The sequence below is a fragment of the Loxodonta africana genome, chromosome 13 (genome assembly GCF_030014295.1).
Source record: "Loxodonta africana isolate mLoxAfr1 chromosome 13, mLoxAfr1.hap2, whole genome shotgun sequence".
In the NCBI taxonomy this organism is placed as follows: domain Eukaryota; kingdom Metazoa; phylum Chordata; class Mammalia; order Proboscidea; family Elephantidae; genus Loxodonta; species Loxodonta africana.
In genome coordinates, this window is record NC_087354.1 from 18812660 (window position 1) to 18884748 (window position 72089).

General features: G+C 41.6%; 1 non-coding gene across 1 annotated transcript; it reads left to right on the forward strand.

The window, feature by feature from the left end:
- Positions 1 to 44270: 44270 nt before the first annotated feature.
- TRNAG-CCC (transfer RNA glycine (anticodon CCC)) lies at positions 44271 to 44341 on the forward strand. The gene has a single exon. It is a non-coding gene; the product is annotated as a tRNA-Gly (tRNA).
- The last annotated feature ends 27748 nt before the right edge of the window (positions 44342 to 72089 follow it).

Here is a 72089-nt window from a genome sequence, read left to right on the forward strand (position 1 = left end):
TAAAGTACAGGGTCAGTGGAAAAGAGGAAGACCCTCAACAGGATGGATTGACACAGTGGCTGCAACAATGGGCTCAAGCATAACAACAATTGTAAGGATGGCACAGGACTGGGCAGAGTTCTGTTCTGTGCTACATAGGGTCACTATGCGTCAGAACCAACTGGACGGCACCTAACAACAACTTGGGAGTGACATACACTACTTCTTTTCCCACTCCGTTACTCACATGGGAAAGGACTGCTGGGAAATCTATTCTCCAGCATTGAGCCATATGCCCAACTTGCTTAACATAAATGAGAGGGAGCAGGGATTTTTGTCACATTTTGAGAGCACAAGCAAATGCCTGAAACCACAAATTCCAACAGTGAATACAAGAGTGTTACTCCAAAAAGGCTAGGTGGAACCAGTTGCAACTTGGATGTGAAATTCTACGAAAGACACCAGTAAGAATATGGAGGATATCTTATAAAGCTAAGCTCCTGTCCCCACTTGCCAACATAAGATCATCCTAGATGCCACCTTGGGAAGGAGCAGAAGGGAAAGGAAAGGAGCACAAAAGACTGCATTGGCCCAAAGGACTGTAATTCCGTAAAGTAGCATATTGAAAGTTCAATCGCTCACCACTAATCCTACCACCATCCCTACCCTCCAATAAGTTAGGGTCTCAGGAAAACATCAGATCAGATGCTGAGTAAAAACGTCCCTATAGATGGACATTTGGTATGTTTCCAATTTATTGTTGTTTTAAACAATGCTATAATGAATACCTGAGTGTATGTGTGTGTGTGTGTGTGTGCATGTCAGTATTTTTCTTTCGGATAGCATTCTACAAATGGAGTCACTTGTTGAAGACGACATACTTTTTGAGGTTTTTTTTTTTTTAATAACTTTTATTAAGCTTCAAGTGAACGTTTACAAATCCAATCAGTCTGTCACATATAAATTTACATACATCTCACTCCCTACTCCCACTTGCTCTCCCCCTCTTGAGTCAGCCCTTTCAGTCTCTCCTTTCTTGACACTTTTGCCGGCTTCTCTCTCTCTCTATCCTCACATCCCCCCTCCAGACAAGAGTTGCCAACACAATCTCAAGTGTCCACCTGATATAATTAGCTCACTCATCATCAGCGTCTCTCTCCCACCCGCTGACCAGTCCCTTTCATTTCTGATGAGTTGTCTTCGGGGATGGTTCCTGTCCTGTGTCAACTGAAGGTCTGGGGAGCATGGCCACCGGGGTTCCTCCAGTCTCAGTCAGACCATTAAGTTTGGTCTTTTTATGAGAATTTGGGGTCTGCATCCCACTGATCTCCTGCTCCCTCAGGGGTCCTCTGCTGTGCTCCCTGTCAGGGCAGTCATCGATTGTGGCCGGGCACCAACTAGTTCTTCTGGTCTCAGGATGATGTAGGTCTCTGGTTCATGTGGCCCTTTCTGTCTCTTGGGCTCTTAGTTGTTGTGTGGCCTTGGTGTTCTTCATTTTCCTTTGCTCCAGGTGGGTTGAGACCAATTGCTGCATCTTAGATGGCCGCTTGTTAGCATTTAAGACCCCAGACGCCACATTTCAAAGTGGGATGCAGAATGATTTCCTAATAGAATTATTTTGCCAATTGACTTAGAAGTCCCTGCAAACCATGTTCCCCAGACCCCCGCCCTTGCTCCGCTGACCTTTGAAGCATTCATTTTATCCCGGAAACTTCCTTGCTTTTGGTCCAGTCCAATTGAGCTGACCTTCCATGTATTGAGTGTTGTCTTTCCCTTCACCTAAAGCAGTTCTTATCTACTGATTAATCAATAAAAAACCCTCTCCCACCCTCCCTCCCTCCCCGCCTCGTAACCACAAAAGTATGTGTTCTTCTCAGGTTTACTATTTCTCAAGATCTTATAAGAGTGGTCTTATACAATATTTGTCCTTTTGCCTCTGATTCATTTCGCTCAGCATAATGCCTTCCAGGTTCCTCCATGTTATGAAATGTTTCACAGATTCGTCACTGTTCTTTATCGATGCGTAGTATTCCATTGTGTGAATATACCACAATTTATTTACCCATTCATCCGTTGATGGACACCTTGGTTGCTTCCAACTTTTTGCTATTGTAAACAGAGCTGCAATAAACATGGGTGTGCATATATCTGTTTGTATGAAGGCTCTTGTATCTCTAGGGTATATTCCTAGGAGTGGGATTTCTGCGTTGTATGGTAGTTCTATTTCTAACTGTTTAAGATAACGCCAGATGGATTTCCAAAGTGGTTGTACCGTTTTACATTCCCACCAGCAGTGTATGAGAGTTCCAATCTCTCTGCAGCCTCTCCAACATTTATTATTTTGTGTTTTTTGGATTAATGCCAGCCTTGCTGGTGTGAGATGGAATCTCATCGCAGTTTTAATTTGCATTTCTCTAATGGCTAATGATCGAGAGCATTTTCTCATGTATCTGTTGGCTGCCTGAATATCTTCTTTCGTGAAATGTGTGTTCATATCCTTTGCCCACTTCTTGATTGGGTTGTTTGTCTTTTTGTGGTTGAGTTTTGACAGAATCATGTAGATTTTAGAGATCAGGTGCTGGTCGGAGATGTCATAGCTGAAAATTCTTTCCCAGTCTGTAGGTGGTCTTTTTACTCTTTTGGTGAAGTCTTTAGATGAGCATAGGTGTTTGATTTTTAGGAGCTCCCAGTTATCAGGTTTCTCTTCATCATTTTTGGTAATGTTTTGTATTCTGTTTATACCTTGTATTAGGGCTCCTAGGGTTGTCCCAATTTTTTCTGCCATGATCTTTATCGTTTTAGTCTTTATGTTTAGGTCTTTGATCCACTTGGAGTTAGTTTTTGTGCATGGTGTGAGGTATGGGTCCTGTTTCATTTTTTTGCAAAGGGATATCCAGTTATGCCAGCACCATTTGTTAAAAAGGCTATCTTTTCCCCAGTTAATTGACACTGGTCCTTTGTCAAATATCAGCTGCTCATACGTGGATGGATCTATGTCTGGGTTCTCAATTCTGTTCCATTGGTCTATGTGTCTGTTGTTGTACCAATACCAGGGTGTTTTGACTACTGTGGCTGTATAATAGGTTCTGAAGTCAGGTAAGGTGAGGCCTCCCACTTTCTTCTTCTTTTTCAGTAGTGCTTTGCTTATCCGGGGCTTCTTTCCCTTCCATATGAAATTGGTGATTTGTTTCTCTATCCCCTTAAAATATGACATTGGAATTTGGATCGGAAGTGCGTTAAATGTACAGATGGCTTTTGGTAGAATAGACATTTTTACTATGTTAAGTCTTCCTATCCATGAGCAGGGTATGTTTTTCCACTTAAGTATGTCCTTTTGAATTTCTTGTAGTAGAGCTTTGTAGTTTTCTTTGTATAGGTCTTTTACATCCTTGGTAAGATTTATTCCTAAGTATCTTATCTTCTTGGGGGCTACTGTGAATGGTATTGATTTGGTTATTTCCTCTTCGGTGTTCTTTTTGTTGATGTAGAGGAATCCAAGTGATTTTTGTATGTTTATTTTATAACCTGAGACTCTGCCAAACTCTTCTATTAGTTTCAGTAGTTTTCTGGAGGATTCCTTAGGGTTTTCTGTGTATATAATCATGTCATCTGCAAATAGTGATAACTTTACTTCTTCCTTGCCAATCCGGATCCCTTTTATTTCTTTGTCTAGCCTAATTGCCCTGGCTAAGACTTCCAACACGATGTTGAATAAGAGCGGTGATAAAGGGCATCCTTGTCTGGTTCCCGTTCTCAAGGGAAATGCTTTCAGGTTCTCTCCATTTAGAGTGATATTGGCTGTTGGCTTTGCATAGATGCCCTTTATTATGTTGAGGAATTTTCCTTCGATTCCTATGTTGGTAAGAGTTTTTATCATAAATGCGTGTTGGACTTTGTCAAATGCCTTTTCTGCATCAATTGATAAGATCATGTGGTTTTTGTCTTTTGTTTTATTTATGTGATGGATTACATTAATGGTTTTTCTGATATTAAACCAGCCTTGCATACCTGGTATAAATCCCACTTGATCAGGGTGAATTATTTTTTTGATGTGTTGTTGGATTCTATTGGCTAGAATTTTGTTGAGGATTTTTGCATCAATGTTCATGAGGGATATAGGTCTATAATTTTCTTTTTTTGTAATGTCTTTACCTGGTTTTGGTATCAGGGAGATGGTGGCTTCATAGAATGAGTTGGGTAGTATTCCGTCATTTTCTATGCTTTGGAATACCTTCAGTAGTAGTGGTGTTAACTCTTCTCTGAAAGTTTGGTAGAACTCTGCAGTGAAGCCGTCCGGGCCAGGGCTTTTTTTTGTTGGGAGTTTTTTGATTACCATTTCAATCTCTTTTTTTGTTATGGGTCTATTTAGTTGTTCTACTTCTGAATGTGTTAGTTTAGGTAGGTAGTGTTTTTCCAGGAATTCATCCATTTCTTCTACGTTTTCAAATTTGTTAGAGTACAATTTTTCATAACAATCTGAAATGATTCTTTTAATTTCATTTGGTTCTGTTGTGATGTGGTCCTTCTCATTTCTTATTCGGGTTATTTGTTTCCTTTCCTGTATTTCTTTAGTCAGTCTAGCCAATGGTTTATCAATTTTGTTAATTTTTTCGAAGAACCAGCTTTTGGCTTTGTTAATTCTTTCAATTGTTTTTCTGTTCTCTAATTCATTTAGTTCAGCTCTAATTTTTATTATTTGTTTTCTTCTGGTGCCTGATAGGTTCTTTTGTTGCTCAGTTTCTATTTGTTCAAGTTGTCGGGACAGTTCTCTGATTTTGGCTCTTTCTTCTTTTTGTATGTGTGCATTTATTGATATAAATTGACCTCTGAGCACTGCTTTTGCTGTGTCCCAGAGGTTTTGATAGGAAGTATTTTCATTCTCGTTGCTTTCTATGAATTTCCTTATTCCCTCCTTAATGTCTTCTATAACCCAGTCTTTTTTCAGAAGGGTGTTGTTCATTTTCCAAGTATTTGATTTCTTTTCCCTAGTTTTTCTGTTATTGATCTCTAGTTTTATTGCCTTGTGATCTGAGAAGATGCTTTGTAATATTTCGATGTTTCGGACTCTGCAAAGGTTTGTTTTATGACCGAATATGTGGTCTATTCTAGAGAATGTTCCATGTGTGCTAGAAAAAAAAGTATATTTTGCAGCAGTTGGGTGGAGAGTTCTGTGTAAGTCAATGAGGTCAAGTTGGTTGATTGTTGTAATTAGATCTTCCGTGTCTCTATTGAGCTTCTTACTGGATGTCCTGTCTTTCTCCGAAAGTGGTGTGTTGAAGTCTCCTACTATAATTGTGGAGGTATCTATCTCGCTTTTCAATTCTGTTAAAATTTGATTTATGTATCTTGCAGCCCTGTCATTGGGTGCATAAATATTTAATATGGTTATGTCTTCCTGATCAATTGTCCCTTTTATCATTATATAGTGTCCTTCTTTATCCTTTGTGGTGGATTTAAGTCTAAAGTCTATTTTGTCAGAAATTAATATTGCTACTCCTCTTCTTTTTTGCTTATTGTTTGCTTGATATACTTTTTTCCATCCTTTGAGTTTTAGTTTGTTTGTGTCTCTAAGTCTAAGGTGTGTCTCTTGTAGGCAGCATATAGATGGATCGTGTTTCTTTATCCAGTCTGTGACTCTCTGTCTCTTCATTGGTGCATTTAGTCCATTTACATTCAGGGTAATTGTAGATAAATAAGTTTTTAGTGCTGTCATTTTGATGCCTTTTTATGTGTGTTATTGACAATTTCATTTTTCCACATACTTTTTTGTGCTGAGGTGTTTTTCTTAGTAAATTGTGAGATCCTCATTTTCATAGTGTTTGACTTTATGTTAGTTGAGTCGTTACGTTTTTCTTGGTTTTTATCTTGAGTTATAGAGTTGTTATACCTTTTTGTGGTTACCTTATTATTTACCCCTATTTTTCTAAGTAAAAACCTAACTTGTATTGTTCTATATCGCCTTGTATCACTCTCCATATGGCAGTTCAATGCCTCCTGTATTTAGTCCCTCTTTTTGATTATTGTGATCTTTTACCTATTGACTTCCATGATTCCCTGTTATGTGTATTTTTTTTTTAATTAATCTTAATTTGTTTTTGTGATTTCCCTATTTGAGCTGATATCAGGACGTTCTGTTTTGTGACCTTGTGTTGTGCTGATATCTGATATTATTGGTTCTCTGACCAAACAATATCCTTTAGTATTTCTTGTACCTTTGGTTTGGTTTTTGCAAATTCTCTAAACTTGTGTTTGTCTGTAAATATCTTAATTTCGCCTTCATAGTTCAGAGAGAGTTTTGCTGGATATATGATCCTTGGCTGGCAGTTTTTCTCCTTCAGTGTTCTGTATATGTCGTCCCATTCCCTTCTTGCCTGCATGGTTTCTGCTGAGTAGTCAGAACATATTCTTACTGATTCTCCCTTGAAGGAAACCTTTCTTTTCTCCCTGGCTGCTTTTAAAATTTTCTGTTTATCTTTGGTTTTGGTGAGTTTGATGATAATATGTATTGGTGTTTTTCTTCTTGGATCAATCTTAAATGGGGTTCGATGAGCATCTTGGATAGATATCCTTTCGTCTTTCATAATGTCAGGGAAGTTTTCTGTCAGGAGTTCTTCAACTATTTTCTCTGTGTTTTCTGTCCCCCCTCCCTGTTCTGGGACTCCAATCACCCGCAGGTTATCCTTCTTGATAGAGTCCCACATAATTCTTAGGGTTTCTTCATTTTTTTAATTCTTTTATCTGATTTTTTTTCAGCTATGTTGGTGTCGATTCCCTGGTCCTCCAGATGTCCCAGTCTGCATTCTAATTGCTCGAGTCTGCTCCTCTGACTTCCTAGTGCGTTGTCTAATTCTGTTATTTTATTGTTAATCTTTTGGATTTCTACATGTTGTCTCTCTATGGATTTTTGCAACTTATTAATTTTTCCACTATGTTCTTGAATAATCTTTTTGAGTTCTTCAACAGTTTTATCAGTGTGTTCCTTGGCTTTTTCTGCAGTTATCCTAATTTCATTTGTGATATCATTAAGCATTCTGTAAATTAGTTTTTTATATTCTGTATCTGATAATTCCAAGATTGTATCTTCATTTGGGAAAGATTTTGATTCTTTTGTTTGGGGGGTTGGAGAAGCTGTCATGGTCTGCTTCTTTAAGTGGTTTGATATGGATTGTTGTCTTCGAGCCATCACTGGGAAACTAGTTTTTCCAGAAAATCCGCTAAAAAAAAAATCCAGTCAGATCCCTATCAGAGTTCTCCCTCTGGCTCAGGCTATTCAGATGTTAATGAAGCCGCCTGGGGAGGGTGGGGGAGGGAACAGAGAGATAGGAGAGTAGCACCTCAGAATATAGCCAGAGTTGCTTGTCTTGCTTGGAATGACTATTATATCTGAGACTCCCACGGGGCGCGTCGCCTATGTGTGCTGGCTGTGTGGAGATTGCCCCTGGGGGGTCTGGCCCGCTGGAGTCACGGTCAGATCCTCCGCTTCCAGCCCCACGCCCAGCGTCAAGGCTCCCCTACTGGGACGGTGCACTCTCGACTCCAAAATCAGTCGCTGCCTCCCGGGGACTTCTCGTCCCTCCAGCCACGTGGTCGTGTCACCCCCGAGAACCAGTTGGGCCTCCTCCCGGGGTTAGTTCAGATGGGTGGAGCAGGTCCCCGTGCTTGTGCCGTGACCGAGTGTTCCAGCTGGGACGCTGTTCTCCCCGCTCCAATACCAGTTGCTGCCTCCCAGGGACTTCTCCTACCGGCTGTGTTCCACGCCGCCCACGCGACCCGGCTGGTCCCCTTCCCAGGGTTAGTTCAGGGGGGTGGAGCAAATCTCCATGTTTATGCCGTACCTGCTCCAGTCCAAATCCCTGCGGGACGGTTCCCCCGCTCGGACGCTGCTCTTCCTGCTCCAAGACCAGTCACTGCCTCCCGGGGACTTCTCCTACCGGCTGCGTCCCACGCCGCCCGTGGAACCGGCTGGTCCCCCTCCCGGGGTAAGTTCGGGGGGTGGAGCCGCTCTCTGTGCTTGTGCCGTACCTGACTGGTACGCTGGCTCCAGGCTCTGGAAACAATCGCTGCTTCCCCGTATTAGTTCGTTCTCCGTCTCTAAATCTTTGTTTGTTGTTCAGGGTTCGTAGATTGTTATGTACGTGATCGATTCACTTGTTTTTCCGTGTCTTTGTTGTAAGAGGGATCCGAGGTAGCGTCTGCCTAGTCCGCCATCTTGGCTCCGCCCCCTTTTTTGAGGTTTTTGATACACTTTATTAAACTCCCTCAGTAAGGGTATACTAATTTGGAGAACTAAATACTCCTCATGCTAAGTATTAAAATCTTTTATATATTTTTATCCTAAAATGGTCCACAAAGTGTTTGTTTTTTTTTTTTTCATTTTGTATCACACACATTGACAAAGGGTCTAACGTGAGAAAACTAGTGGGAAAATGTTAAGGTCAGTAATGAATAATAATAATCCATTTCTAATCACTTAATAACTATGGTAGGTACACTAGAGGGAATGCTGAACTGAGTAGATAACTGAATAGGCAGTAACTAGCTATGGAGCCTTGGTGGCATAGTGGTTAAGAGCTCAGCTGCTAACCAAAAAGTCAGCAGTTCAAATCCATCAGCTGCTCCTTAAAAACCCTATGGGGCAGGTCTACTCCGCTATGAGTCAGAAATGACTCAACAGCACCTAACAACAACAGCTGTGTGACACTTGGTAAATCACTCAACCTCTCTGGGTTTCAGTTTCTCTGTCCTTAAAAAAAAAAAAAAGAAAAACAGGGAATAGAGTTAGATTTGATAATTTCTTGTCCTATAAAATAAATCAGAAATTTTAATGATAATACATTTTATAGTCTTCATTTGTGTCAAACACACCACCCTCTGAGCCACATACGATCCTAAGTGAAGAGAAGTATTTCATTTTGTACCCTCACCCAAATAATCTCCGTAGAAGCCATATTATTAATGACTCCCCTATGGAAGATAGCAACTGCTGGTTTACATTCAGATGGATGGCTGTAGCTAATGTCACATTTTCAGCATCATTTCCCTTAAATTCAAAATTCAAATTCAACAAACATTTATGGTGCCAGGAGCTATTCCACGAGAAGAATGTAAAACAATGACCCTCTCCTAAAGAAGCTGGCAACATAGTTAAGCCATCTTCTCACAGAAGGTTTTCAACATAGAATCATTTCTATTTAAAATAACAGGAAAGAAGAGTAAGACCAGAAATGCTAAAATTAAATTACAAAATTTCCACACTAATCTCAAAATTAAGCCTGATTTTTAGAAGTTACTGGTTGATTTTTCTTAATGTTTCATATAGTTTGAAAATACTGCAAATAAGTAATTTTAAGAGATCTTGAGTTGTATACAGGGTATCGGTGGTTCAATGGTAGAATTCGCATCTCCCATGTGGAAAACCCGGTACTATTCCCCATCAGGGTACGTCATGGGCAGCCACCACCCATCTGTCAGTGTGTTTCTGTGATGCTGAACAGGTTTCAGCAGACCTTCCAGACCACGAGGGACTAGGAAGAAAGCCCTGGAGATCTACTTCCAAAAATCAGCCAAAGAAGACCCTATATGTCACAACAGAACATAGCCTGCTCCGTAACTGAGCATGCGGACGGCATAGGACCAGGCAGTGTTTCATTCCATTGTGCATGGGCTCACCATGAGTCAGGATCAACTCCATGGCACCTCGCAACAATGACTTGTATACACATATGTGTGTGTGTGTGTATCATTTTAATAATATCCTATACTGATTTTAGTATTAAAATTGATTATTTATACTATGGGGCCCTGGTGGTACAGTGGTTAAGAGCTCAGCTGGTAACCAAAAGACTAGCAGTTCAAATCTACCAGCTGCTTCTCGAAAATCCCGTGGGGCAGTTCTTCTCTGTACTATAGGGTCACTATGAGTTTTTATTGACTCAACAGCAGCAGGTTTGGTGTTTTGGTATTTATACTATTATGCTTGAATCAAACTTAAAGAATTAACAGAGAAACATGACTGACATGAGTACAGCAACATGTTATAAAATACAATTACTTAACATTTAAAATTAACTCCATATGGTTACCTAAATTAAGCAATGTATAATTAAGCGTAAGTCCCCGCTACTTAGTCATTTAATCATAAAAGCAAAGTATATTTTTATAAACAAATGAAATAAATATTAATCTATTAATTATGTGTGGTTGGAGCTCAGAATAAACACTAAGAATAAAAATTATCTATTTCATTAATCTGTGTAATCAGAAAACAGGTTATATGATGGAGAGTATAATTATTAAATTAGTGTAGCGTAGTTGTTTAGAGTGTGGCTCTGTACACAGACCAACCATAGTTTGAATGCTGGCTCTGCCACTCACCAGCTAGGATGCGGAAGTTACTTCATTTAACCTCTCAAACGTTATTTCTTCATCAGTGAAATGAAGACAGTGATAGTGCCTATTTCTTTGGGTTGTTGTCAGGATTAAATGGGATAATGCACAAACAGTTCTTAACATGGAGCTCGAAAGTCTTAGGCACAATTATTAGGTAGTATATTTGGAAAATGGTCAGCTTCTTGCATAATTTGATATTAAATCAGAATTCCGTGATGCCCTTTATACGTACAACGTACAACCTAGTTCATCTCTTCTAGGTGGGGGAAGTAAATGAATGAAGGCAAGATTATTATTATTTTAGTACAAGTCATGAAGAGGCCTCTCCTCAGATGAATTCTCTCTTTCTGTTCAAAGGAATCAGAGTATTGTTCCTAAATGTTTTTGTTGGTCCCTTCCAGGAGCTAGGTCTGGTAACTGGGAGCTCATATTTCTAAAAGAGAATTTATGTAGGTGAGTCCTTTGGAGACAGAGACGTGTGTGTGTGTGTATGTGTGTGTGTGTGTGTGTGTGTGTGTATTCTGGCTTACATTAAGTGGAGAAAACCTGTTGGAAAGATATTAGGAACAAAGGATGTTTTCGGCAGGGCTGGAGAACCAGGTTTGGAACCAGGCAGGGAGAGGCAGCTCTATTGGTCCAGAAGTTGGCCTACAAAGACCCCCTTCGTTGAAGGATATGCCACCTCAGAGCCAGCCTCTGGGAAGGATGAAGTCTTATGCCTTCTCCCATTGGTTTGCAAAGCTTTGGACAGGTGCCCAGCCCTGTCTATACTGGGGCAGAGAAAAAAAGGATCTGTCTGTTTTGACTTCTCTGGTGGGAAGTAGACACCAGGGTTTCAGTCCGTTAACAATGGACAAGAAGGGTGTTGTTGAGACATGGAAGTGGATCTGGGCAGCCTCAAGACACTGAGTGAGCATATTCAAATATATGAAGTACCCACCAAGTTTCATGAAACTTAAATAAAATTCCACTAACTTTTTTGTAGCTGCCATCCAGTCAGCCCCCGACTCACAGTGACCCCTGTGCACAATGGAATCAGGCCGTTGTGACCCATAAAGTTTTCACTGGCTGATTTTTGGAAGTAGATCACCAGGCTTTTCTTCAGTGCCTGTCATAGTTTGGAAGCCCTGTTGAAACCTGTTCAGCATCTTAGCAATATGCAAGCCTCCACTGACACACTGGTGGCGGCTAAGCATGAGGTGCATTGGTCTGGAATCAAACCCGGGCCTCCCACATGGAAGGGCAAGAGTCTACCACTGAACCACCATTGTCCCCACTATTAACATTGTTATTGTTGTGTGTCCTCAAGTGGATTCCAAGTCATAGTGACCCTATAGGACAGAGTAGAACTGCCCCACAGGGTTTCCAATGCTGTAGTCTTAATGGAAACAGACTGCCACATCGTTCTTCCACAGAGGAGCTTGTGGATTCAAACCACCCACCTTTTGGTTAGCAGCTGAGTTCTTAACCACCGAACCACCAGGGCTCCTTTCTTTAACATTACTGGTGAGGAGATACTATAGAACAAAAACAGACTCACTTGGGACACTTTAGCAATCACAGTAATTTGAAGGGTTCACTTTTCGGGGAGGATACATAAAACCAGAAGATTAGAAACTAGCAGAGTTTTAACAGTTTGGTTTTTTCAGAATTAACTAAGACCATGCCTGTGAAAACCTTTTGTAAAAACACAGCACATCACGCAAATGTCTAGCGATATTAGTATCAGTAAACATCCCTTAGAAAAGTAAAGACTCCACGTTTACATAATATCGGTTGGAGAAAAAGGTCTTTTCCCTTATTGTTCTCATATCTTTAAGCTCTCTTCTCTTCTGACAATGTCGTGCTTTAATCAAAGCACGAGTAGAACTTTAAGAAAATCATTCAGAAATATACATATCCTCAGGATATGCAAAAACATACACACTTATTCATAAGTCATTCTCTTAAAGGTTTAATTGGTAATTTCCAGGTATTGCAAAGGAAGAGCCTAAGAATGGGAAATGCTTTCCAATAAGCTTTGTCTCTGAAGCAACAATCAAACAGGAATTTCAGGGGGTGTTCTGACATTTTTATTAGGAAGACTATTTGTTTGCATCTGTTAAATTTACAGTGCTTAACTTTTCAAGGCTGAGACTGTCAAATTTCCAGGAAATGTTTTATTTGCTCACTTTGCTTTGTCTGGAAAATGAGCCTATCACTGAAATATATCCATGGAAATCCCAGTGGAGATCTTTATAGACAGAGAGGTAATTGCATAGATGGAATGAATTGGCTGTAAGTCTCTGTACATGCAGAAAGGCAAATAACATTCCGATGATTCCAAAGTTAAACTATAAGCCACAGCGTAATGTGTATGCTTAACGGTGAAAAAGAAAGCAATGAAAATCAAGTTAAACCATACGTTTTCCAAGCAAGGGTCAAAAACTCATGTATTTTTGTTAAATATTAAAAAGTCCAAATGATGTCAAAGGTTTTAAAAATCAGACAAAAATATCTCCTGTTCAGTTTGTTAACAATATCTTTTGATTTGCAGGTTTTTTATTGTGAAGAACTCCTATTTAACTTTTTTTATGTTTCATTTTTATCATTTTTAATGCCTTTTATGTTCCCCCTCAGGAATCTTTGCCCATCTAAAGTTCTTGAAGGTATTCTTTTTTTTTTTTTTCTGTAAGTTTATAATTTTAGCTTTTACTTGGTGTCCATGGCCCATCTGTTATTATTATCTGAATATGACGTAATGAATATAGAAAATGTCTTTTTTTTTTTTTTCTCTAAGGCATCCCATTATTCCATTACCATCTATTGGGGGAGGGGAGTTTTCCTTTATTTCATTGATTGTTTTAGTTCCATTGTTGCTAATCAAAGATGTCCTTGGAAAAAGAGGCAGGAAGGGAGGAAGAAGGACATTTTACTAGCCCCAATGCCTTTAAAAAATGCATAAATGACTAAATTTTTCCCCCTTCAAAGTTCACCCTTGTAGGCACATTCACGTTCTCTCTCTCTCTCTTGCTTTCTCTCAATTTAGGCAAACAGAAAGGGTAGGCTAGTGCAGTGGAAGCAGGCAGATCTGGGTCCTAATCCTGGCATTACCCTTTAACCGTGAGGGTGTGGAGAAATTTCTTCACATCTTTGAGCCTTGTAAAAAGAAATGTGACTGTCATGAGGGACAAATGACATTATATATAGGAATGATTTGGCAGCGAGTAACAGTATATGACGGACACTGACTAGAAAAACATTATTTTGCTTATTAACTGCATTTATGGCTAACAACAACTAGTGGATTAAATGAATATGGGTCTCTTTTCTTACTTAACATGAAGTCTGGAAATCGGGCATCTAAAGATGAAACCGCACCTCAGAATGTTGGTTTATCACCTCTTGGTTGCAGGATGGCTGCTGCAGCCCTGGGCATCACGTGCATATTTAAGGCAGGCAGAAGTGGAAAAGACAGTAACTGCGTGTTTCTTCTTAGGAAGGAAAGCTGAGCTTTCACAAAGCAGAAAACTAATGTAGACCAATGCAGAGCAAAAAAAGGTTTGTTCGTCTAACAAATTCCAGGGGTAGCCTGGAATCAGATTCAGAAGCTCTGCTTTCCCCTGTGCCTGCCCCATGCTGGGCCAGATTCTCCCTCCTGGAGGCAGATGACAGGCAGCAGCTCCAAGTCTACATCCAATCCCCCAGAAGCCCTCACAGAAAGACAGCACCTCTCTAAGCCACAGCCGTCAAAACCCACAAGGGAGCTCTTTGACAGACACTAATTGCTGCCTACTTAGAAATCCATTCTCTTCTTAGTAATGGAACCCTTGAATTTCTGCTGGCCACATGGCTGCTGAGAATATATTTTCCAGGCTTCCTTGAAGCTTGGTGTGGCCATGCTACTTCTGACAAATGAGATCTAAGCTGGAGTGTGATGTGGTAACTTCTAGGAACCTTCTTTAATTAAAAATCACATATCCTTTGCTTTCCTCCTGACTGGGAAGCAAATGTGATGGCTAGTGCTGGAGGAGCCATCTTGGACCATTAGTGAAATTGAGCAAAAGGGCCACATAGTGTAGTAGTGCCATAAGCTAGTAGGAGCCTGGAACCCTAAGGGCTTCATGGAGCAAAGCTACCATATCAGCCCTAGACAGTCTACCTCTGGACTTTTCCATAAGGAACAAGTAAAGATGTATCTTGTTTAAGCCACTTTCATCTGGGACTTTTTTAAAGAAAGCCAATCCTACCCCTAACAGATAGCTCTGATGGATCTTCTGCCAAGCCCTAGACCAATGGCCACGACCAGGGAATTGTGACTAAGGTAGCTTCACCAAGTCCTCAAGAAGAGATGGCTCCCCTGGAACTCAGGGTGTTGGAACTAGAAGAAGTTGAAAGGATCTTGGGTAGATAAATCAGCATGTATCTTCCACATTAACCACATAGCCCCAATTTAAACAGGGTAGAGGTGACCTATGCTTTGATTTGTATTGTGTTTGACACTATCTCTTTACCTTGAAAAACTCATTTGGCTTAGACAGTAGTTCCACCTGTTAAGTTACTTATATCATCTAAAATACAAACAACTGCTGACAGAGCAAAGACTATGAACAAGGCTATATGGTAGGACATGAGAAGTTCCAGAGATCCCAGAGCATGGTTTGCTGAAGAATTCAGCAAACAACTCAGCTGACAGAGAATCCAGAAGCCAATCTTGTGACGTTGAGTTGTTGCATCTGCCACTGAGGAAACCTCAAAAGGTATTGCATTTTTTTGTCTGCTTGCTTGCTTGTTTGCACTTGATTTGTACTAACTGAACAACTAAGCTAAACAAAAAACAGGAAGGGACACATTTTCAGATTGGGGAGACAAGACTGGGAAGAGCTTAATTTGACAAGCAAGTGTTGATGGGGTGGCCTCTGCCAAATATTTTCTGAAAACCCAGATGAAGTTATGAAACATGGATGCGGCAGATGTACGAGACTGGAAACAAAACCCAGCCTTGTCTCCCCTGTTATTGCCTGACTACCCTGCATGAGCTTTGTAATTGGAACATGATGTTGAGAGATGACTCAAGTGATCCAGTTGGCAGAAGACCTAAGCTCTTTGGAAATACCTTCCAGCCTGAGTTGAACTCCCTGCTCTGAGCTCAGTGCCTAATCTTCATGGTGCACAGCTACAGGGTGAGAATGAGAGACATCTTTATTGCTCCTCCATGCACAGCTGCTTCAGAAGCTTCATGGCTATATCTCGGATGGATGCTTAGCTCTGGTGTTCTGAGGATCGCACCCTGCTCTTTTCCTTACACCCATTTTGTTTCCATCAAATTATACTCCAGCCAATCCCTTCCCAAGCTTTAAAGCCAGGAAGGATCAGTAGACCACACCCTTTCCTATTCAGTTGAGGAAACAAGTACTAGGCTCTCTGGAATTTTTATGAGTGAGGTAACTTCCGAGCCCTTGAGCAAGGAACCTTGTTTTGTATTTGTTTTCTTCCCATAGTTCTTTTCGTTTCTTTTTCTGACATCACCTTTCCTTAAGCCCTATGTTTCAACCAACCAGATTAATTTCACATTAAAAACATGAAATACAAAGGCCAAGGAAGAATTTCAAGTGTTGAAGGATAGGGAGGATATGATCTTATACTTGACTTAAAGCAATTGATATGAGACACGATCATCAACCCATTGGTGCTGTTTTAAATAAGAACTGGTCTGTGAGTAGGGATGTACCACTTAAGATACAGATGGAATTAAATGGGCGAGATTCCTGACTTCAGATTTACAATACCATGCACATTACTAAAGATCAATAGCAATAAATGTTCTTAATAGGCATCATCTGTCATCTCTCTGAAGCTGTCAGATGCAGGTAGACCTGTGAGAACAGCAGTAGCCCTCTTAGGTAGTCAGGAGTCTGAGAGGGCATCCTGGACTAAAGATGAAGACTGAATCAGGGCTCCATCTGGGAACTGAGACAGCTTCATCCACTTTTGCTTCCTCTCTGCTGTTCCATGGTCCATACCAGCAAAAAATGAACCATGGCACTCTTGGGGACTGCCTTCCTTTATAAGCTCAGACTCCAATTCAAGAGCCACTACTAACAAAGGAATAAGACCTTTTGGAATGCCGTTTCATACTCCTTTCCTCCTTGTTTTATTTTGTTTCTAATTTATCTCATGTCGTAATATTGTTTGCGTTTTTGTTTATCCCTTTGACTTCTTTATGGGACAAGGCATAATTTCTATAATATCATATTATATTACACTGTATAGTCATATGAATATGTGTGCATAAAAATACAGGAGTCGGTATAGCAAAAAAGGGAACCCTGGTGGCACAGTGGTTAAGAGGTTGGCTGCTAACCAAAAGGTCAGCTGTTTGAATCCACCAGCTGCTCCTTGGAAACCCTATGGGGCCGTTCTACTCTGTCTTATAGGGTCGCTATGAGTCGGAATCGACTCAACGGCAACAGAAATAGCAAAAAAGAGAAAAGGCTTTGGAATTATACTGTCCTGGTTTAAACATCCTTTCTGCCACTTATTGTGTGTGTGCCCTAAGCCAAGTAACTTAACCTCTCTGGGATTCTGTTCTTAATCTGTGAATTAGGAATGAGAGTATCTATCTCAGAAGGAGGTTGTCAGGGCTGACACATGGCACATTGCCTGGCACCACGTAAATCACCCCATATATGGCAACTCTTGCCATCAGCTATGCTTATCTATGAAACAGGTCATCTGTAAAGCTCTCAGGGATGATTCTATCCTCTAAACAGGACGGAACATATCCCACCAAATTAACAAGGCTAAATCCCATGATACCAACATTCCACTACATCCTCCATCCCAATGCAAAAGTGCAGGCTACGGTCATCCTTCTTGTTGTTAGCTACCATGGAGTCAGCTCCCAACTAATGGCGACCCTGTGCACAAAAGAATGAAACACTGCCCACTACTATGCCATCCCCATGATGGGTTGTGGATCAGAACGTCGCGATTCATGGGGTTTTCACTGGCTGATTTTCAGAAGTAATTCACCAGGCCTTTCTTCCTGCTCTGTCCTAGTCTGGAAGTTCTGCTGAAATCTGTTTAGAATCATAGCAACATAAAGCTTCCACTGACAGACGGGTGGTGGTTGCACGTGAGGTGTTTTGACTAGGTATCAATCTCCTGCACAGAAGGTGAGAATTCTACCACTGAACCGCCACTGGCCACAGCCAGCCTTGGGGTGTTATGTTGATATAAGGAGGGAGGGAAGAAGGAAGAGCAGAAGAAAAAGGAGTCAGGAAGGCTCCCTGGATTAATCTGCAAGTGAATACCCCACAATTACCAAGCACTATGACTGGCTTCCCACTTGCGTACTCACTGGATACTGTCAGTCTCGACATCCAGAGGGAGCTTATAAAAAGTGCAAATCTGCATCTCTTGCTGTGGAGCCCAGGAGTCTGTGATTTGACAAGCTCACCAGGTGATTTTTTTATGCCCAATAGTTTGGACCAGGCAGTGTTCCGTTCTGTTGTATAGAGGGTCGCTATGAGTCGGAACCAACTGGACAGCGCCTAATGACAACAACAAAGTTTGAGATGCACTATTGGAGAAGATTAATGCCAGAAGGCACCTTTAGTGATCAGCTAGTCCAGATGGAACAAGCCAGTGACCCCCAGGCCAGACCTGTCCGTAGGCTTATTTGTTTGGAACTGCAAAATAAGTTATAATGCTAGCAAGTGGCCATTTAAGATGCATAAATTGGTCTCAAACCACATAGAGCAAAGAAGAATGAAGAACACCAAAGACACAATGTAAGTATGAGCCCAAGAGACAGAACAGGCCACATAAGTCAGAAACTACATCAGCCTGAGACCGGAAGAACTAGATGGTGCCCGGCTACAACCGATGACTGCCATGACAGGGAACACAACAGAGAATCCCTGAGGGAGCAGGAGAGCAGTGGAATGCAGACCTCAAATTCTCATAAAAAGACCAGACTTAATGGTCTGACTGAGACTAAAAGGACCCTGGAGGTCATGGTCCCCAGGCTATCTGTTAGCCCAAGACAGGAACCATTCCCAAAGTCAAGTCTTCAGACAGGGATTGGACTGGACTATGGGATAGAAAATGATACTGGTGAAGAATGAGCTTCTTAGATCAAGTTGACACATGAGACTATGTATGCAGCTCCTGTCTGGAGGGGAGATGTGAAAGCCGAGGGGGACAGAAGCTGTTTGAATGGACACGGAAATACAACGGGGAGAGAAGGAGTGTGCTGTCTCATTGGGGGGAGAGCAACTAGGAGTGCATGGCAAGGTGTGTATAAGGCTTTATATGAGAGACTGACTTGATTTGTAAACTTTCACTTAAAACACAATAGAAAAATTTTTAAGTAGTTATAAATTGGCTGCTTTCACATTTTTAAAACATTGAATTTCCGGGTTATCTCAAAAAATAAAAAACGGTGGCAAAACTGAATCTACATTGCCACAAGGCCACATTTAACAAGAGTTAAACTGAAGGGGCTTGCACTCTCCAGCAGTTTTCCATAATCCTCACCACTCCCATTTATATGACACCTACTCCAATTACACGTTTATATTCCCTGTCAGGCCCCTGCAGAAGTTAGTCTGCCGAATCCTGACCTAGTTCAGTGCCTCTAGTCGCCATTCATAAAAGTAAATGTACAGTCAGAGAGTTCAAGCAAGTTCAGTTAACAATCAGTAAAACAGTAATGTATTATCCAAAAGTTAGCTATTACTACAATATTATTCATTAAAAGGAAAAATAATTTGAACCAGAAAGCTAATTCTATGATACTTGCCATATTGTGGTTCTGCATCTTTTTGCCTTGTGACTGTCTTTGATGTTCATTCTCATCGGAATATTACTTGGATAAGGGCAACACAATGACATTTGCTGAGTTTCATGGGGAAAAGTTTTTTTTTTTAATTTTTTTTTAATTATTCTCAAATGGACTGGACCTCAGCTTGGTTTTACATACTCAGGGTGTGGCATTTCTAACAAATACCAGCAATCACACTAGTAAATGGTGTGCTTACATCTGTACAGGAAGATGTTTTTCAGGTACTTATAATGTGGAGATATAAAAAGTTTTCCAGGTGATTCCATTTTATGCAAGCAGGTTTGGGAAACACTGATCTAGGGCACTCTGACAGAATCCAAATACACTCTCTCCGCCCCTTCTGACAAATGACATGGGCATTTTTTTAAAAAAAAAAAAGCTAAGCTGACCTGTCGGAGAGCTTGTCATTACATTGAGCTAACGTCAGCCACAACCTGCAACGTAACACTTCTACTAGCTTTCCTTTGAAAACCTCTTGGAGACATTTTGCACATTCCCACCCAGCAGTCTCTCAGCTGCTTTTAATATGATTTGGTTTCTGAACTTAGAACCATTCTGTTCACCACCCAGATAATAGTGAGATTTGTCCTTTACAGAGATTTGCCCTTACTCTGTGCCAGGCAGCATGCTAGGAACTTTGGATTCTTTCTCTCCTATTCTCATGAAGCTGGAGAAGTGGGTGATAGTTCCCATTCCTTAAGTAGCAGAGCCAGAACGGGGACCCAGGCAGTTAAGCGAGGAAAACTTACACTAGCCTGGCTCCACTTGGTGGCTGGACCTGGATACAATATGTTCTAAGCTGGAAGCCTCCTCATCTCACTAGAGTTTCAGGTTTAAATTGAATAAACAAATCACTGCATAATTTGTTTTAGACTCAACCTCATACCTGACTAGTTGGAAGATGAACCTTGAGCGATGCCAGCAATGGCCTGCCCAAGACCATTGCCCCACCTATTCCATGCATCGACCTGTAAGTGCAGGTGCTAGAAAATTGCCTTGTTAGTTCCTTGAAAATAAGAGTCCTGACAGAATCAGAGGCAGAAGAGCTAAATAATCATTGGTAAGGAGCCTTCATGAGGGGCTGGGTAGCAGATGCGAAACGTTGAGTTTTGGCTCTTAAAGTGTGGGCTCTATACGGGAATGTGGAAACAAGAGGAGAGGAAAAGAGCCTGTTTTTGTTGTTGTTGTTTTTGCTTGTTTGTTTTGGTTTGGTTTAGCTTTGGTATGGATTGTTTTTGTCAGTCCTTGTTCTCCCTGTATTTCTCCTCTATCTTCCTTTTAAAATAATAAAACTTTAATTTAAAAACGGAACTATAACCTCTGATTCCAACGAATATGCCCCAAAATAAAGACTAAGAACTACAGGTGATCTGGGTGCTCAACTAACGTTGATCTAACCTGCGCTTCCCATTGTGGAGCCTTAGGCGGACGGGGTGCGTGGTTGGAGTTTTGTCTCTTTGTCAATACAGCGATGAGTTAATGTTAGAGATTTCACAGATTTCTGCTAGGGTTTTATTTACGGTACTGCATCCTTTGGGACAATAATTTTACTGGAAATGCATTTGTAAGGTGTGATTTACACCTTTTAAGGAGTCATTCAAGTGTGTTAAATACTTATGTTATATAGTAGATACTGTTTAAAATTCTGTCAAATGGCTGTTTCATATAGTAATCCAAAAAGAAAATGAAATGTGGAGTCCAATTTATGTTTTCATTTTTAAACGGCTTATACAATTTGATTCATTTTTAATTGAAAGTTATATGGGTTGATTACCCAATCTCAATAACAAAAACAAAGTCAGTTTGCAATCACTTGATGTATTTCATGTTTTGCTATCCTGACATTATTAAATTAATTCACCTTCTAATAAAAAGACTCCTAATGTTGAGAAAATACAGATAAGTAGAGAGAAGCTTTATTAAGATCATCAGCATTAAAACTAAATCCTTTTTCTCTCATTAAAGAAGATACAGTCAATTTAATTAACGCACATTAATCCCTAGCTGACATTAAATTCATCTAAAAACTTACATTCATATAGATTATTAACACCAAGGCACAAGAAATATTTTAAATGATTAATACATAGAAGCGCATTGCTAGAGATTCAGTGATTATATTTTTAAATGTTCTATGGATGAAATAATCACTTGAGGACATTTCTTCAGTTTATCAAGTACTTTTGATTTAGAAAAAAAGACAAGAAAAGTATCTTTTAGAAGAAAAAAAGCAGAAAATTTTACTAGGATATTGATTCAAGGGTGATAATGCCCTACAAATTAACTTAAAGTCATCACAGTATGAAAATTGAACCCCACATTGTCTTTGTACTTACATCATTTAAATGCTTATTTTGAAAGATGGCTCTATTTTGTGAAACTTTCTAATGTATTTATTTTCCCATTACTTTTTCTAGAAAAGGGAAATTATTGTAAAGCAATCAATAGTTTACCCCAGCATTTTTTTCATCATTCTGGATGGTAAAGCTGTTTTACGTTAAACCATCTTTATGTATGAACTTATTTTAATTGAGTGTTTAGAACATATCAACCTCAATTTGGAAGTATATGCCAAGTGGCATATTTTTATGCAGGCTCTATCAATCTATGTCCAGGCTATAGATCACTTAACAAAGAATCTCATCATGCATGTTAATACTAATTTCAAATTGAGTTCTCACCCCAAGTCCATGCAGATCAACTTTATAAAAGCTCTATTCAATTGAACACAAGCCCCTTCTTCCAGGGTAGGATAGGCCAAAGTGTCTTACCAATATACACTGGCTTAAAAAATTTCCCTTTCACGTTACACAACAACAACAAGAAATAGACTTGTATTTTGTCCAACTTTCCAATTTAATGATAAGCTCCAGCACTAATTAATTTAATAGACCAAAAGATGCCAATTTTCTTTCTTTACCTTTTTTTGTCTTGATAAACATCAGCGTGCCTGAGTGGACACCTCCGTTTTCCTTGGCGTTTTCAAGCTTCTTTTCATGTGTGTGAAAAATAGCTAAATATGTCAGGGTTTATCAAACATACCCTTGCTTTTTTGGCTGGTCCCTTTTGCCTTATCTAGCAAACGCATTACCCTCTCCATCAAAATGTGGCAAAGCAAACACTGCAGTGGGCCTGCACACATAACCAGGGTTACCTTTCAAACGCCCCTAGACTCTTTAAACTCAGCTAGAAAGCTGATTAGGTCCCAGATCTTGGGGCATTATCTTATTTTTGATAGCTGTGTTATGAAAAGGCAATAAGGAAAAAGCTGTCTAATAAGAAGGCGAGCTAAAGTGTCTGCTTACTTAAGAGCTGTACTTGAAAGGGGTGAAAAAATGAACTATGTAAACTAGTTTAACTATTTGCTAAATCTCAAAGCAAGTAATGTTTAAAAAAAAAGAATTTATATTTGATTTAAAGGAGAGCCATGATATTTCCTTAAATCTCAGCATTCACATGCAGGAAACAAGAGATCACTGTGGTATATTTTCCTTTCTGGGATATTCTAATATCTTTGTTCAGTATCTTTTAGGCAACTTTGAAGCTATTCTTTGTCTGACTAGGACAAAGTCAAAGGTGCATTCCAGGGCCAGGAAGCAATCATAAAAAGACTCTCTAGGAAGTTCTGTATATTTCACTAAGGTTGCCCTTCCCTTACCAAAGAGAGTGGGAAAAAAAATAATTTAAAAAACAAGAAAACAATATCTAACACTGAAGCTGAGTTTAAGCATCTGTGATTCACTTTTCCTATCAAATAGAACAATGATAGATAATATCTAGGAGGAGATATTTTATCAGAAGAGCAAAGTACATGCCTAGTTTTGTTTTTTGGTTTGTGTGTTTGTTTGTTTTGGCATCTTAACCTTACACAAACTAAAACCCTGGTGGCGTAGTGGTTAAGTGCTACGGCTGCTAACCAAAAGGTCAGCAGTTCGAATCCACCAGGCACTCATTGGAAACTCTATGGGGCAGTTCTACTCTGTCCTATAGGGTCGCTATGAGTTGGAATCGACTCGACAGAAGTGGGTTTGGTGTTTGTTTTGGTTTGGTTTGGTTTTAACCTTACACAAGTCCAGCTTCTCAGAACCTCACAGATTTTTGGAAAGTGAATGAGAATGACTTAGAACACTGAGCATGTTTAAAGGAAAAGCTAGAGTAGGATATGGAATGCTGATTTGAAGAGATGAGAGGTGTGGCTCAAAGTGGCAAGGGTAGTGGTTTATACACATAAGAAAACACCCTCACCTGCCCTCGCTTGTTTGCATGATTTAATTCAAGGATTGACGTCAAATGAAAACTATTCATACCCGAGAAGCAGTGGTCTTATTGTAACAAAAGTCAGTCATATTCCGTAACCATATAGGGTAACCTAGAGAGAAGGGGGCCCATGCTATTAGCTTCCTTTCAAGCTCTGGTTTCACTTGAGCCCCGATCTCAAGTTACTAGCTAAAGTGGCAATAGATCAGCTAACAATCAAAAAGACAAAGATTCCATCATTGATATAATGCTAACACTATTCTCAATTGACCTTGTTTTTGCCTTGATTTCAAACATCAACACATGCCCATAAAGTATTGTGCTCCTTTAGAAAATCACCTACATGAGAGCAAACCGCCAACCATCACTTTAAAACAAAGATGACAATGTAAAGGGGCAGGGAAACTAGATTCATGGAAATGGAACAACCAGAATGGAAATAATAAGTATGTTCACACACCATGAAGAATGTAACCAATGCCACTGAATGATTTGTGTAGAAATTGTTGAATGGGAACCTAAATGGCTGTGTAAACCTTCACCAACGACACAATAAAGCATTATTAAAAAATAAAAAGTCAGTGTGTGGGCAAGTCAATCCTGAAACATTTTTTATTATTTATTTAATTCCATTCCATTCTTTTCCACGAGGCCCTCGTTTTTCATCAGCAATCTCACATATTATCTGGAAATGCCTCTTGCAGTTAGAAATGTTTTAAATTCGAACACCCTAAGAGAGAACAGTGCCTGGCATATGCAAAAAAGCATATCATAAACCCCGGAGGAAGTTAAAGTCTGCTATGAAGGGATTAGATCCTTAGCACAAGACAAATATAAGGAAGAAGCTTGCTGGCACCCTTGCCAAGTTCAGAGACGGACAGCAGGTCACATGGCTGCTTGCCTTTTCAGGGGCTCTCAGTGGAGATTTCGGTGATTTGATGCATAAACATTGCAGCAGCATTTCCACCACTCAGTGGAGCTGCATATCAGCTAGGCATTTACAAGGGAGGCTATTTAGCGTGTTTAGATCCCTGAGCCTGGAACAAACAGATTGTGCTTGACTACTAACCTAAAGGTCTGCAATTCAAACTCTTCCAGCAGTGCTGCTGAAGAAAGGCCTGTCGGTCTGTTTCTGTAAAGATTACAACCAAGAAAACCCTATGGAGCGCAGTCCTACTCTGCAATACATGGGGTCACCATGAGACAGAATGGACTTAACAGCATCTGCTTTGGTTTTGGCTTGGGGCCTAGAAAGACCGGGAAAGAACAGAGATCATTTTGCCCCTGGTGGCGGGGGGGGGGGGGGGGGGTGGTGTTTTGCACTTCTGAAGCTTCAATGCAACGCATATCTGAGCGCAAAGCCTCAATGGAACACCTCGAATTAATGTTTAAATTTTGGACTCTGCTCTCAACATTTTAAGCGACTATAACTAAAAACACTGTTCTCAATAATATTAGTAAAACATGAACACATATCCTGAGCTGTAAAAATAGTTGCCATGGGCCTAGAAATCACTACATGCCGGGTACTGTTCTTAGAAATTCCCATCCTCACAGCCACCCCTGAGGCAGATACTACGGTAATTTCACTACGTAACGAAACTGAGGAACAGAAAAATTAAGTAACTTGCCCAGAGCTGCACAGCTAGGAAGTAGCCAAACTTTAAAGAAATCAATTTGTATGTACAGTAAAAACACCCCCTTGCAAATAAATAGACTTCACTCAGTTTATTCATCTTTCCAAGAGACAGCTTTTGAAGCTGTTTTTTTCATTATTAGGAGTAATACATATATGGTGGTGGGTGGGTTTTACAAGGTTTCTTTTCAATACAAACCAAGGGTTTCTCAAATATCTTGGAAAATGGCTACAGATCAGTTTCCATGGTATCTCAACACTCCTTTAGCTGAGTAAGTAAAATGTGTGGGTTGTATTCACCACAACAAACGTGGCCTTTCCTTCACCTTGCTTGGTCAGCATTAGAACCCCCTGGCTGCCCCTGAGTCGTGAGTAAGCACTTCCTTTGCTAGGCTGTTCTTTCTCTTTCCCCTGTATAGTGTGTCTGTACTTACTTTTGATAACGGCTGTTTTCTCAGCAGAAAGGTGCCTCTCCTGGAGTTTTGCAAATGTTTTGGTTTTTGTCATTGAACACCGTCTAAGGATAAATAGCAACATCTAGGTAGGGATAAGAGGCGCTGCTGAAGGTGATATTATCAACAGAGAAGGCCTGCCATCTGGGTGCCCCAAACGTGCTTCAGATATGAGACAGTAAGAGGAAGACTTCTTCGGTGTCAGAACAGTTAATGGACATTTGATAAAAGGAAATATGCACGGGAATGAGAGGTGTGGGTGACATTTATTTAATGTCTTTAGCATCACCATAAAGTATACAATCTCACCAAAGGTGCACTTTCAGGATTAATAATATTCAGAAATGAGGAAAAAAAATTTAATAACAAATGTGGTCATCATTTGCCATCACCGGGTATATAAGAAACTCCCCCTCTCGCCCCCAGTATTAACCTAAGAACTGAAAAGGGGGACCGTTTAAAACGTGTTGACTTATTTGGGGCATATTAAGCACTTAACCATCTTTTTTCAGTACTAGGAATCCCTGCTCCCCAGTGCAGTATTTTGTACACATGTAATTAACCATCTTGGTAATGACCTTCCCATCTGACCTAGAATGACAAAATAAAACTCTGATGGAGAAAGAGATACATAACAGTGTTAAGATGGCCTTTTCAGCCTTCAAGAGTCATCCTCAGAGTCTCTAAAGGACAAATGTGAAAACGCAAAGCACAATAAACAGCATCTATCTCACTGGAAGACAGCACACATTTGAAACTTAGATTTTACAAATCAAAATTGCTAGTTAGAATAAGTTGTGATACAAGATAAGATGGTACACAGAAAAATATATGCCCTGTTTTTATGATAGCAAAAAACAGTATTTAGGAAACACACAGTATGTAGTATACATACCCACGTGCATGCTCTGTTTGTTTGAGGAACACAATGTGGAGGAGAGAGCGTCTTCGTTTTAGAAATCTCACAGGAAGTAACTATGCATTTGGCCCTTTACTGCACACCAGATAACCATAATTTCATGTCACAGCTTTTAGAATTGCTAGGATGTGCCTAGACTATTGGGACTATGTTCTTACAAAGACACAAATATCCTGGAGGTTTCCTGGGCACACTGAATAGTTTGTCACTTGTAAGAAAACTCTTTCCTCACCTACAGTGGTGGGGAGGTGGTGGCAGGAAAAATCCAGTTTGCTGCCAATGGACTTCATAAATGACTCAAAGCAACTTCAGGAGAGTGTCAAACAGCACCATTTTGTTTCCCTTTCTTCTGCTTCCGCCTCTCAAGCCCGCTATTGGAAAAAAAAGAGAGAGAGAGAAAGGGAGAGATCGAGAGTGGAGAAAAACGAAGAGGATCCCACACTATTTGACATTCTTCCACCCACCCCACTCACCCCTAGTTAAGAGAATGTTGGTCCAGCCACAGATTAAATGAATAATCTGTTCTCACATCAGGGGAATAGGGCGAAGTAAGGTTGTGTGCCTTGTAATTTTAACAACCGAACCATCTGGAGAGACATTTAGATATTTGGGGGTTGCAGGTGGAGAAAGGTTTCTTGGTGGTAGTTGTTCATTGAAATCTCTTACAGGATTTCTCTCTCTCTCTCTCTCTCTTTTTTTTTTTTTTCCTTGAAACCTCGTCTGTGATGCAGAACCCGCTGCGCTAAATTATGAACCGAAGGCTTAGGGGTGGGAACAATCAATCAAAATACCTGGGGTAGTGTGTAATGTGCACGCTCTTGTCAGCGTGAACAGGCTGCCCCTGAACACAGTCCCCCAGCAGGTTAAATAAACATGATACTATAGACACACAGTCAGGATCACGCGGCTGCATCAATCTGCTCTTGATAAAATACAATCTTCCTTTAATACACGCTGAGAAAGTTATTTAACACTTACAAAACCTATATCCATTTCTTACCTTTTTTTTTTTTTTTAAGTCTTCTTCGAAAGTGTAACTGTTTTAAAGGGCAAGAGGAAGAAGTTGCCTGGTCCTGGGGGGACGAAAGGGGCTTTAATGGCGCCAAAGAAACAGTGAGACGCGGCCATTTAACTAGGGGGTCTACAAATGACAGCGGTTGGGGGCGGGGGAGCTGGCCGGAGGGTCTAGGAGAATGCCAACCCCACTGGAAACATTTCGATGGATCTCGAAAACGTGGGTACCTTGTTGATACAATCCCTGCAGCGAAACCCGTGGTGGAAAAGCAAACTTCAATTCCATTCTTACTTGGTGTCTTTTTTGCTCGGCAGTTTGTGTGGCTCCTGGGGGAGGAGGAGGGAACTGTTCTGAATTAACTGGGAGTGGGGGGAAGAGGGAGAAAGTTAGGGTACTAATTTTGAAAGGCACAGGAACTAATTTTAAAAGGTACTCCCCTAGTGAACTTAAAAGAAAGAGGGCGCCGTAGTTCTGGTGGTAAAGGGGAGACCGTTGATGACTTCACACCTGTGAAACTTGGGGGTCAATACTAGCACAATGTGAAGACGATCGCGCAGAGTTTGCAGCCAGAGTGTTAGCATCTCTGTGCTCTGGGACTTAAGAAAATAGACCCTTGCTGAGATTAAGTACGCAACTCTCCCCCCTTGCAAACAAGCAGAAAGGAGAGGGGTTGGTGCCAGGGCCCTCTGAGAGCCGGCCCTAGGCGGGGCTCTTAATTCAGGCGATTTTGAGGTTCACCTCGGCCCTGTCACGCTCACCTGCCCCAGGTTGCACTCCTCGGCGACCCCTGGGCTGCGCCAGGTGGGGTGTGGCCGGGGGCGGGGAGAGGCCTGGGACGCGGAGACTGGGAAAGCCCCGGGTGAACCCTGACAGGCTATCTCTTTACAAGTGAAGATTAACGTCCCATCTGAGACTAAGCTCTCCTAAGTGCCATCGGTGCAACATAAATACTGGGAGGGAGAAAAGGGTCGCCTGTCACTCAAAGGATCGGTCTTTCCCAGCCTGTTGAAATTACTCGCCCGAGCAGCTCGAGGTGTTGACGGCCACGTTTGTCAGCGCGTCGTGCCTCGGCGACCCTCCTCGGCGGTGGAGGGAGCGCTGGGCTGTGCAATCCCGGCTTCGGCGGCGAGAGTTCGTGCCGCTCCGCCGGCAATCCACACCAGCATCCTCCGCTCGGGTTTACCCGGCTCCGCGCGGGCCCAGCGGCTGGGCTGGCGGCCACCCGGCCTGGGGTTCCGGGGTCCTCAAGTCACCGCTAACCCGCTCGCCATGGGTCCTGCTGGCCCGGCAGCCGGTGCCACGTGGGCGCAAGTGGGGACAGATCTCGATTCCGCATGGCGCCGGGGAGTGAGGAGGGGGCACAGGTGACAATTGTCGCCCAATCCCGCCTGGATCCCCCGCGCCCCCTTCCAAACGCCCTGACCACAATTCTGAGGCCCGTCCTGCGGGGAGGGGGCCGGGAGGAATCGACCTGAGGAGATGAGGAGGGATCCGGCTGCCCTAAAAGCACTTGCAGCCCCCAGAAACTAGCTGGGGGTTCGCTAACGTGAGCGCTTGGGGTCCCATAGGGGGCAGGGAGGGACTCCGGCAGCAGCCGCGTCCCAGGCTGCTGGGACCTTGGTGAGGCCCTGGAACCCTTGTAACCTTTTTGGAGACTTTGCGCTTTCAAGAGCTCTTTACCTGAAACTGACACCCGGAAGCACTCTCCGGGGGCCTGTTGGGCAGATGGAATGGCAGGGCCAGGCGGGGCCTGTTGGCAAGACACGGGGACATTTGTCATGGGTGACCCGGCGCCTCAGCTTCTGAGCCCACGCCGGCGCGGGGAGGCCCGCGCTAATGTAATAAAGCGAGCGCGACAAGAGGAAAGGCCTCTCTCGCCCCGGGGCCGCCACATGCTCTCTCCGTTTTACTGTCAGGGCTGGTCGAGGCTGTGGCTTCATTTCAGATTCCATTAATATTTACAGCAGCTATTGAATTTCCTATTACAAAGTTCACCATACACACTGCTAATATGAAATTTTAATAGTATTGCGCACATTGTGAAAAGTCCCACCATTAAGACGGGAGGCGGAGGGGTCCTAGGGCGAAGTTACCCTGGGAAGTTACCCACCACCCAACGCAGGAAACGCCCCCCTCCCCCGTTAAATGTATTCATTTGCAACTCTTACAGTAAAGATGTGAACAGTAGAATTTTACCAATACTGAACTAAAAAATGAGGGCACGAGGTGGGTATAAAGCGCACCGGCTAAATTGAGTTTGCAAAGGTGTGTGTGTGTTGTAATGTTTTGCCCTTGCTTCTAAAAGATGTTTCGACTCTTAACTCGCCAGTGTCCTGGGCTGGCGTGAAGGAGGAAGAAAGTGCAGGTTGTATCGGGTGCTCACTATGGCCAGTCCCAAATGGAAGTCCCTGGGGCTTCCGGGGCTGGCAGATGTGTAGCCCCTGAAAAGCTCCCCCTCCTTCCCTTCTCTGACCCCCTTGACCTCCCATCACCCCCGGTTGGAAGCCCAGGGGTTCCCAAAGCTGCAGCCCTGAGGGGGCCCCCATAAAACAAATTTTGCCAGCAGAGGAGGAAAGAACTGTGGAAATCACGGATTTCTCCCAACGTGATTTGTAACTTCCAAGGCTGGCACCCTAAGGTCAGGTGGTTTTCCTCTAAGAAAGATTCTCCAGGGAACCTTGGCTCCTTTGTGCAACCTGGCAAATGTTAACTTGGAGTGAAAAGGGGAGAGAGGGAGGAAGGAAGGAGAGAGAAGAGAGAGAATTCGGCCTGAATATTTGGAAGTACTGGTGCACAATGTCCCCAAGTCTTGCCATCTAAAGCGGCCCAGAGTGTAGCAAATCCAGCGGCCCCAGCCAGTCATGGGGCCCAGTTTCTCCCACGGGCCGGTCAATGATTGCACAGTGGAGCTGTCCGGTGGGCATGCGGCTGAGATCTGGCAGCGGTGGCCCTGGCTCTAGGTTCGCTTTCTGCACAGAGGGCAGCCAGGGTGCACACCACCCTGTACAGAAGCTGGAGGGCTGCTGGCCAGCCTGTGGATCAAAGGTCTACCTCCTAATCCCAGCAGGCCTGGGGACACAGCAGGCCCATCCATGGCAGGTGCCCGAATGCCAGTGGCTTGCTGGGAGGTGTTGGACCATTCACGTTTTTACGTAATTTTCAGGACAGTCAACTTCCTGGAAAGCCCAACCTGTCCCTCAGCCTCTCACCCTTTGAAATCACCTTGTCCTAGAATGAAGAGAGAAAGTGGAAGAAAGGAACTTAATTTGTTTTGTTGGGGCTAAAGGGAGGACATGAGGTACTATCTCCATTCTACACCAGGTTTCCACACCCCCTGCCCACCCTCAAGGACTGCAACCATCCTCTAGCCACACTCCTTGGGGTGTAAAATTAATGACAGTACTCTGAGTGCCACTGTGGTGTCTTAATAAGCCTCTATTTCCACAATGAAAGGGCAATTTCTGAATCTTTAGGTTACTTTCCAGCTAAAGGAAGATGATAGTGCCAGAAGGTACAGACAGATATCATTTCCACATGGAGGTCTGCTGGTGTTGATTGTTTTTCCAGCTTTTAAAAACTATTACTATTATTATTAGCCCCATTTTCTCTGTTTTTTTTTTCTTACAGCCCCTAAATGTGTCATGCTTTGTCACATCCTCTGTGTGTGTGTTTTTAGAGAACATTTGAATAAAAGGCTCGATGCCAGGTATTGGTGACACAGGGGGTGGGATTTTCAGCCGTTGCACAAAGAGTTGGCCGCCTCTATTTGCATAAGGTCAGAGTAGCGCTTCTGATAGAACTTTACCAGCATCTCTGTCTCTTAGCAACACTCTTGCACTCTTGGTCCCTGCATTAAATTGACTGGTCCCTTCCTTTTCTTCCTTTCATTGGGAGGCTTACAATAAAATGTCACCCTTCCAACCTGTGCCTGTCACCCAGTAGGTCATCTGTATCTCCCCCTCCCCCTCCCTTCTCCCTTTCCTCCTCCTCCCCGCTCTCTCCAGCTCCAATTAGACGAGGAGATTATTCATTTGGTGGATTCCTCCAAACCGTTTCATTTTATTGCGTTAATTAATATTAATACCATTTCTCCCTTTGTTATTAATAAAAAGGCCTCATAAACAGAGGCAAGATAAGGAGCAAATTGCCAGCACCTGCGGAACAATGGGCCTGGAGAGGGGTAATAAGGCGAGCGGAGATAGAGGGAGCAGGGTTTAGGTCAGCCTCTCCGCCCATTTAGTTGATGCGGGGTTGAGCGCAGCAAGGAAGCCCTCGAAGCACTCGGAATATGCCAGGCGGCCCTCTTGGCTCTGGGATGGGAAATGGTGACGGGATCCAGATGCTGATAGGTGGTGTTAATGGGGGGTCACGTTTGGACAATAGTATCTATCACTTGCCTCCTGGCTCTTCAGTCAGATAGAGTCACTTCTGACTACTCCATCACTCAGATTTGGGATAGATTCAATTATTACCTTCACCTTGGCAACAGGATATACAAATCTGTGCCCAAAGGACTAAATTATTATTATTACTATTATTTGAATATACCTCTCCCCTGATTCATTTTAAAAGAAGAAGAAACCCCCACATGTTAAATATATTCCTTCCTATTTTGTCCTAATAACAGCTGCTCAGATACTCAATCCCACAGGGTAATGGCAGCTTAATGAGCACAAAGAAACTTTTGTTTGAATGCTTGAATGATTATCATGGATTTTTTGTAATGTTATCAGTGGCCCAAATGAAATAGTTTCTGGACATTTTCTAACATTTTGGGAGAACCTGAGATATCTTTAAAAGTGCATAGAAAGTATTTCTTCTCTTTTGAGAAGTGTTTGCAACTCAGTGAAAACAGGAGTTGTATTAAAAAAAAAAAAAAAAAAGGAAGAAGGAAGAGGAGAAGGAGGAGAACAGCCCTGTCTCTGATTCTTATGCAAAAAGTTAAGAATTTATTTCAATCAGGTTAAAGATAAAGAAATGTAAAATGCTCCTGCTGAAGGGGCTGGGAATAAGAGAGCCTTAAGGGCTGCTGCTGGAGGTCCTCTAAATTTCGCCTGTGCTTTGTTCTTAGCAGGAGAAACTGGTCCCCTTCTCAGAGGAATGGTTTGTTTTCTGTAGTATATTACTCATCCCCCTTGAGTGGCACACGTGCTAAGGTAAAACCCCTTGCTTTTCACAAACCTCTAGCTTTGCGTTCTCCTCTCTCCCCCTGGCTTGCACACCCTGTAATTCTTGCAGTCTATTGCTAGATAAACTTGCAGGTAATGGGGTCTGAGGCAAGCAACCAGGGTTAGAAGTCAACTAGCTCCTCTTCAATAATTTACGTGTCATATTTCTTCCACTATGTCAAATTTGCTAAAGAAGATGGACAGGGGCTGACGGGCGGCCACTTGGGTTTATTATTCCAAGGCTCAGAAGGGAAGGAAACCGCAAAAAGACATGCCCCCCCATCTTCTTACAAAAGGCTAAGGCAGCCCCAAACTGTCCTTAGAGTTCCTGGTCCCCTTTTCCTCGCCCTGCTTTCCAGCTCTTCTCCAAGCTGCCTGGAAAATTTGCAAAGATAGAGTTGCAGGAAAATATTCTTTGGAACCCTTCCTGTTTTCATTTACCCCTCCTCACAAGTGTGTCTCCTTTCCTCCTCACCAGTATCTTCCTTTGTAGACACATCTTCACACGCCAGTTCTGCTCCTCGGTTTTTCTCCACAATACAGAGTTCTTCTGCCGAGGCAGTTTTACGTACATATACCGGCTCTTGTTCTAACTTCCCTATGGGAGACCTTGGCTGCTCTTGCTGGGGTTTGTTTTACTAGGGGCATCGCTGGTGACCGCTTCCCATGGCTTCTACTAATATCTCTCTATATTCTCTTTCTTTTTGGGAGGGTGTGGGGCGGAGGGTTTGAAATGTGTGAAAATAGTCTTTACACTCAGCACTTTGCCGCTTCCAGAAAGAGGAAGGAAGCTCAGCTATGGACTGAACCAGAGCATGTGAAATCAAGTAAAGTTTTAAGCATATTCAAGTTTGATTCCAGAGGATGAATCATACGATTCTTATACAACCAGATTTCCAAAAGGAAGAAAGAGGAAGAGAGATAAAGATCCGTTCTTATCTAATCAGACTTTGCACAATGCAGAAACGAGTATTATGCTCAACTCAGTTTGCAAGCTCCTTCTGCCCCAACAGAGTTTAAAGGGTCCCATTTTACACAGACCAAGCCAGGGCAGTGATTTCGTTTACAGTTGCTCTCTCCCAATATTTTCAAGAGCAAAAGGCTTTCCAGGAAGATTTTCTATCTTGAGAGTTAAACTTTTTCCATGTGTTATTTATGCAATGATGAAAAGAAGCCTGTACTTTTGCAAACCTCTTACCGGTGTGATTAATTTCCAATAAACAGCTATTAGAGAGCAATTACTTCACATTTGTTAGTTCTAAAGCATTTTTAAACAAAAATAACACAAAGAAATAGATCTTTTTGAAGGTATCTTTTTATTTGCAAAATATAGTTCTCATCAATGGAACCCTATGACAGAGAAATAAATAGTATCTTTTTTCCCAGTCCACTCATTTCGTAACTTTGATCTATAAAAATTATGTTTTGTTGGGATCCCTTAGGTTCGATAAATTTTGCAGCTCTTTAAATTTAACATCAGTTCTGCATCAGCTCTCCACACACAGTGGGTACCCGGGACTTTTCAGATTCAGGTGTTTTAATCTCAACCTTCTCTAACTTCTGCCCCAAACTTGAGGAGGAGGTCTGTTTATATGTCTGAGATGAGCTGTTTGGGGGCATACAGAAAGTTGCAGAGACCGAGAAAAACCCGGCACTGCTAAAAATCAGGCACACTTTGAGCTGAGAAGAATAAATTGTTCTGAAAGAAACTTCTATTAAAAAAAAAAAAAAAAGATGGAGTTGGGGTTGGGAACACAATGGTGCATTGGTTTGCTGCTCACTGAGGGGAGAGGTGGAAGTGTGCCCCAGATCATGACTCCAAGGAACAGCCTCCCGGAAGTCACTGCTCCAAACATTTTTGCTTTTACATTTTATTCAATTAAACCAGCATACAAGCACTTGGGCATCTTTTTAGACATCAGAAAGGACCCATCCAGCCCTCATTTAGCGAGTGGAGGGAACACTCCAACGGGCACTAGCAACAGATTTGCAGTTTGTCAACTCTCTCTTCCTCCTCACTGTAGGAGGTGGACAAGATGTTCACATTTCATTTGCATAGATCTCTGAATAGGGAGAAGGGGAGGAAGAGAAGAAGGGAATCCATAGTTGATTTTTAAGAATTTTGCCATAGCCTACAAACTATTGCTGCACAAAGTTTCTCCTTCTTGGCTTTGGTTGAGCTTGAACCTTTCAAAGAAACAAATTTTGTAGGGAGGATTGTTTCTGAATCTACTAGCCATTCTTCTCTCAGTTTAAGCAAAGGGAATAGAATCTGGACAAAGCATACTACCCTTTTGAAACACAAGTTTGCTCCTCACATCCTTCTCTCCTGCATTTAACTGTCCCCAGAATTGAATTGACATCCTCAAGCCAATCCAAATGTTGCAAGTTCCATTTCCAGTTGGGGCCCCAGTTTTGTGTTTTCTTTGGAGTTCCCACCCGACTCTGAGATCAGGGCAGGAGGAGGCTCTGCAGGTCTGGGACACTCAGACAGGCAGAACTATTTTCCAGTGGCGATGAGTGAAGAAAAGCATTTGAAAAGCTGCCAGGGATAATGAAGGTGTGTTCCTCACCCTGCAAAATCAACTCCTTTAGGAGACCCTGAACAACTGAGGAGACTGCAGCGCTGACTTAAAAACCCCGAAAGACTCATCTGCCACCTGGGAGAATCTATGTCTTTTTTAACTGGGTGAGAGCATGGAAAGCAGAGAAAAAACAAAACAACTCAAAGAAAGTCTAGTGGAAGCGTGTGGGGCGCAAGATGTAGATTATACATTCCTGTTAGCACGGAGGGCCCGGAGGAAACAGCCGCGGAGAGAGGTAACTGCAGGTTTCCTGAAAGAAACCTGGAGCCCCAAGGAGCACATTTAGGGCAAGGGGGTGGGCGAGGATTCTCTGGGACTGGCTCCCATGCGTTGCAGTAGTGGGTTATGACTTGCTGAGGAAGAGAAGGTCTTGACACCGAAGTGGGGTCCAGGCCGATGCTCGGATGGGGGGCGGCCGGCAGGGCCCGCACCCCAACCCCCGCGTTGCCCTCCCCGGCCGGGCTCTGCTCTCCGCCGACGCGCGGCTGCCACCAGCCCGAGCCTGCAGATGGTATCTCGAGTCCTGCTAGCACCTATCATTTGAAGCCATCTTCGCTCTGTCTTCCAAACATCTCGGGCGGTTTTTTTTATTCCATTCGCCGCTCCTTATTGAGTTCTCCGTGTCTCTCTGCAACTTGTCATAACCTGTAATAAAATGCCCTTTCTGTCGGGAGTTAAAATCCAGAGGGCAGCGATTCTGTTTGCAACTGACAGCCGAGAAAAGGAGTTGGAGCCGCCTCCCTTTTGTTGGCCTCCGGCTTTAACTCCTGCGGGGCCGCCGGCCGGGGACATCCTTGCCGGTGGTGGCGGGCTCCTAGGTCCCGGGTGTAGGACCCTGCACCGCGGAACCACCCCTGGTGGAGCTGAGGCTGGGTGCGAGGAACTGCTGCGGGCGGGGGCCGGGGCGACTGCGGGAGAAAGTTCTGGGCCTCTGGGGCTGCGTACCCACGTGCTGCCCAGGCTATTCCTCAATTAGGACAGCCTGTTTGCACTTTTTTTTCCGTGTGTGTGTGTTAATTGGAAGAGGGCTTGACCCAGGAGAGGGGGGTGGAAAAAAAAATAGAAGGATACTGAGGTCACATCGGCCACCATCCCGAGAGGTTTTTACTGGGCTAGTTATCTAACTGGCTTCAACCATTTTCATTAGTCAAATCCATTTTATAATAATTTTTAGAATCCTGGAGTCGAACGGGAAGATTCGTTTGAGATTTTCGGTCCGACTTGTGGACGCTAAGCGTTAACCTGGACAGCGATGTAATCTCTTGAGGCTTGGGGGAGTGTGTAGGAGCTGGGGTTCAGCATCCCCAGAAAGGAGCAGGGACTTGGGAAGTCGCGCCAAGCGCCTGTCCCAGGGACGGTCCGCCTTGAGAGGTTGGAGCGCCCCTGATCGCGACCTCTGGCTTTGCATCCTGTTGGCTGAAGGGTCCCCGGGACCTAGGGTCCCCAGGACAGCCCTGTCCCACTACCAGGTTGTATTTAGAAAGACCCACACCCCTACTTTCTTCTTACCTAACCGTCCCCCAGATAGGTCACCTTTAAGAATACCCTAAGGTCCCGATGGGAGCCAGCGAGTCTCCCAGGAATTTTTCACTTGTGTTTAACAGTTTGTGACAGAAGGGAAGGGGCTGGAAGCGCTGCCGGTGAAATCACCGATGGGGAGGAAACAAGAAGGCAGGTAAGGGCCAGGTAAGGGGGCAGGTACAGGGAGAGTGGAACAAACCACAGCTGCCGCAGGTGCCTTCCAGGCGCCATATTTTGTCTTTGGTTTGTTTAAAGAAGGGGTTGAGGCATCCTGGTCCTTCATGGTGACCTTCTCCCAAACATTTCCTGCCTGATCCCTAGGGCCTCAAATACAATCCCCCAACTTCCTCTCTGAGAGTCCATAATGGAGCGGAGGAAGGCTAGGGGGTTGTTCTCATCCAACTAGTGAAGAGGAAACGGCCTACCCTTGCCTTGCCGCTAGGCCTGCCACCCTACCCTCTCAGCCCCCCACCTCCCAGAGAGATGCATTGGCTGGAGGGAGAGGGTCTTGAGATTGGCCAAGTGCTGCGCCCTCCCACCTCCTGAACCCATGCCTGTCCTCTGGATCCCACCTCTCTGCTTAATTCTTTTTGTGCTGGGAAGCTAGCAAAACCTTAAAAACAAGACTTTCAAAACTCAAACCACGTTATCTTCCCCAAAGGACATCTGCAGAAATTAGCCAGCTGAACTCTGTCAACGCGTTCATTTTGGGGTGGGGGGGGGAAGAGTTTCTGTCATAAACGGTGCTAAGTGAGGAAAAGTGGAAGAATTCAATTTGAGAGTAAGGGTTATTTGATAGTCCTCCTTGTAGAAGTCTGTTCTGTCCCTTTCAGAAAGGTAGGCATTTCTGCATCAGAAGGCACTGAGAAGGTAGTGGGGAGAAGTTTAATATCTGGGAAAACTTAAATGGCCAATGCTTTTTATCACCCAAAGAAGGAAAAAAAATTAGAAAGAATATAGACAAATGCACCTGAGCAAGCGCTTCAGGAACACTCTCCTGCATCGTTTATTCCAACTCTCCCTCCCTCCCAGTGTTTTTCTGGTTTTATTTCTCCAAGTCGATCTGTGGGTCTCAACCAAGACTCTTGGTGTGGACATCTTAAAGTGGTAGTTTGCCCTTAGTTCTGCAGGTGCTGCTGCTTTTATGAAGATGATTATTACTGTCCTTTTTAATCTCTGGAAAGAACTAGAATCCTTTTCCCCAGTGTGTCCTACTTTTTTTTTTTTTTTGGAGAAACCATGAGGCTGGAGTTACTGGAAACAGCATTCATTCAAAACACTGTTCAGAAATACACAGGGCACATTTAAGGATCCTGACAATTACAATCCCATTCTCCTCTGTTGACTCATAGATTTTATTCAAAACGAAGCTATTACAGAACATGGACAAGCCAGTCAATTTCCTGACACACAAAAGAAAAATGGTGCTTTCTGCCCACTGCCTATTTCCACTCCAAAGTGAGTAATGTCCCAGTTACCACCAGGCCTGACTTGATTTATCTTGGTTAATAGGATTAATGTGTCAGCCTCTCTCAAGAATTTCCAAATGGAGACCCAGAGTGTCACTGATTCGCTGGTGTCTCTTTTCCCCTCTGATGGGCACAATGACGCACCTACAAGCAGAGGGCCTTTGTCCGGTGGGAGCAGGCAGATTATCTGTCTCCAGTGAAATAAGGCATGTTGCAGCCACCTTTGCCAAGACTCAAAGCCAGAACCCAGTCACTATAAAATAATTGTGTCACTACCTCACCAGTGCACTCTTTGGCTTTCATTTCTCTTTTGACTGTAATTGAATGGTTGAAAAGCAAAAATGTAGACAAATTCCAGCTGTATTAGACCTGTTTCTTCCTCCACTACCTCGGCCCATCATTAGATACTTTCCCTTTCTGCGCAGGAGGTCAAAGTGTATAAATATAAATTGCATTTTGCATTACTTCTAGATGAGTGAAGCTGTCAAAGCAATAATATGAGCTTTCAGTCCCACATTCTACCACTTCTTTCCCATTTTTTGGCCAGGAGGTCATGTGCAAATTGAACGTGACAACCCAGAAGACATGTCTAACAGACTTGTATTGTTACCCCACTCAGCTGCCTGGCTCATAACAACATTAAACCCACATTAGTCTCCAGTCTTCTCCAGGCAGGAGCTCCTAAACGTGATACTCAGGCTTCTCAACAAGTTCACTTCAAGGGGAGCATTTCAGCTGAAAGTAGCAGGCAGCACTGACCTAAAATATTCTTCTCCCAAAATTCAATGAGGTGTCATACTTAGAGAGAGCAGGGCAGTGTCTTACAAGATAAAGAACAAAGGACAAGGTGAAGAGCTAAGGAGTCCCCCAACACAAAGAGAGAGAGAGAATATATATATTTTCTTCTGTTTGAAATGATGCCTATTTCCCAGAATTCAGTAGTGATGTGGTTGGAAATCATTTTGTTGCTGTTGTCAAAATAATGAAGATGTCAACCAGGAACCCACCTCCAAATATGGATTGACTTTGCACTCTTACTTGTAAGTTCTTGATAGTATTATGCTGAAAAACCCAGCAGCATAACAAAAATTAAAGTTTTAGCAGCTTATTATCACCATCATTAAAAGCTAACCATCCTCATCCTATATTTTAGCAACGCGATTTGAAACTTTCATTAATTTGAAGGAAGCGGAATGACTTGGGGGATTGGTAATTGGCTATCGATGTGACCAGTTCATGTCTGGCCCAGATTGCAGTTAATAGAGAGCTGTTGTTCCCTGACAGGGTGTTTGATGGTTTCTAGGAAATGAGTGGCTGTTTTCATTCCTGTTCCAAATGGACAGGTGTCTACATCAGAATTGGCAACCTGGTTGGCAGGCTCAATGAGTGGCCAAAGAGAATTGTTTATGGAGAATAAACTTCCCTGCCTCCTGCGATGACTGTGCACATGTGTGAGTGCTGGCAGGAGAAGAGGGCAGAAATGGAGATGCTGGAGGAGGAAAGGTTGATACAGGTCCACAGCGTGGAAGTAGGCTGCTGTCCTTTGGTTTCAAGTGGTACCATATGTAACTGTACCTCTCCTGGAGCTCATCGTGGGCTGTGTCAGGTTGTAGTCTAAGTACACAAATAAAAGTCCATGGAAGATACTTTGTCTTCCATAGGATGCTCGTATTAATCTCAACAAATAAAATAAGCCAAAAGGTTTTTATTGTTGTTGTTAGATGCCGTCCAGTTGGTTCCAACTCATAGTGACCCCCCACGGACAGTAGAACGAAACACTGCCTGGTCCTGTGCCATCCTAACAATCATTGCTATGTTTGAGCCCATTGTTGCAGCCACCATGTCAATAAATCTTGTTGAAGGTCTTTCTCTTTTTCGCGGACCCTCTAATTTACCAAGCATGATGTCCTCCTTCAGGGACTGATCCCTCCTGATAACATGTCCAAAGTATGTGAGACTTAGTTTCATGATCCTTGCTTCTAAGGAAAATTCTGACTAACTTCTTCTAAGACAAACTTACTCCTTCTTCTGGCAGTCCGTGCTATATTCAATATTCTTCACCAACACTGTAATTCAAATGCATCAATTCTTCTTCGGTCTTCCTTATTCATTGTCCAGCTTTCGCATGCGTATTAGGCAATTGAAAATACCATGGCTTGGGTCAGGCGCACCTTAGTCCTTAAGGTGACATATTTGCTTTTCAACACTTTAAAGAAGTCTTTTGCAGCATATTTACCCAATAAAATCTATCAACTGATTTCTCAACTTCCATAGGTGATTGAGGAACCAAGTAAAATGAAGTCCTTGACAACTTCAATATTTTCTCCAATTATCATGATGTTGTTTGTTGGTCCAGTTGTGAGGATTTTTCTTTTCTTTATGTTAAGGTGCAATCCATACTGAAGGCTGTAGTCCTTGATCATCATCAGTAAGTGCTTCAAGTCTTTCTTGTTCGCTTTCAGCAATCAAAGTTGTGTCATCGCGTATTGTGAGTTGTTAATGAGTCTTCCACCGATCCTAATGCTGCCTTCTTCTTCATATAGTCCAGCTCCTCAGATTATTTGTTCAGCATCCAGACTGAATAAATATGGTGAAAGGATACAACCCCAATACACACCTTTCCTGATTTTAAATCGCGCAGTATTTCCTTGTTCTGTTCGGAGGACTGCCTTTACACTTTGTTAAATAAGCAATATTTCCATACAACTTTCCTTTCTCAGCTTCATTTTCACCCCTCCTCCCCCATAGGTTGGGTAACCTGAACGGGCTTAAATACTGAATTAGAGAAAGTAATAACTATAAGAATCAAACCTGAAAACACCTGGTTCAAAGTCGGAAGTGACCCTTCATCCTCGGTAGAGAATGTCACATTTTATCACAATATACCTAAGTCATGACTATCAGATATATAAGTGTATTTGTCTCTCCTTTCACTTTTACCTACAATCCTTACAATCCCATGTTATTATTAAAGCAGGTGATTCTCAATTCCTGGGTGTTCGTGAGAAACAATATACAGAAACAACTTTAAGAAGAAAACAATCTTTGCAATAGCCCAGGATCTGACGTTCTGTTGTTGTTTAACTCTCTATTTTCACAATTATTAAAGTCGTTTTAAGTTTTAATTTTAAAAAAATAAATAAATAAAACCCTTACTTTTGAAATCAAAACAGTCAATTTTTGTTAACACTGAAGGGATTTGACCTTAACTTTTTGTAACCGTTTATTGGAACATAAGTCGTTATTAGGAATATTTAGTTTCTCAAATTTTTAAGTGTTTCGACTTCTACACGTAAGAAGATTTTATGGTCCTCCTCCTTTGTCTTATAGCTCCCCTTCTCTTCCTGATGAAATAAACTGTATAAATCTAACAGATTAATTTTTAGTTCACCTTTATTCCACTACACTGCAGGAAATTGCAGCAATGAAGAGCAAAGACTATGGAGTGAGATGGACTCCAACATGGCTGTATGATGAATTGGTTGACTTTAGACACATCATTTAACTCTCTGGTCCTCAGTTTATTCACCTGTAAAATGAATGTTTTAATAGTCCTTACTTTACAAGCTTGTTTGAGGATTCATGAAATAATGTATGCAATGTATTTTGTTCCCAGAGCAAATTGAGTTCTCAATCAGTATAAAGCATCATTATAGTTGTTTATTGTATTATTGCCTAGCCTCTCTAAGTCTCGGAATCTTCATTTGTGAACATGATAACAATATTTCTAGGATTGTGGGAAGGGTTGAAATTACTCAAAGCATGTAAAGCAGTTGGCATGGTTGCTAAACCGGAGAAGGCGTTCAGTAAAGGGAAGGTGGATTTGTTGTTGCTTTATTCAGGAAGCCAATGGAAATCAGTGCAATATTCACCCTGGGAAGGAAATCCATCCTTCGAGATGAAGTTCCATTTGGTAGTTCTTCATGTCTGGATCCAGAGGCTTAGTTGGTTGAAGATGGCATGAATGAAGCCAAAGTTGAAGCTGTTGCCCAGTTAGCTTTCCTTTGTCCTGTGATCCTAGTCATGCCCTGCCCTTTCAGGAATTCATAGCACTGGACAGTGGCAAGAAACCCCAACAAAACTGAGTGGGGTAGACAGCCGAAGTTCAACTCTATCACTGAAAAAAACAATTAAAACCGAACTCTGAATATGTGTTCTCTGATCCTAACATGGATCTTGAAATCTGAAGCAGAAGGTAGAGAGTTGGAGCATATTGTTTACTTCCTGATATTTGGAGACTTGCAAAGAATTATTAATTCACTTCCTAGAAATAGGACCAAACCTTCTGGAGTTTGCATTTAAGGATAAAAGAGCCTTGGTGGCATAGTTAGTAGTTCAAACCTACTAGCCCACAAGGTCAAAAGGTCAGTGGTTTGCACCTAGCAGCCCCACTTCATGGGAGAAAGATGTGGCAGTCTCCTTTGTAAAAGATTATAGCCTTGGAAACCCTGTGGGACTGTTCTACACTGTCCTATAGGGTCACTATAAGTCTGAATCAACTCAATGCTAATGGATTTGGTTTTTGGTATGTCCCACTTCAGGTTAAAGATTCAAGGTTAAAGAAACCCTGAGGAAGGCAGTCTCCAGCCTTCTGATTCTTCAGAGATGAGTCAGACACTTCTCTGAACACTTAGTCAGCCTTGGAAGGAGATTTTATTCCTTTGGGAACTTTACATGGAGCCCGTAATTAAATCATTGAGTTTCTTGAGGTGTCCATAAATCCAGAACAAAATTTCATGTTGAAAATAATATTTTATAACATAGGAAATTGCCCTGTATATCAGAGTTCATCAGTACAATATCCTCTGGAAAAAAGAACTAGAAATTTCTAGTGTTAAGCCATTTCTGTATAACACAACAAAATAAGATGCTAGTCCTGGCTGATTCTGTGTTTACAACCAATCATTCCTCAACTGATTAGATAGAAACACGGATTGTGCAGATAGCCCCCAATTCGCAATTCACCGTATCAGATGCAGGGTGTGTGTCTGTGTGTGTTTCTGCTATATCAATACTGCTCAGAGATATTAAAACCTCTAATGTCTTCAGTTCAGCAAGAAAGCCAAATAGAATTGCGTTTTCCCCATTCTCTCTAAACAAAGCTGCTTCATCCTGTAACTGTAAATTAGATTTGGGGAAAATTGAAATGTAGGCAAAGATAAGTAACTCCTCTACCCAGCCACCACTGAAGACCCACACAGTCAGTCAAGTGTTTGGTATTTGCCTGTCATCTGCTTTCCTGACCATAGGGAACAGCTCAAATGACAGGCACACAGATGGACATGTTCTATGATTAATGGTACCCACCAGGCCTGGTGGTGAGGGCGCAGGAAATGGCAGCAGACATAAGCTATTTCTCTTTTTGGTTTAGTGTGCCTTACAAGGTTTGAAGTGAAGAAGGATCAGGAAAAATTCCAGCCCCAATCTTTACTGGAAAATCTGAAGGTATCTTTCTTTCTTGGGAATCACGTGCCAACACCAGGCCTTTAATATGAAGACATAAACTTCCTGATTTGTCTCATCAAGCTATTTTCTCCCTCTCCCTCTCCCTCCTTTCCTTTCCTTCATCCTTTGTTCCTTCCTCCCAATCTTTCTTTGTTCTTTTTTTCCCTTCTTTTTCTCCCCTTACTCCCAAGTACTGTCTCACCTCAGTGAACTCAAAGAGCAAAAGGACCACCAGTGTGGGGTCTCTGCTGAGTGAGTCCCTGAGGAACACCATAGCAACGGTGTAGCAACGGTGTGAAACTGGGAAGGGTTGGAGCAGCCAGCATGAAGGCTAGAGCAACTCAGCAACCTAGCAATCTTTGAGTAATATTCCCACCTCTTTCAAACCTAGTGGGTCATTCTTGAACATGGCTGCTTCTAATGCATCAAGAACATAGGAGATCATGATTTCACCACTTAACATAGGCCAAACACAGTTATAGTGAGGTCATTACCTCAGGATCATATCCAAAGTTGAGAATTCTTTCTTTCGGTGGCTTTTTAAAATGGACTTTTAATAAGAAATAGAGACATTTAAATAGTTCCACACTCAAAGGGCAGTGGGTACATTGGTGGTTCAGTGGTAGAATTCTTGTCTCCCATACAGGAGACCCAGGTTCTATTCCTGGCCAATGCATCTCAAGTGAAACCACCATTTCTCTGTCAGTGGAGGCTTGCATGTTGCTGTGATGCTGAACAGGATTCAGCAAAGCCTCTTAAAACTGACTAGGAAGAAAGGCCTGGCTATCTACTTCCAAAAGTTAGCCAATGAAAACCCTATGCGTCACAACAGTCCAGTCCCCAATCATGCGGATGGCGCAGGACCAGATGGTGTTTCGGTTTTGTATGAGAACATCATGAGTGGAGGAGACTGAATGGCAGATAACAACAACAATAAACATACAGAAGTTGTAGAAAAGGGTGAAAACTCTTTCTCCAGTCCTTTTTTCCAGCCACTCCCACCCAGACTCACCAATGCCATTTTGGTGGTAGCAAAAATGGAGACTCAAACTCTACCAATGGCTCCTGGTGGACACCAAGGCCAGAGCTGCTGTCATTTGGAGAAACCAGAGTCAGTGTTAAGAGGGTGGACTGCAGGAGTTTGGTTCTTAGATTTGCTACTTACTTGCTCTGTGACCGCAGGCAAGTTATTTACCTTTCTAGCTTCAGTCTCCTCAGCTGAAACCAGGCTTGGTAATTGTGCCCAGATACTAGGTTTTGAGAATTATATGAGATATTTCATGTATAGCTTTTAGCATGATGTTTGGCACAAGAAGTCCTCAATAAATGTTAGCTCTTTTTGCTTTTATGTCTTTATTACGTAAATCAGGGTTCCTCTCCCCACCTCCAAATGACTTGTATATTCCTTAGTGATGAATTTCTGTTTCACTGCTTTCAGGAGCACCCAAGATAGACAATTTCATACACTGTGAAATCTCATGAGAATAAATGTGCAGCAGGTAAAATAAAAGGAAACCAAAAATAAGATGGAAACATCTTGAAGTGAAGCTACTTTCTTCTCAGAAGTCTTGGTCTATGGAATAAATTCCCATTAGTGGCTTGCTGGCTCAGTATCCTCTGGTGCTTTAGTCCTTGATTATGAAAGGCCCTTTCCTGGTGGTCTGCCAAAGCCTGCTCTGCAGAAACCCAGGTTAACCTGGCACTCTTATGTGGTGAGAAGCCTCCTCACCCTGAGGGCCTGCCTAACAATGTTCATGTTTTCCCCTTTCTCAGACAACTCCATGGGTAGGCAAGAGGAGAACCATTAAGCAATCCATGTGGTAATTTTATTTTATTTTTTATTTCTTTGGGCAATTTTTTACATGATGGCATAATGATGTGTGCTGACCATGAAAAATAAGTGCACTGTGGCTGCATCTTCTTATTACTGAGTTTATTTTGGAAATTAACAAGAAATTTAAAAAAACAAAAACAAATGTTCTCTGTGTATTCCTGATTAGTAAGCTGTGGCTCCCCACAAGCTCAACACACCAGTGCAAACAGAAACATTTGAGTGTATCAGCTGTCTTGTCTTCATGGTATCAAATAACTAGTTTTCCTGTTTTAACTGCATGGACAGGGTTTGAGTGTCATGAGGTCAGAGCGTATGGAATTTTTTTTTTTCAAACTAAGGATAAATAATGAAACCTGATCATTTCTGTGGGGCATATGGCTCCAAAGTAAGCACTCATTAATATAAGTCATGTCACATGAATAAAGCATGGCACTAAGGACGTATTTGGATCAAAATATGTTTTAATAACCGTGCAACTACACTACAATATGACAGCAAAGCTGACAGTCATGCCTAGGAATTACAAACAAGGTAGGTTTGAAAAGTTGAACTGCAGGATATGGCTGGAGTCCTCTGAAGGGAAGGCCACAGCTGGGTTTTAAGATTGTTCAGCCTATCAGTCCTGTGAGAAGGACAACTGGAAGAGGGAAGAGTATAAAAACAGGCAAGGTCTTTCTTATTTATCTCCTCCACCCTTTTCAAGAGTCTACCATGCTTCCTGGCATACCTTAACAAAGAATTGTGAGAAAAATCAAGGGGAGAACAAAGGAAAGAATCAATCCCAAGGATGGGTCTCTAACTCTAAACTTGCTTTAGATGCACTAGGACACAGGCTAATCGCTCCTGTCTTTTAGGACCTTTTGTGCCTTATGGTCTAGCCTGGTGAACAAGTCTGGGCGATGATTAAGGGCACAATATGCAGAATCAAACTCTACCTGGAGTACTGGCTCCACCCCTTTTTAGTTCTAGAACTTTGAGCAGTTCTTCTCTAAGTCTCAGTTTCATAATTGTAAAAGAGCAATATAACATGCCTCCTTCATGTTGCTTTAAGTTTTACATAAAATAATAGATGCCTCATGCTCAGCACAGTATCTGACACGTAATGAATCCTCAGTCTAAGTTGTTGTATCGTCATCACTGGTATCTGAGTTGACTCCCTTGGTTATGGGATATTTAGATGGTACCAGTTGTCCTGAGTCAGTCATTTAATTCAGTTCAACAAGCATGTTTTGAGGACCTTCCCTCTGGGAGATTTCATGATGAGTGTGGGGGAGTGTGCAAGGACAGAGGTAACCATGAAGTGATCTCTGGCTGGTAAGCACATTATCTGCACAGGGCAATTTCACAAATGGGGCTGTCCAGTTAAGTTTGCTGTCATGTAAAGTTGGAAATTTGCTGTAAGTTGCCATCAAGTTGGCTCCAACTCATGGCCACCTTATGTATAACAGAATGAAACATTACCCAGTCCTGCGCCATTCTCACCATCATTGGTATGTTTGAGCTCATTGTTGCAGCTATTATGTCAATCCATCTCACGGAAAATTTCATTTTTGCTGACCCACTACCACGCAAAACATGACGTCTCTTTCTAGTGACTGGTCATTCCTGATGATGTGTCGAATGAAAGCAAGATGAAGTCTCACCATCCTTGATTCTAAGGAGCATTCTGGCTTTACTTCCTCCGAAATGATTCGTTCGTTTTTCTGGCAGTCCACAGTATATTCAATACTCTTCACCACAACCCATTCAAAATAAAAGGTTGGGCCTCTTCAAACCTGAATTAATACAAGCATATTATCCTGACCCTTGCCCAAAATATATAATATATATATATATACACATTATTTTAATAAAATAATTTCAGTTTAAGAATTCTTTTAAGATATTACCTGAAACATGTTTTTAAATGTGTTTAAGCAAGAGTTTGGTCCTACATACCTTGAAGAAAAAAATTTTTTTTAACTGTTTAAGCAATATATCTGCCTAAGCATTAAAACAACTGTCAGTTTTGTTGTGCTATGACAGCTTGCGTGCTGCTGTGATGCTGGAAGCTATGCCGCTGATATTTCAAATACCAGCAGGGTCACCCATGGTGGACAGGTTTCAGCGGAGCTGCTAGACTAAGACAGACTAAGAAGAAGGAGCTGGCAGTCTACTTCTGAAAAAACCTGGTCAGTGAAAACCTTATGAATGGCAGCAGAACATTGCAAAAGATGACTGAGGAAGAGCTGCCTCCTCAAAGCAGAGTCGACCTTAATGATGTGGATGGAGTAAAGTTTTCAGGATCTTCATTTTTTGATGTGGCACTACTCAAAATGAGAAGAAAGAGCTGCAAACATTCATTAGTAATCAGAACACGGAATACATGAAGTGTGAATCTAGGAAAATCGGAAGTCGTCAAAAATTAAATGGAATGCATAAACATAGATATCTTAGGCATTAGCAAGCTGAAATGGACTGATATTAACCATTTTGAATCAGACTGTCATATGGTCTACTATGTCAAGAATGACAAATTGAAGGTGAATGGCATCATATTCATTGTCAAAAGAATGTTTCAAGATCATCCTGAAGTTCAATGTTGTCAGTGATGGAATAATATCCATGTGTCTGCAAGAAAGACCAGTTAATAATATTTAAATTTACACACCAACCAGAAACACCAAAAATGAGAAGATTGAAGGTTTTTACCAACTTCTGCAATCTGAAATTAATTAAACATGCAATCAAGGTGCATTGATAATTACTGATGATTGGAATGCAAAAGTTGGAAACAAAGAAGGATTGTTAGTTGGAAAATATGGCCTTGGAGATAGAAACAGCACCAGAGATCACATAATAGAATTTTGCAAGACCAATGACTTACTCATTGCAAATACCTTTTGTCAGCAACATAAATGTAGCTCAATATCATCAGTCAGAACAAGGCCAGGGGCTGACTTCAGAACAGGTCATTAAGTGCTCACATGCAAGTTCAAGATGAAGCTGAAGAAAATTAAAACAAGTCCACGGAGAGCCAAAATACAATCGAGTATATCCCACCTGAATTTGGAGACAATCTCAAGCACAGATTTGACACATTGGACACTAATGACTAAACACTAGACGAGTTGTGGGGTGACATCAAGGACATCATGCATGGAAAAAGCAAGAGATCATTAAAAAGACAAGGAAGAAAGAAAAGACCCCAAAGTGGATGTCAGAAGAGACTCCAAAACTTGCTCTTGAATGTAGAATGGCTAAAGTGAGCAAAAGAAATGATGTAGTAAAAGAGCTGAACAGGAGATTTCAAAGGGGGACTCGAGAATATGAAGTAAAGTATTATAATGGGAAGTGCAAAGACCTGGAGTTAGAAAACCAAAAGAGAAGAAAATCCTTGCCATTTCTCAAGCTGGAAGAACCAAAGAAAAAATTCAAGCCTTGAGTTGCAATTTTGAAGGACTCTATAAAAAAAAAAAAATTTTTTTTTTATGGACAAAATATTGAAAGGCACCGGAAGCATCACAAGAAGATGGAAGGAATACACAGAGTCACTTACCAAAAAGAACTGATCAATGTTCAGCCATTTTAGGAGGTAGCATATGATCAAGAACCAATGGTATTGAAGGAAGAAGCCCAAGCTGCACTGAAGGCACTGGTGAAAAAGAAAGCTTCAGGAATTGATTGAATATCAATCCAGATATTTCAATAAATAAAGGCAGTGCTGGAGGTGCTCACTCATCTATACCAAGAAATTTGGAAGACAGTTACCTGTTCTACTGACTGGAAGAGATCCACATTTATGCCCATTCCAGAGCAAAGTGATTCAACAGAATGCGGAAATTATCAAACAATATAATTAATGCCACATGCAAGTAAAATTTTGGTGAAGATCATTCAAAAACAGTTGTGGCAGTACATCGACAGGGAACTGCCAGCAATTCAAGCAGGATTCAGACGAGGATGCAGAACAGTGTCATGGCTGGTTCAGATGGATCCTGGCTGAGAGCAGAGAATGCCAGAGGATGCTTACCTGTGTTTTATTGGCTATGCAAAGGCATATGACTGTGTGGATCATAACAAATTACAAATAACATTTCAAAGAATGAGAATTTCAGGACATTTAATTGTGCTCATGTGGAACCTGTACATAGACCAAGAGGCAGTTGTTCAAATAGAACAAAGGGATTCTGCATGGTTTAAAATCAGGAAAGGTGTGCTCCAGGTTGTATCCTTTCACCATACTTATTCAATCTGTATACTGAGCAAAGCCAAATGCTGCTAACCAAAAAGTCGACAGTACCAATCCCCCAGACGCTCCATGGAAACCCTATGAGGCAGTTGCACTCTATCCTATAGGGTTGCTGTGAGTCAGAATTGACTTGACTACAATGGGTTTAGTTTTGGCTTTATACTGAGCAAATAATCTGAGAAACTGGACTAAACGAAAAAGAATGTGGAATCAGGACTGGAAGAAGACTCATTAACAGCCTGCAATATGCAGATGACACAACCTTGCCTGCTGAAAGCAAACAGGACTTGAAGAACTTACTGATGAAGATCAAAGACTACAGCCTTCATTATGGATTACACTTCAACATAAAGAAAACAAAAATCCTCGTGACTGGACTAATAATCAACATCACGATAAATGGATAAAAGATTAAAGTTGTCAAGGATCTCATTTTACTTTGATCCATAATCAATGCCCATGGAAACAACAGTCAAGAAATCAAAGGATGTATTGCATTGGGCAAATCTGCTGAAAAAGTCCTCTTTAAAGTGTTGAAAATCACTCCCCAAAGCCCACTTTTCAGACAGATTAGACAGCTCTATAAAACAAAAAGTAACACACTTGAGGAATGTGCTTCTTAGTTCAATTAAGTATACGAGACCAAATGGTCAACTTCTGTCCAAAAGCAAGACAAGGAGGTAGGAAGGGACAGGGACTGGATGAATGGAGACAGGGAATTGGGGGTGGAAAGGGGAAGCATGTTATCACATTGTGGGGATTGCAACCAATGTCACAAAACAATATGTATATAAATCTTTGAATGAGAAGTTAACTTGAACTTTAAACTTTCACCCAAAGTGCAATAAAATTTAAAAAATAATAATAAATAAAGTGTTGAAAACCAAAGTTGTCACTCTGAGAACTGAAGCATACCTGACCCAAGCCATAATATTTTCAATTGCTTGTATGCATACAAAAGCTGGAAAATGAATTACGAAGACTGAAAAACTGACACATTTGAATTACGGTGTTCGTGAAGGATGTTGAATATACCACGGACTGCCAGAAGAATGAACAAGTCTGTCTTGGAAGAGGTACGACCAGAGCGCTCCTTGGAAGGGAGGATGGATGGTGAGACTTTGACTCACATAAGTCAAACATATTACCAGGAGGGACCAGTCCCTGGAGAAGGACATCTTTCTTGGTAAGTCAGAGGGTAAGCGAAAAAGAAGAAGACCTCCAACGAAATGGACTGATGTAGTAGCTGCAACAATGGGTTCAAACATAGCAATGATCGTGAGGATGGCGCAGGACCAGGCAGTGTTTCGTTCTGTTGTACACAGGGTTGCTATGAGTTGGAACAGGCTCGATGGCACTTACCAACAACAACAATCATTAAGGCATTGACCCAATGTTCTTTGGTCCTTTGCACCCATCGATTTTCCCAAACAAACTTCCCAGTAAGTATTTTATATTTACAAAAGAGAATCTACAGTGTAAATTAAATATCTCCTTGAACCAATTCCCTTTGTTAAGCCAAGCAGAAAAACAGGGGCTCAACTAAGATAGATAAACAGGTAGTCTATTAAATTGAATGGTTGAACTGATTTAGCAAGAATGATCTGGAAGAAGGATGTAACCTGAGATTACATTCATGAGGAATAGTAAGTCAGGAGTCTATCAGCTAGAGCTATGCCTGGCTCTGAGGGAGGTCTTTTTCAGCAAATTTTCTTCCTTGCTTGAAGTTGAACGTTCCTTGTTCTGTCTCCTGTCAGCCATTGAGCCATAGCAGAGGATGAGTGGTGGGAAACAGGGTTTTATCTCCAGGTACAATAAAAAAAAAGTGTGGTCATCTTTCTGAACCAACAGGAGCATGGGTAGGAGGAGTATGACCCCACTGATGAGCTTTCTTCTAAGGTTGTCCTGGGTGTGAACCAGACTTTTAGTTTTCTCCTGTTGTCAGCAGAGTGAAATGACTTGTTTAACTCACTACTTCTCCAATTATTTAATTTTTATGACTTTGACTAAAAAAAGAAAGGCTTTAAGAGTTAGTACCAAAAGTCTTAACTGTTTTCTACAATATCTCTAAGTCGTATATGCTACCTAATGCTGAAAGTTGTGCTCTTAAAGAAAAATCTGTCTACCCAGAGCGAGCCTCTTTGCCAGTTTATCAATACATAAGCCCCCGCTGCACCCAGCTCTTCTCTTGGAGCTGCTCATATGACCTATTCAAGTCCCCATATAGAGAAAGGGAGACACAAATACAGATATTGGGTTTATTCTTGAATTTGAGTTCTGAAACTGCTTTGAAGGATTTTATTGTAGTGATTTAAACTACACCTATTCTTTATTAGGTTTAGGGAAAAGAACATCTTCTCACCTCCAAGTAAGTGCCTTTCCAACTGCTGTCATTAGTTTTTATTTCAAAGCAGCAGCTGGTACTCCAAGCCCTGAGGACCGCAGTAACACACCCTCCACCAAACCTGCCCTCCAGTCACGGAGAGCCTTGCTCTCCAGCTGAACTTCCTTCACTTCCTCTGCCATAGGCTTCTTGTGCTTCATGGATAATATTTTCTTCCCTGGCTAACTTCCACCCATCCATACCCATCAGGTTTGACATCACTTCCTGCAGGAAACTTCCACAGCTCCCTCAACTAGGACGTGTGCTCCTCTCCAGTGGGTCCACAGCTCCTCTATGATGACTTCTAAAGCACTTTATACAATTTAATTTCGATTTCCTGGTTCCTGCTGTGTGAATTTGGGGGCTGTTTCTGTCTTATCCCTGCACCTAGCACAATGTTTTACTCATGTTGTGGTTGTTGGCTGCCATCAAGTTGGCCCCAACTCATGGCAACCCCACGCACAACAGAACTAAACCCTGCCTGGTCCTGCACCATCCCCATGATCAGTTGGATAACTCCATGTTGTGATCCATAGGGTTTTAATTGGCTGATTTGGGGAAGTCGATTGTTAGCCCTTTCTTTCTAGTCTGTCTTAGTCTGGAAGCTCTGCTGAAACCTGTTTAGCATCATAGCAACATGAAAGCCTCCACGGAGGGAGAGGTGGTGGCTGCACGTGTGGTGCCTCGGCCAGAATTCAGCCCAGGTCTCCCACATGGAAGGCGAGAATTCTACCACTGAACCACCACTTCGCTTTTACACATAGTATGTGCTCAATAATCTTTGATGAAAGTAACAGAGAGAGAGAAGACAAGGAGGGAGTGAGGGAGAGAAGGGGAAAAGACAAGGCAGAAAAGAAAGGCAGAAAAAGGTGTCTTTGTAGAGCCATTCTCAATTTGTCATAGTCCAAGCACACTGTCCCTTTCTTCCTCCTTTATTCACTCTCTTCTCCTCACAGGTACAACAAAATTAAAAACAATAATAATAAACTCAACTTGACCTGTCTTTCTTTGTAATTCTAGGCCTTACCTCCACATATTCAAATATATTTTAAACCAGTTAACCCAGACAAGCATGAAGTACCAGTTCTCTCTCTCACACACTCATATCAGTAAAAAGCAGAGCACGTTTGATTAAAATACAATATTTTATATAAGTTTTAAAAACCTGACGAAAATTTTCCTAAGTTAGCAAATAACCTCATCTTGGAAGTGACATTACAAAATTGATAAAAGGAAGAAACTAGAAATAATATTATTTGGGGTACAGGTGGTGATGAGACACATCTTAGCAATCTCAGGGGAAGTGTGATCTTTGAATAACTAGATGTTTTATCTCTATTTTTGTTTCACTCATAACTAATTATTGAGGTGACTTTTGTTTTATAAAATATGTCTCTATTTCCTCTAATAAAAAGGAGGCTTATCCCCTAGCCCAAGAGATGTAGAAGTTGGACTAAAGATATGTCAGAGCCCTGCTAGGACATTTCCCATGGAATAAAAATATCACAAGCTTTATAATGCTATATAAAGGGAGTATGGCATCGTATGTGAGTGAGAACTATGTAAAAATCTTTCAAAGAAACTTGCCATTGCTATCAATGTATTTCCCTTTTTTGTGCAGATAAAATAATAATAGAGAGCATAATATAATAGCATTAAACAAAAAAAAACAAACCCAGTGCCGTCGAGTCGATTCCTACTCATAGCGACCCTATAGGACAGAGTAGAACTGCCCCATAGAGTTTCCAAGGAGCATCTGGTGGATTCGAACTGCTGACCCTTTGGTTAGCAGCCATAGCACTTAACCACTGCACCACAATAGCATTAGGGAGGAGAATAATACATGTTCGCCTGAATTATTGTCTCCATCTTTCACTTCCTCACCTTCAGAAATGTTATTTCAGGGATGCCAGAGTACCAGAGCAGGGCAAGAAAGCGGATGCTGCCCAGATTTGCTCATGACGAGAGATTTCAAAAGTTCAAATTACAAAATCTGGGCTGGAAAATAAGGAAGATTTACTTAAGCATTAAAGATATGTCCTGGGCAGTAAAACTGATAGATCCTTATTATATTTTCCCATAAGAGACTAGGCCACTCAGAGAAGTTAATGCCAAGGAAATTTAAAGCAAGTTACAGGACATACCTCTTCACTTGGTAGAATTCATGCTGAGGAATTTGCTGCCTCAGGCAGTCGTAAAATCAATCACTACGTTGGATTTTTCAAAGGGGCAGGATAATCTATGACCCACTCTTCTTGGTAGTTGGGGAAATAGAAGCAATCAATTCTCCTGCTTCTGGAAGATCACAGTTGATTACAAGTGGAGCCAGCAAAAGAATGTCTCCCACACTTGATCAGGATAATTAAAAAAGGTTTGCCCATGCTCACAGGTCCAAGAAGGAAAGTGGAAATAGGATATGATGAGCAAATGACTTGATCCAATGTGGCAAATGACTTTTCAGAGGAACGAAAAGTTAATACAAAAACTCAATCCTAGGAATTAATTAAAGATGTTCTTGAAATATATATATATATATATTTTTTTCACAGCAGCTATCTTTTTTCTGGAGATAAGTGTGTGTGTGTGTGTGTGTGCGCGTGCGTAAAGAGAGAGAGTTACAGTTATTGCTAGTTACATGTATCTGTAGATAGATAGATTGATAGTTATTCTCATAATGGTTTTGTTTTTCATTCTGATTCTCTTAAAAGCACACTCAGAATACATCTGCCAAACATGAACAGAGCTAACATGCATGACTTTCTTTTTCCCAGTAGAGAATGGAGTTTACTTGTTGTGTTACAGATATTTTACAACAATTTAAAAAAAAAAGTCAATTTCCTGCAAATATTACCAAGGTAGTGCTAACTTTAAGGTTGTTATTTTAGATATTTTAGATGTCCTTTGATTAAGTCATCACATTTTGAATTCATCTTTTTAATAAAATATTGTCTACCCCACCTTTTTAAATGTTTTTCTTAAAAATGTGGTGCAGTCTCCAGGCCTTCACTGTATGCTACCACAGAGGCTTCAGAAGCAGTATTGCCATCTTTGACGTTCTAATTTATGTGCTTCTGAAAGAGAAACCAAAAATGCACGTCAGGTATGCCTGTAGCCTACATTCTCATCTGGGAATAAAAGAACATCACGCACTCTACTAAAAAGAAAAAATGTTCCTAAAAATTACAAAACAGAATAAAATCCTAACTCATGGTAAAACCTAGCCTTTGAATTTCAGTAAACTCTAGCAGTGATTAAAAAAAAAAAAAAGGCAAGAAAGTGCATCTTTGTCAACTCCCAAGAACCAGGAAGTGTTCTTGGCTGTAACAGACAATGCCCTGTCTAGTTTCATTACTCAAGCAAAAGTAAAGATAAAAGGTGTCCGAAAGTTCGTCCATGATTAACCACCATAATCTGAATTGCTAGTTATACTTTGGAGCTTAAGGACATCCTTATTTTCATAATCATGTTTTATTAAAACATTGCCCTGTCTAAAGAAAAGATAACCCCAGGGAAGTTTTCTATATTTGCTATGGAACTGTGTTGGGAACTCTACAAGGCATTCCTGAACAAGCTTGTTGAACATCTAACTTGTACAAGCCTTCCTTTTGGAGAGGGCAGTCGCTGGAGCCAGACTACCTGGGATCCAGTCCTGACTTTTCCTCTTTCATTAGCTGTGTAACATGGGGAAAAATCATTTAACCACCCCTCTCCTCTATACCCTCATCTGTAAAATGGATAGAACAATATTACATACAATATAGGATTGTCATAAGTTTAAACCAACGTTAAGCATCTGATTTCTACACAAATAATGCATGCCTACTACGTTTGTGTGCCAACAGCCTCCTCCCACCCCCCAGAGGTATTTTCATAAGTGCCACTATGCCAGTTTGTTTTTACATGTTACAATAAAAAAATTAGCATAGCACACTTACAAAAATATCTCCTGGGGAAGGGCTCAGTTGGCAAAGAAATGTAGAAAGGTAGAAGGCAAGTGTTTTTTGGGTAAAATATGGTAACTAGAACTGCGTTGTTGTTAGTCGCTGTGAAGTCAGATCCAACTCAAGGCAACCTTATGCATAACAGAACGAAACACTGCTTGATGTGTTTTAGCCTAATGTTGCAGCTGCCAAACATGATGTCCTTTTCTAGCAATTGGTCTTTCTCGATGACCTGCCTGAAGTAAGCAAAATGAAGTCCTGCCATTCTTGCTTCTAAAAAGCATTCTAAATGCTCAGTCATTATTTCCCTTCAATCCCAAAAAACATGGTCTTTAAGGAAATTCACTTTGCCCTTTAGGGAGGGAGAAGCAGAAGAGGTTACTGCCTCTTTCATATTTGTGGCAGAGGAGTGGGAGAATTTCCATGGTACTTTCTCTCTGCATTCAGGGCCCTGCTCCCTCTTCTGTCCCGTTCATTGTGAGTTTTCTTCTTTAATTCTGCTCTCCACAAAGCAGTCAAGTTCACTTGCTTCTCACAGTGCTCTTGCACCTACTCTTCCATAGACTTGGAATAGTTGCCTTTTCCCACCCTCCACTAAACCCTGACTTGGCTAACTCATACTATTCTATCAGCCCTTTCTTAGATGTCACCACCTCTGAGAAGCCTTCTCTGACTCCTCCCTCACCTCTGTACATAAGTTCACAGCCCCAGTACTTCTATAGCCATCTTGCATTGTCTATTTACTTTTCTGTGTCTACCATTAGACTGCAAGCTCCACCTGGGATTGGGCCTTGCTTGTTCATCACTGTTCTCCTCTCACTGGACTCCTTTTCTGACACCTTGTGCAATGTCCTAAATAGATAAAAGAAGCAACCTACGTCAACAGCCTTCTCAGGACCATGCTTTCTATGTTCATTTGCCTTTACCCTACAAACCCACCTGCTGATCAAGGTCTACCTAAATAAAACTGATTTTTTTGAAATAATTTTTATTGTGCTTTAAGTGAAAGTTTACAAATCAAGTCAGTCTCTCACATAAAAACTTATATATACCTTGCTACATACTCCCAATTACTCTCCCCCCAATGAGACACCCCTCTCACTCCTTCCACTCTCTCTTTTTGTATCCATTTTTCCAGCTTCTAAACCCCTCTACCCTTCCATCTCCCCTCCAGGCAGGAGATGACAACATAGTCTCAAGTGTCCACCTGATCCAAGTAGCTTACTCCTCACCAGCATCCCCCTCCAACCCCTTGTCCATTCCAATCCATGTCTGAAGAGTTGGCTTCGAGAATGGTTCCTGTCCGGGGCCAACAGAAGGTCTGGGGGCCGTGACCACCGGGGTCCTTCTAGTTTCAGTCAGACCATTAAGTCTGGTCTTTTTATGAGAATTTGGGGTCTGCGCTCCACTGTTCTCCTGCTCCCTCAGGGGTTCTCTGTTGTGTTCCCTGTCAGGGCAGTCATTGTTTGTGTTCGGGCTCCATCTAGTTCTTCTGGTCTCAGGATGATGTAGTCTCTGGTTCATGTAGCCCTTTCTGTCTTGGGCTCATTATTACCTTGTGTCATTGGTGTTCTTCAATCTCCTTTGATCCAGGTGGGTCGAGACTCACTGATGCATCTTAGATGGCCGCTTGCTAGCGTTTAAGACCCTAGACTCCTCTCTTCAAGTGGGATGCAGAATGTTTTCTTAGTAGATTTTATTATGCCTATTGACTTAGATGTCCCCTGAAACCATGGTCCCCAAACCCTTGCCCGGCTACACTGGCCTGCAAAGCCTTCAGTTTATTCAGGAAACTTCTTTGCTTTTGGTTTAGTCCAGTTGTACTGACCTCCCCTGTATTGAGTGTTGTCCTTCCCTTCGCCTAAAGTAAATACCCCTTTCCCATCCTCCCTCCCTCCCCCCGTCTCGTAACCACAAAAGAATGTGTTTTCCTCAGTTTAAACTATTTCTCACGATCTTATAATAGTGGTCTTATACAATATTTGTCCTTTTGCAACTGACTAATTTCACTCAGCATAATGCCTTCCAGGTTCCCCCATGTTATGAAACGTTTCACAGATTCCTCACTGTTTTTTATGGATGCTTAGTATTCCATTGTATGAATATACCATAATTTATTTATCCACTCATCCGTTGATGGGCACCTTGGTTGCTTCCATCTTTTTGCTATTGTAAACAGTGCTGTTCATGTAAAAGCTTTTCTTTCTCTAGGGTATGTTCCAAGGAGTAGGATTGCTGGGTCATATGGTAGTTCTATTTCCAGCTTTTTAAGAAAGCGCCAAATTGATTTCCAAAGTGGTTGTACCATTTTACATTCCCACCAGCAGTGTATAAGTGTTGCAATCTCTCCACAGCCTCTCCAACATTTATTATTTTGTGTTTTTTGGATTATTGCCAGTCTTGTTGGAGTGAGATGGAATCTCATCGTAGTTTTAGTTTGCATTTTCTAATGGCTAATGATTGAGAGCATTTTCTCGTGTATCTGTTAGCTGCCTGAATATCTTCTTTAGTGAAGTGCGTGTTCATATCCTTTGCCCACTTTTTAATTGGGTTGTTTGTCTTTTTGTGGTTGAGCTTTAACAGAAACACATAGATTTTAGAGATCAGGCTCTGGTCAGAGATGTCATAGCTGAAAATTCTTTCCCAGTCTGTAGGTGGTCTTTTTACTCTTTTGGTGAAGTCTTTAGATGAGCATAGGTGTTTGGTTTTTAGGAGCTCCCAGTTATCTGGTTTCTCTTCGGCATTTTCAATAATGTTTTGTATTCTGTTTATGCCACGTATTAGGGCTCCTAATGTTGTCCCTATTTTTTCTTCCACGATCTTTATCGTTTTAGACCTTATGTTTAGGTCTTTGATCCATTTTGAGTTAGTTTTTGTGCATGGTGTGAGGTATGGGTCCTGTTTCATTTTTCTGCAGATGGATATCCAGTTATGTCAGCACCAGTTGTAAAAAAGACTATCTTTTCCCACAATTAACTGACACTGGGCCTTTGTCAAATATCAGCTGCTCGTATGTGGTTGGATTTATATCTGGATTCTCAGTTCTGCTCCACTGGTCTATGTGTCTGTTGTTGTACCAGTACCAGGCTGTAAAACTGATTTTTGACCATTACATTTAAACCCAACATTACAGAAGACGCAGTGTTTGAGTTGTGTGGAGATAATTGTTTTCTTTTTCATGAAACTAATACTGACAAAATCTATAATGCACTCTGAATTGGAAAAAGTTCAAAACAAAGTAAAATGGGAGAAACACTATACTTAGGGCTTATTGAGTCTAAGAAGGAAGACCCAAAGGGTGTTCTTTTATTGTTATTACTGTTGTTTTCACATAATTCTAAACTTAATTTCGTAATCAAATCTCAGGTTTTACGCTTAACTCTTGGAATGTGAAAACAGTCTTAACCTTATAATCTTTTGAGTACATATAATCGACTTGACGGCACTGGGTTTAGCTTATACTTGGCTTTGTGATGGACAATTAGAATGGAAAAATAAATAGATGAAACAATTAAAAGGCAAGTATAGTGAAGTAAAGAAATGACTCAGGCCCTCCCATGCCATCCATGCTTGAAAGACATAGTTAATAGAGGTAGAAACATGAAGCAATTCAAAGGAATGATTCTGCTTACTTTGTGAATGTATGTTGAATCTGCATTTAGAGATACATGATCTCAACAATAACAATAACTAGCATGTTTAAGCAGGTCCTGCACCCAGAACCCCTGCTAAGTGTTGTCCATGTGTTATTTCATATAATCATCACAAGAATTCTATGAAGTATTGAATTATTATAGCAATAATACAAATCAGTAATTTGAGGCTGTGATTAAGAAATTCGCCTAAGGTCACACTACTAATGATCAGCAGAGCTGGGCTTCGAACCTTTGGTCATTTGATTACAGGGTATTTCTCAGCTTTTAGCCAACACTGTCTCTCTTTCCTAAACTCAGATAATGAGATAAAGTGGGAAAACCCGAGGTCTGGAACCTGAAGACTTGATTTAATTACAGCTCGTGTGAGTTTGAGTAAGTCACCCCATCTTTTTAAATCTCTATTTCATCGTCTATGATATGAGAATGATAATATTATTATTTGCCCTACCTGCCTTCCAAAGCTACCACGGTAATCAAATGAGACAGTGGACTTTAAAGAACTTTGCTATACAAATATTAGTTAATAGGGTTTATTTACAGGCATAGTCTGTTGGTGGGTCTGCCACTAGCTTACTTTGTGACCTTTGACACAGCTTCCTCTAGACCTTGGTTTTCTTGTCTACAAAATGAGGGGGTTGGGTTAGGTAAAGTGGTGGACATCACTGGTGCTCACCAGTATCTGACTCATCTCTTCCAGACACATGGAAGACTATAATTTACAGGCCTTTTGTAAATATGCTTGGCCATGTGACTAGTTGTGGCCAGCTGAACATGAACAGAAGAGACATAAGTCATTTCTGGGTCAAAGTACTTCATTGTCAATGTGAGGCTTTCCAGTACTCTCTCTCCCTACTGTGACAACATAAAATGTCACTAAGTCCAGATGGTACAGTTATAGATGGTAGAGTCACCATAATCCTGGGCCCTTGTGTGGTATGTGGAACAGAATACCCCTGCCAACCTTCCATGGTATGCAGTATGAATAAGAAATAAGCCTCTGCTGTCGTAAGCTACACACATTTTAGTGTTAATTTGTTTTAGCAACATAACCTAGCTTGTCCTGACTAATACAAGTAATTTCTGTTTTCTTTCAACTCCCACATGTTGCAACAGTTATGCATATATGTTTTCTACACTGAAAGAATGGACCTAGAGAAAAAAGAAGCTATGAATCCTGTAGATGTGCTAGGATATTTATCCTTTTAAATCACAGGGAGAGGTGAGAGCGAGGAGACAAGAAAATGAAGTAATGGGAGGAGCCTGAATGGTTCCAGTCCTACTACTGGTTTTCTTCCCTCCTGCCTTACCAGAGGAAACCCTGGTGGCATAGTGGTTAAGTGCTATGGCTGCTAACCAAGAGGTTGGCAGTTTAAATCCACCAGGCTCTCCTTGGAAAATCTATGAGGCAGTTCTAGTGTGTCCTATAGGGCCATTATGAGTTAGAATCAACTTGATGGCAGTGGGTTTTTTTTTTTTTTTTTGGACCTCACCAGGAGTTTAGGGTAAGTTGAAGGGAAAAAAAGGAGGAATAAAATGAGGGAGATTATGGGCAGGAGGATGACAGTAGATGAAGAAATTGACAAAGTGAGAGGGGTTAATGAGATAAAGGGAAAGGAGAAGAGAAGATGCAGTCAGGCTCATGCAATTTCAAAATGGATGAAGTCAAGATGAAGCAATGAATGGACAAGAGACCCACTTCTTGACTTGATTTCATTACTAAATAGCCTTGAATTCTTTTGGTTGAGCTATTGTTGCAATGGCCAATATAGTTCAAACCTCAAAAACGGAGCTTACAGACACGCAGAACCACCATCCAGTTCACTTTGAGTGGTGCAAGAAAAGCCTCCAACTGCATTAAGAGAGACTAATCGACAGGCACGCCCCAAAGTAGACAGAAGACTACATGAGCTGGGAGAAGTGTAGCACAGGTGTCCAGGATCTTTTCAGGAGTCCAGTCCTAGGTGCTGTAAATGTTTCCATGTTACCTTCATCTCATGTCACTATGCTCCTCCTGCAATAGCAGAAAAGTTCAAGAATAGTCTAATCATACTGCTTGACTCTAGACTGTCAGATGATTCCACCACACTGAAGATGGATAAAAAGAGAGAGGGACATGTAAGTGGTCTAGCAATGTAGGACAATTAGGAAGACAGTCAGAAAAAAAGGAGCTAACAATTTTTGAGTTGGAATTTTGAGACCACACAGAGGTGCCTTGGAAGAAAGCCCCAGTGATCTATTTCTGAAAAACCTGCCGTTGAAAACCCTACAGAGCATAGTTCTACTCTAACACGTACGGGATTGCAATGAATTAGAATCGACTCCACAGCAACTGGTCACTACATGCCAGGCAGTGAGCTCTGCGTTTTATATGCTTTGTCTTCTTTTTCATTTAATCCTTATATCATAGGAGCTATGATTTGCTCAATTTAGAGATGAAAAAATGATCTCAAAAGTGTTAAGTGATTTAAGCACTTCTATTTGATAACTGTGAGAGGTGGAATTTTAATCCAGGTGATCTGATTCCAAAGCCAACTCTGGCCAAAGTCCCCACCACACAGATTATAACTGAACTAGGTTGCCCCAAAGTTGTTCCCATTAATTATTGAATACTTTGCATTATTCATATCCCTTAGTTCAGCAACTGGTCTCATTTTCACCTATAATTGAGTATGTCTATGCAGAGATAACTTCTCTCCTTCTACAACCCTTCACCTTTCCTGGCCAGCATCTGGGTTTTCACCTCTGTAAGCAGAGAGCTTTTCAGAGTGAGATTCAATAAATATCTCTTTATAAGAGCTTGGCAGATGCCCAGCTGGGCCCACAAGTATTTCATATTTGAAGGGCGGTTCATTGACAAATAGTATCAGCAATAAATATTTGTTGAATGACTGAAGGTTAATAATTAAAGAGATCCTCTCTCAGAGGCACTCTTCTATGATACTACTTTAAAACAGGTTATAAAAATCAAGAAAAGTGTGGAAGAATATAAATTAAACTTTTCATTTACTCATTTTAATTCATTCATTCTGCAAATATTTATTGTCTTCTTCAGTCAATACCAAGCACTGTACAATGTATAGGGTGTACTAGTTATCTATTGATGTGTAAAAAATTAACCCAAAACTTGGCAAGTTAAAACAGCAAGCATTTAGTATCTCAGTATCTGAGGGTCAGGAATCTGAGACTGGCTTAGCTGGGTGGCTCTGCATTGAGTCTCTCATGAGGTTGCAGTCAAGCTGTTTGACTAGGGCAGAACGGTCTGGTTCCGAGCTGAGGCACACAGTTGTTGGCAGGCCACAGTTCCTTGCTGGGCATTGGTGGAAACTTCAGTTCCTCACCACATAAGTCCTCCTGGAAAGCTTCCCAGAGCAAGTGATCAGAAAGAGAGAGAGAATACCCTCAAAATAGAAGCCACAATGCCTTTTTATTACCTAGTCTCCAAAGTAGCATAATGACACCTCTGGGAATTACATTTTACCTCTTAAAGTGAGGAATATTAAATAATTAGTGGATAATATTTTAAAACCACCAGGAGGGGTTGATTGGAAAGGGAACCTATTAAATTTTTTTTCACTTATTTTTATTGCTTGATTTATTACAATTAACATGTGTTATTTTGAAATTTAATTTTCTATTAATAAGCTTGATACAGCCATTGGCTTGGAATAGGAAGAGATAACAGTTAGACGTGGGGCAAGGAGGTGATCCTGCTCCCCTTTCTCACCCTTTTCATAGAAGACCAAGAAAGGGTCAATCCCCCATCAAGATATATGGTATTTTTAGATGAGGAATGGTATTTTCCATGCATGTGTCAAGGCATCGCAGAGCCACAAAGTTCTAGCAAGGTATAGTGTATTAGTAGCTCAAAGAGAGTGGAGGAAACTCAAGATGCACAGACAAGGGCATTAAAAAAGATCATCAGGAACCTAGAAACCACCACGTAAGTATATTTCCCAATGAATTTCAATGTTACAATTCATTTAACTTTTAATGGTGTGACTGTATTTTGACCTACTGAACTGTTTAGCAGATTCAAACTTTCACCATTGTCCTTCGCATTAAATAATGAATTCTGAAACAGAATTTCCATCTGTCATTTTAAAGATTTCAGCATCTCATCTCCACATTGAAATCAAGTTTCCCTCACCTTTCAACAGCCAAAGCACCACTTGAGCGTCAGCAATGTGGAAAGCCACAAATCAATTAAACTTACCTTACATTGATGAGTACCCATGAATTGCACTTAAAATGGTTTTACAAAAAGGAATGGTAGGGCAGGGGTCTCAACAAAGACATGTAAGTCAGGTAATGATACATGGGGGAGGGGAGGTCAGTGACACCTTCCCTCTTAGTCGTGTCTGTGACTCAGACAGAGTTCTTTGGCTCCCCCCTCCTCCCCGGGCCCACTCTTACATCGAAACTGCAATATTCCTTGTTGCTTTATTTGAATTCTAAGGAGAAAACCACATGCAAATTTCTGAAGAGCGGCATGTGGCTCAGAAAGCCTGGGGTTGGAAAGCAGCCTCTGTAATCCGTCACAGGGCTAGAAAGGAAACAACTCCAGAGAGGATTCCAAATACACACCAACGTCCCTTCCAGCTAAATTTTGCATTTCATTTTATTCCTTAAAAAATCTCTATTGGCAGCACATCTGAGAAAATTTAAGAACATAATTTATTCCATAGAAGGTTCTCAGTAATTTATGCTCACTAAATTAGCAACATAGGAAAAGCTTTTTCATTGACTACCATGAAAGGTTACTCACACAAGTAAACAGAGCCACCATACGTCATTAAAAAAAAGGGAATTTCCTAGCATCCAGAGTTGTAAAATTAAAATAATCTGTATCTTTCTAATTTGTAAATAATTTAAGTTTGGGATAAATGTACCCTCCATGTAAAATCCTGCTCTAGATAACTCTGACTCCAGGATACACATCATCTTTTTTTTAGTCCCTCTTCCCAAAACCAGGTAAATCCAAGAAAATCTTATTTCTATAGCTCATTCCACTTCTGCATATTTTTTAAATTTTGGATAGTATCTCATTGCCCTGAAATGGTTGTCATCTTGGCAGGTAGATATTAACTATTTGTTCTCAGATTTACCTTTCCCAGCAAGAGACAGAATTTGGTAGTACATTTTTTTGTCTCTGAAAGAAAAAGAGATTGAATCCATATGCATAATGCTAAACCAATACAAAGTGGGAAAATGTGTTTATTATTTGGATAAAAACTCTCAAACACCTCGGTATTTAGTACCTACTCAATGATTCTGGTGGGTTCAATGCTTCATTTTTTTATCCTCCTTTCAATTTTTTGCATCCATTGGATAGAATCATGAATTGAAGAATGTTACTTACGATTATTCCATAGTGATGTAATAGATCTTCTTCCTTTACTATTTCTTGGAAATGTTTACATTGAGATTATTTGACTGACACATTTGTTGTAAGAATTATTTATATTCTGTCTTAGGCTGGGTTCTCTAGAGAAGCAAAACCAGTGATGCGTATAAATATATATCTTAAAAAAAACCAAACCCGTTGCCATCGAGTCAATTTCGACTCATAGCAACCCTACAGAACAGAGAAGAACTGCCCCATATGGTTTCCAAGGATCGCCTGGTGGATTCAAACTGCTCACCTTTTCGTTAGCAGCCATAGTTCTTAACCACTATGCTACCAGGGTTTCCATAAATATATAGAGAGAGATTTATATTAAGGAAACAGCTCACGTGATTGTAGGGGTTGGAACATTCCAAGTCCTTGGATCAGGATAGAGCCCTTTCCCAATTCACCGAGCCGCAGAAGCTGGTGAATCCAAGATGAGCAGGCTGGAGAGCAGGGATCCTGCTCACATGCTATGACAGCGGAGAGATCCCCAAGGACAGCAGGCAAGACCCCAAGGTTTCTCCTGAGTCACTTAGCTACAGAGGTTGGTGAACCCAAAATAGGCTGGTTGGGAGGTAGGACTCTTGTTCGCAGGTCGTGAAAATCCGCGAATCCCAAGACGGACAGGTAAGTTGCTAGCTCAAGTCCCAAGAACCAGAGGTCAGACAAGAGGCAGCTGTTGGATCCAGAACAAGCCAGTAACCTTTGCAAGGTGAGCAGGAAGGACTCTCTGTGGAAGGGGGAGAGATGAAGGCTGGGGAGGTGATGATCCAATACTGGCCCCACCCTCGCTGGTACCACTCAGCAGATTCGATCATGGGGGTGATCAGATGTCAAATTTCAACAGGAAAGTGAACACAACATTATACAACTGCCAAAACACTGAGAATCATGGCTCAGCCAAGTTGACACACAATCTTAACCATCACAGATTCCTATTTATAGGTATCTGTGCATGAAAATAATTATCTCTCCAAGGTGGTAGAAGACACTATATTGGCATCATATCACAATCGAAAAGATGAAGTCTCCATTTTTTATAGATTTCACAGAGCATCCAGAATGCAGAATAGTTGGCAATTCACCTAAAGAGGGATTCCCTATTTTTGCGTTAATTTCACCCAAACCCATTTGAATCTTTTACCATTGGCTCTCTGGGATAGTATTTAAACACTTCTAGCAACTTCTAGTAAGATTGTTTGATTTTGTCCTTGTCATTCTCACCTAGATACCCACAGCTCTGAAAGTTTTGTCTGTCTTCGAGTTATGTCCTAGAGACAAGGTGGTATTTGTACAGTACCTCAGCTATCTGGATACCAGATTATCAAGGCCTCCTCAACGCAAAGCAAACAAGAGATACAAAGTTCTTTACTGAAAATTTTCACTTCTTCCTAGAGCTGTGGACATTGGTAAATGGAACCCTCAAAAATGCATTCTGTTTCATTTGGGAAGTCCTTTGCAATTTGAATTCTAAAAAGAGAATTCACCAGAGAGATGTGGTGGTAGAGGGAATGGTTTTTAAAAAGAAGACGTATTTAGAAAAGAAGAATGAGAAATAGTCTTGCTACTAAGCCAGTGGGAATTTGAAATTACTCCAAGCCAAGGAGCCAATAGAGTGACTAAAACATAAGGTAAAATTCAGAGGGAGCTGATTATGTTTTGGTCTCATTTGATGCTTTTCTTCATGCCTGTTTCCAAATTCTAATCAGTGACTGTGTTGGAAAATGTTAATGCAGGGCAATGGTGTAAAAGAAGTACATCAAAATATCTTAGATTAATGTGTCTTCCTACAGAGATCTTAGTCTCCCTCTGGGCAAGTGGCCGTAAGATCCTAACTTTCAAGAACTCATATTATTCCCACTCCCTAAGTCATCCAAATGTTAGATCAAAGCCATGGAAAGAAGATAATATTGTCTTTTTAACCATATTTTAGTCCAACTAGGAACGTTTCTTGACTAACGATCAGACTACACATAAAATTACAAACAACAAAGCATATGCACAAAGGTAAGTTTTGGTCATGTGAGATTTTACCATGTCTCTTTGAATGGTAGACAGATCAATATAAGAGGCATGTTTGAGCCTTACTGCCATGCCGAGAAGTGACTAAAGCAACACCAACAATTTTCTTAAGGAAATGAAATGGCGGCTGATATTCATGGGCCAAATACATACAATGACAGGATGAGTTCATGTCCTTCAAAAGGGTGAGACTGGCCACGTGTGCAGGATCCAGCTGTGTCCATTGGTTGCCCACATTACTCTCCAGCCAATCAGAACAACTCATATATATTGTAAATCCGGTTTGATTACAGTCACTTAGCCTTGATACCAAAAAACCCAACCCCTTGCTATCAAGGAGATTCCAACTCATAGCAACCTATAGGACAGGGTAGAACTGCTCTATAGGATTTCCAAGGTTGTCATCTTTAAGGAAGCAGATGCCACATCTTTCTCCCAAGGAGTGTCTGAGGGGTTGGAACCACGAACCTTTCAGTTAGCAGCCCAGCACTTAACCACTGAGCCACCAGGGCTCCTTCTTTTCAAACCTAAACCAAAAAAAAAAAAACCATCACCATTGAATCGATTCCAACTCATAGTGACTCTATAGGATAAAGTAGAACTGCCCCATAAGGTTTCCAAGGAGCAGCTGGTGGATTTGAACTGCTGATCTTTTGGTTAGCAGCTGAGCTCTTTACCGCTGCACCACCAGGGCTCCTAAAAAAAAAAATTTTTTTTTTCACAGGAAGGATAAATTCCTCAAAATGTACTAGCATTGTAAACCACATTTCTAGTTGAAAAATAAGGAACATAAAGCCGACCTCAATAGGTCGAAGGTTTTCACAAATGAAATCTGATAGTCCATCCAAATCATTATGTATTGTCCCACATATGCCTCCCAGGTACATTTTAAGAGTTCTGAAGACTCTATAACAAAAAACAAAAACAGAGAGAGAAAAAAGATCAGCATTCTCAGCATTGCACTTACCCCCTCCATCCACTCTGGGCTCCCCAAGTACAGACTTTGCAATTCCCAGAACTCTCCATACTCTCTTGTCTTTTGGGAACATGCAGTATTCTCTGCCTAGAATGCCACCTGTACTCATTACCCCTTTTTCCTTTGTTTGGCTGACTCCCATTGATCTTTCCAAAAGAGCTCATCTCTTCCAGCAAGCTGTTCCTGACCCAGTCTATTTACCCATTTCCCTTATGAGTCTGGGTTGTACTATACATTCCCTTCACTGACTTCCCTCTAGACTGTGAGCACTTTGAGGGGAAAAGAGTGTTTTTCTCTTCATATCTCCACCTCTAGACCAGTGCCTGACACATAGGTAGGCACCTAATATTTGCAGGTTAAATTAATAAGCAGGTGAAGAGTAGTAGGTGTTCGATATATTCTTTGAACATTACTAATTATTATCAGAAAGGTGCCAAAGTAGACGCCGCAAAGGAGGCCTTAGACAGAAGTGATATGTGCTGATAGGAAAAACAGAAGCTTGTCTCCATATCCATGGGGGCTCCTGGTCCCACTCTCCCTTCTTACAGGGAGATGCCTGTTATTTAATGAAAAAGGAAGGCTTACTCAAAGGTGGTTATTATTAGGGTGGAATTCTCTCTGGCTGATGGTGGCCCAGTATTGTATACCCAATTTTCAGCCTGGGAGAGGGAGTCATAACAATAGCATACATTTATCAAGTGCTAACTATATACCAGGCATTGTTCTAAGAACTGTCCATATGAAATTATTGCATCATCACAAAACCCTATGTACTACGTAAAATTATCTCCTTCCTATAAATGGGCTTATGAAAAGCATGGTGGACCTACTGTTCTCAGTACTAAGTAGGTGATGCCATCACGATGCAAAGTAATATGATCACACCCTAGGGAGCCCAGAGGCATACCCTCCACTGGGGACATCAAGAAAACCCAGGACTATCCACTCTCTTTCCTCTAGAAAGGCAGTTTTCAAACTTGGGACTCTTGAGTTTCTTGGAGATGATTCAGAAACCATCTCAAGGGTTGAAGCAGAGGCCACAGTATGCTTTCTAGGCTCAGGCACTTCACTTCAACCAAGCTGGTCCCGCCTTAAATAAGAACTAGTTTCACAATGATTGTTTTATGCAATCACAATTAAAAATTTTAAATGACAAAAATAGAAACATATCCAGATGATCCAAACCATTATGAATACAAATTAAAAGATGAACATTCTGAAACTTCTATCATTCACTCAGAATGTACTGAGCTCTTATTATCTGCCTTGCACTGTGCCAGAGACTGGGAACCTGAGTGGATCAGCCATCTACCCAGCCCTGGAGGAGCTTTCAACCCCAAGGGGGAAAGAGAAACACGTAGAGAAAGAACCAAAACTGTATTTTTTTCTCTCCTGATAGAAGTTCCGTCACTGAAGTAGAAGCCAGTGATGCAAGCGCTTTTGGCATACATGCAAAGTCAGGAATAAGTTCTCACAGGACTTTTTTTTTCCTAGCCACATTTCTCCATGGATTAATCCCCTCTGACCTCTCTGTCTTAAATCTGCAGGTGAATGCTCAGGACACAAGGAACTCAATGTATTGATTCTATAATGAAATCTAGATGTGGTTTATCAATTGGACTGAAAAGAAACTCCATCCCTTTGTAAACCATTTCAAATGTCTGTTCCCCCACCAGCACCACCAGCACCACCAATGGAAATGACAGGGATGAAGAACACACCCTCTAATTAAGAACTTCCTGAGAAATCTCCAGCTTTGCAACACAAATGCCAACAATCCAAGGAAAAATGGCCTAGATTAGCCCCCAGAAGAATAACGACCAACTGTGGAGCCCTGGTGGTGCAGTGGTTAAGCGTTTGGCTGCTAACCAAAAGGTCTGCAGATTGAATCCACCAGTTGCTCCTTGGAAACCCTATGGGGTAGTTCTACTCTGTCCTATTGAGTGGCTATAAGTCAAAATCAGCTCCATGGCAATGGGTTTGGTTTTTTTGTGTGTGTGTATGGCCTCTTCTGCCTTTTCTCTATGCTTCCTTCCAGCTGGAATCCCCATCTCTTTCTCTTAATTTTCTCTCCTAAGCTCTGCCCCACCTCCCACACTATCTGAGGCCTAGGTCAAAGTCACCTCCGCTTGGAAGTTTTCCCAGGCAGCTCTCTGTGGCAAGAGGGATCACTCTGTCCTTCAAGATTCTTTGTAACAGCTTTTGGAGTGTTTCCTTGCCTCTCCCCCGACTAAACTCAAAACTTCTTGAGGGCAGAGACTACGACTCTTTAGTCTTTGTATGCACAAGCGCCTTGCACCATGGCTGGATACATCCATGTACTCAATACATGGCTGTTAAATAGATGCATAAATAAGAAAGGGGAGCAGGAAAATAATCACTCTCCCGTTCCACTAGATTACAGCATTCCCCGTTCTGCACCCTCCGATACAGCCCCATCCACACATTCATTTCTTCCACATGTCCCATGCCCCACTTATCAGGCCCAACCCATAACCCATTGCCATTGAGTCGATTCCAACTCATAGTGACCCTATAGGACAGAGTAGAACCGCCCCACAGGGTTTTCAAGGCTGTAATCTTCATGGAAGCAGACTGCCACATCTTTCTCCCCCAGAGGAGTTGGTGGGTTCCAACTGCTGACCATTTGGTTAGCAGCTGAGTGCTTTAGCCACTGCACCTCCAGCGCTCCTTCTTACCAGGCCAGGAAGGCCTAAATACGTAGTAGACCTGCTGTCTAACCAGGTAGGCACAGCTGACCTTGACTTGCAAGATTCCAGACAGGCTGCCTTAGGCTGACCACCTCCACCCAGATAAGTAACACACAAAGAGCAGGGCCTTCCTACCAGCTGAAGATTTGAATGCTGTCGCTTTGTTGTTTTTTTATCCAAAAAATAATAAATAACTATATGCACTGATTTTCTTTCTCCCCCCCCCCCCCAATGACCTTAGAAAGATCAGATACCTTAGCCTCAGGGAGATGTAACTTTACCTTGGTTCACCCAGCCACCATATGTGAATCTGAACCACTAGTTTACTTTACTTTTGCATCTGTCTCCTGTTTGATTGAAAATGTTCTTTCAATTGGCATCCAGTACCCCGCTGATCTGCCAAAGAAGACAAGCTGAGAAAGCTAGGGCTGGCCTACCTCTCTAAACCAAAGTTGGCAATCTGGCTTGAGTCAGTGGGCCTTGGTAAAACGAACCTTAGCTGGCTTTCCAGGGGTCAAGCCCCTGGCTCATTAGCATCCTGGAATCCATGTAGGTCCCCCTCATCAAGGAGCCTTGCTAGCACAGCCTGCATGTGCAATAGCACCACGTCTGTGAAGAACAGCCAAAGACCTTCCCACAGAGGAGAAAATGATCCCATGCAGGCAGTCAAACAGGAAAAAAATCCAGGCACCCTACTGAATGTTTGCTGGGGTCCTGTGCATGTGCCATTACACATAGGTCTAAAGTAGGAAAAACAGTTGAATCTCTTAAAGAAGTGGAATTTTTCATAAAGCTACAGAATGAAAAATTGAAGAAATTTGGGAGGAAAATACAACCGTATTCTCATTTCTAAACTTTCAATCCACACATCCACCCATCTCCCATGAAAGAATATATTCGTGAAACAAGAAATATTTTTGCAAATACCCTTCCAATAGACTTCAGACAGCTTTGTGATATTGACTCTAGGAGCAGAAACTCTGGCTTCAGACAGCCTTGTTCAAATCCTTCCTCCGCCCTTGACTAGCTGTATACAACTTTGGGCACATAACTCAGTTTCTCTCTGTTGCAGTGTCCACCTCTATAAAATGAGGATAATATGACTAACTTTGTCCTATGTTTGTTCCAAGAGTTAAATTTAAGTATACATGAATAAAGGAAAGAGGAACATGCCTGGACACATAGCTTGGAATTCTTCAGGTAAGAGTCATCATCTGATGCTATAGGTTTTAATATTACAAGCCATGGGACACTGATAAAAGTGTTCTCATGGTGTCCACA